The 72089-nt window shown below is 41.0% G+C and overlaps 2 protein-coding genes across 5 annotated transcripts in view; one reads left to right on the top strand and one right to left on the bottom strand.

Annotated features, from left to right (window-relative positions):
* faap24 (FA core complex associated protein 24) overlaps positions 1–3819 on the bottom strand; it is a 6310-nt gene extending 2491 nt beyond the window's left edge. Inside the window, exons 1-2 of the mRNA XM_039808137.1 lie at positions 3479–3819; positions 1034–1176 (exon numbers count right to left, since the gene is read on the bottom strand). Of these exons, the coding sequence (XP_039664071.1) occupies positions 1034–1176; positions 3479–3581 (246 nt within the window). The 5' untranslated portion in view covers positions 3582–3819. The remainder of the gene's footprint in view (positions 1–1033; positions 1177–3478) is intronic.
* Positions 3820–17071: 13252 nt separating this feature from the next.
* On the top strand, positions 17072–52199 carry tdrd12 (tudor domain containing 12). 4 transcript variants are annotated; one of them, XM_039808440.1, is made up of 38 exons: positions 17072–17416; positions 17718–17790; positions 19843–20007; positions 20233–20369; positions 20910–21029; positions 24213–24268; positions 24433–24518; positions 25662–25845; positions 27678–27733; positions 27818–27933; positions 28024–28089; positions 28655–28706; positions 29034–29113; positions 30219–30278; positions 30414–30461; positions 30691–30756; positions 31647–31710; positions 32598–32705; positions 33202–33387; positions 33765–33918; positions 34249–34376; positions 35219–35410; positions 36286–36414; positions 36980–37097; positions 37272–37411; positions 37553–37779; positions 38704–38785; positions 39012–39193; positions 41556–41763; positions 42048–42140; positions 42365–42522; positions 44392–44712; positions 45051–45115; positions 45520–45601; positions 46296–46409; positions 50316–50469; positions 51405–51465; positions 52069–52199. In XM_039808440.1, the coding sequence occupies exons 2-38, from the start codon at positions 17767–17769 to the stop codon at positions 52140–52142; spliced, it is 4356 nt and encodes a 1451-aa protein (XP_039664374.1). In that variant the 5' UTR covers positions 17072–17416; positions 17718–17766; the 3' UTR covers positions 52143–52199. The 4 variants fall into 4 exon arrangements, with proteins under 4 accessions (XP_039664374.1, XP_039664377.1, XP_039664375.1 ...); XM_039808443.1 differs by having other exon boundaries at positions 30694–30756; XM_039808441.1 differs by having other exon boundaries at positions 17736–17790.
* Positions 52200–72089: the final 19890 nt, after the last annotated feature.

A 72089-nucleotide genomic window follows, 5' to 3' on the forward strand; every position in this document is an offset into this window, starting at 1 on the left:
AAAATAGAAATGAAAGGAAAAATATAGAAAAAAAAGAAAGAGAATGGAGAGAAGAGAGGAAAGAAAGTAGAAAAGAGGAAATGGGAGAAAGGAAGGAGTGAAGAGTGGAAGGGAAGAAGAATATACAAAAGCAGGGGGAAAGGTGAGGAAGGAAGGATTCATTCTGCCACATGCATGTTTAACATTAAAACATGATTTATAAAACCATTCAAACAACTATTTTTATAGCTTGGTATTCTATGCAAAAAAAGGTATGTATATAAAGGCTTTAGTCCGCCCTACACGTTACTGTAGGCCTAGTTTAATATGCAACATTTTATACAATATATGTAGTAGGGGTGGGAATCACCAGAGGCCTTACGATACGATATCATCACAATACTTATGTCACGATACGATATTATTGCGATTTCAAACATATTGCAATATTCTGCAATATATTGCAATTCATAAACTTTTTTCCAACTTCAAATTTTTCCCAATTTCAAATGATGTCCCCAAAAGGAAACTTTGTCAACATCTGTTTCATCTAAAAAGATACATTTCTCTGTTTGTTCATCTCACTTCAATTGTACTGCTGAAAAATGGGATTGTCAAGCAGACAAACTGACCAACACATATATAATAAAAGACCGATACTTGGTGTCTGTGTATCGATACAGTATTGCGATACTATGCTGTATCGATTTTTTCCCCCCACCCCTAATATGTAGTAGGAGGTCCCTGCTCCGTCTCTCTTCCAGTTAAGGGGTCATGGCTTAAAAAACGTTGAAGACCCCTGCTCTAAAACACCTTCTGTAAACCAACTGTACACTACTGTCTATACTGAACTATATGTCTTGTCCTGTCTATGCACCACCTGTCTATACTTTGTAAATCGCATTGCACTTTTCTGCTCTTCTGGTTGGACACAAACTGCATTTCATGGTCTTTGTACTTGTTCTCTGCACAGTGACAATACAGTTGAATCTAAACAACACAGGGAGGCTTGAAGCAAAAGTGCCTTGTCTGTCGTCTCGTTGATCAAACTTACATTTCTGTAGCGAACCAGTTTCCTCTTGTAGCCGTTTCCTGCTACGATGTCGCACTCGGACACGTACAGGATGCAGCTCTTGTTGGGCAGGTGGAAATCTGCCACACCGAGCTCGTTCTCAAAGAGGATTTTCACACCACCACCTAGAGCACAAGTAGAGCTCGTTCATGAGTGCATTTTCTTCACATTGAGACCGCAAAATTCCTAATCTTTGAGCAACGAGGAAGACAAAAACACCTCATTTTTGCTGTGACATGGTGCTATGCATTTGAAACTTATAAATATTTCTTTGAGAGCAAATAAAGATAAAAAAACACCACATACTAGAAGTCACATAAAGCCCACATTAAAAAGTGTAAAGTGCATTGTGTAACCAAAGAAATAAAAGGGGTGCTATTACATCACACATAAGTGTTAATTATAAACATTGTCTGGCCACACACAAACAACAACAGCGTTGGGAAGAAATAATGATCTTCTTACACTATCGATTCATCTAAAAGAATTGTAATCTTGATAAATCTTTTGGTTCATAAATTATCAAATAGAAGAAAAATAAATGCACAATTAGTTTAATATAATTTAAGACGACAGTGTGTCCAAACCTTTGACTGGTACTTTAACCCTTGTGTTGTCTTCCCGTTGACCATGCAACTTGTTTTTGTTTTTTCAACCTTTTGTTGTTCTTTTGACACTTGGCACTTTTCCCGATGTTTTTGTAAGTTCATTTCCATTTTTTTTGTAAGAATTTGACGTTTTTGTCAGGGATTTTTAAATGTTTGTTAATTTTTTTCAGCGATTTTTTTTTTCATGTTTTGTCGATCTTTTTTCCCAATTTTTTAAAGCTTTTTCCAACATTTTTGTCACTTATTTTCATAAAATTTTCATTTTTTTCCTTCCAAATGCTATAAAATTAAATAAAACACCCAGATTCAATAACAGTAGTGCACTGATCATTTATTTTACTTAATGGTTAGTAATGGTTGTATGGAACCATCCACGTTAGTTTCTTGGACAATTTGGTTGAAAGAAACCCAAATTTCTGATATGGAAACTTTTAAAAAATGGGTAAAATTAGACCTCGAGGACACCAGGAGGTTGGGTTAAGTCAGCAGTGAATTTTAGCAGATTTTGCTTAAAGATCAAAATAGTTACGACGTTATTTCTGACTAATCAGTTAATCAGTTAGCTACAGTGGCTGCTGCCTGTACTCAGTCAGTAGTGTTGAAAAGAATATTCACGAAATGCAACAGTAAAAGGGGCGGTATTTTGAAACTGTCCATTGCATCCACCCAACAAATCAAACTTTAAAGAAATATAAATCTCAACTTTCTGAATCCTGAATATTTTGTGGTGTTTTCACATTCACAAATTTGTTTTGTGAATGTTTTGATGTCAGATTGTTCTGGATTGATGTGATGGATGTATTTCGTGTGGCTCTAGGATAAAATTACAAAGTAGAGACATTATTTTTTTACTATGAAGGAAATGATTTGGATAAATGCCATGTTTTCATTTTGAATCTTTTAAATTTTATTTGGGAAATTTTATATCCATAAATGTAAAATGGTCTGAAAGAAAACCGAATATTCACCGATTTAAAAATGACATGAAATTATATTTTGAAACTTTAGAAGGACTGACAATGCCTCTTTAATGTAAATTTTCATGCATCCCATTTTTCATGTATGTATGTATGTATGTATGTATGTATGTATTTAATGTTTTCAACCTTCATGTTGTGTTAGGGTCAAATTTGACCAGTTTTCAAAGTTTCTATATCAGAAATGTGTTTCTTTAATTGAATTTTGGGTATTTTATTTCAATTTATAGAATCTCTTTTCTTCCTAGACCACATATGTGATAATGTGCTGCTAATAAGAATAATAAAATGGTTTCAAAACAGTATTCTTACTAAACTTTGACATCTGTTGAAGTATGTGATAATCCATCAACAAATGTTCCTCTGATTTTAACTATTAGTTTAAATAATTCATAGCTAAAAGGTGTAACACAGAATTGGGTGATAATACTTTTTAAAACAGACCAGGTTAATTTTGACCCAGGAGGGTTAATGTGTTTGTGTATCTGTACTTGCATAATAAAGTTTTTTGAAGACAAAAACAAAAAAAAATTTAAAAGGGAAAGGGGCGGTTAGTAGCGTGCAGGGATTATTGAAGTTTACATTTTTAGGCAATTATAAATTGATGACATGTCAGCCGAATTGAAAAGTGGAAGGATTTGACACAGAAAAGGTGTACAGTCATATTCTACACGGCTTGTTAGTCGGCAAACAAACTTACAAATCGATATTTTTGAATGGCGTTTGGCACAAGTTTGTTGTGTCCATTTAAAAAAAGAATAACGACAAAGACGTTAGTTTACGTAACATGCTCCTATAGGTTATCATTTTGGGCAGTTTTAATAAAAAAAACAATTAATTACCTTTTAAGCTTTGAATAAGGGAAGAGTTTCTCCATTTCTCGCTGGCAATAACATGTCCGTAAGGAGGAACCGCATTCAGCACAGCAGGCGCCTTATTCTCCATAATATAGAAACACGGAACAGCTTCACCGACTTATTGTGGTCCAATATCAACTTGAACTCTCTCGGGATAGAGACATAATCGTACGTGTGCAGACCATGGATGTATAACAATGATGTCGACTAACTGAAAACACTAAGATTAGCTTTTTTTTGTTCGGTTTTGTTGCCTCCAAACGTCCAATATGGTCCAAATCTTTTCTTCGTCTGCATATTGTCGGTGTGTGTGATGAGCAGATGCCTCTTTGTCGCCCCCTGCAGGACAAGAGGGAACGCACAACAAGCTCATAATCCTTGTATTAGCTTGTGCACATTTCCATAATACGTGTTTTAAAAGTAGGAATTAAGACCGTTTAGCTAAAATAGTTTATTTAGTAAACGTGATAATGTGTTTACATTGACTGATGATCATGTGATCAAAACAGAACGCCAACTTACTTTTAATAAAGATGTATACATTAAAGCAGTGGTTCTCAAACTTTTTTCAATAATTTTCCCCCTTTTTAATTGTCTTTTTTAAGCCAAGTACCCCCCCCCCCCCCAACCAGTGCTAATCATTTTTGGTAGAAAAGAAAATGTCTATATAAAGAGGAACAGTACAGTACAGTCAGCGATAGATTTACTAAACAGCAGCCTTCGACCTAAAAAAAATGAGACAAAAACAAAAGACAAAACCTTGGAAAAAAGACGGTAGAAAGAAGGAAGGAAGTAAATCAGGAATAGGTCGAAAATAGTATAAAAAAAATTCAAAAACAGTTACATCACTTCGAGAAAAGCGAGTTACTTGTAAAAAGTAGAAGGACGGTAGAGGGAAGGAAGGCGAGAATAGGTCCAAAGAAGGCGACACAAATGTCACATTTTGGGTAGGAAAAAAAAAAAAGTCTACATAAAATCAATTTCAATTCAATTCAAGTCAATTTTATTTATAGTATCAATTCATAACAAGAGTTATCTTAAGACACGTTACAGATAGAGTAGGTCTAGATCACACTCTATAATTTACAAAGACACAATCATTTCGGTAATTCCCCCAAGAACAAGCATTTAGTGCGACAAGACCCAGGCTCTTATAGGCGGTGTCTGACGGTGCCAGTTGGGGGGAAGGAGGAACAATGTTCTGGACTTGTAACTATTAAACATTTTATTAAATATCTCCCGTACCCCCTGCAGTCCTCCAAAGTACCCCTAGGGGGACACGTACCCCCATTTGAGAAACACTGCATTAAAGCTTACTGCCTAACTTTTAGATATAAATGAACGTCAGTTACATTCAAGCCAAATGAGTTGCTACAAAGCTAATTAAGGCTACCAGCTCCACACAACTCTCTCTGTAGTTCTCAGTAGGACTACAGTACAGGCCAAAAGTTTGGACACACCTTCTCATTCAATGTGTTTCCTTTATTTTCATGACTATTTACATTGTAGATTCTCACTGAAGGCATCAAAACTATGAATGAACACATATGGAATTATGTACTTAACAAAAAAGTGTGAAATAACTGAAAACATGTCTTATATTTTAGATTCTTCAAAGTAGCCACCCTTTGCTTTTTTTGATAACTCTGCAAACCCTTGGTGTTCTCTCAATGAGCTTCATGAGGTAGTCACCTGAAATGGTTTTACCTTCACAGGTGTGCTTTGTCAGGGTTAATTAGTGGAAGTTTTTCCCTTATTAATAAAAAAGCAAAGGGTGGCTACTTTGAGGAATCTAAAATATAAGACATGTTTTCAGTTATTTCACACTTTTTTACAAGTACATAATTCCATATGTGTTCATTCATAGTTTTGATGCCTTCAGTGAGAATCTACAATGTAAATAGTCATGAAAATAAAAAGGAAACACATTGAATGAGAAGGTGTGTCCAAACTTTTGGCCTGTACTGTATGTTCAGAAGATTGTGGCGTCCGGCGACTTTCCCGCGCAGAAATATAAGTGAAGATAATTGCCTCTTCTGAAGAGTCCATCATGTTTTTGTAATCCTCGGTGTCCCCAGAAGAAGAGTATGAGGGCGTGCCCTGACAGTACCTAGGTAAGGACTACTAGCCAGTCAGAAGCAGAGTATGAGGGCGTGCCCTGACAGTACCTAGGTAAGGACTACTAGCCAGTCAGAAGCAGAGTATGAGGGCGTGCCCTGACAGTAGCTAGGTAAGGACTACTAGCCAGTCAGAAGCAGAGTATGAGGGCGTGCCCTGACAGTAGCTAGGTAAGGACTACTAGCCAGTCAGAAGCAGAGTATGAGGGCGTGCCCTGACAGTAGCTAGGTAAGGACTACTAGCCAGTCAGAAGCAGAGTATGAGGGCGTGCCATGCTAGCAGCTAGGTGAGCATTATAACGTGTGTTACAAAGTGACCACATCTGTCTCTGAAGTAAAGGCTGGACTACAGTAGAGCTGTTTGGAGCAGTTGGTGAACAGTGTTTTCTGTTGGAGATGGTAAGTCCATTTGGGGGGGGACTTTGGACTTTTTCACTTTGAAAAACCTATAAAGTGCACAAAAAAAGATATACAACACAATAAAGGAAAGGGGAAAAAGCCAAAAAGCATAATATGAGCACTTTAAAACAAATGGGTGTACTTCAAAACACGCGCCTAAGACGCTTTCAGTGCGTTTGGGCCTTTTATTTAAGGAATAAGTCTTTAAAGAAGAAAAATGTGTGTGGGAATGTGTTTAGAATGCTATGACAGGTAGAATGTCATGATGTCACTGTCAAAGGAATCAGATCAAAGTAAAATAGTCCCGTATGATGTCAGTTCAGGAACAGTCCAGACCGTGGACCAATCAGCGCGACCTCGCTTTAACACAAACATCTCCTGACAGCAGTTGTTGGCAGTTGATTTGAATTGCAGCGATATTTTGGTCAAAATTGTTTATTTCTTTTTTCATATTTAGCCATAACTGTAACGTTTAAACTCGGAGGTCTGTTCTGTGTTGCTTGTCTAGCTCTTTGGATTATCCAAATCTAGACTTACTTGCGTTCACATGTACGGGATGAAAGAATTTTCTACCCTTTAGTTAATCGGAAACAAACATTGTGATTGTGATTGACGTTATAGGCCTGCTCCGAATTTATTTTCAGCTGTAAAACAACAGTTAGGAAGAGTAACACGATGTCTCAAGATTATTTCCACACCGACCGGGAGCTGACATTACCCAATGTCGGGACTGAGAATGACAGGGTGAAGGAGATACCTAAATTAGAGCTGGAAGAGGACAAGTTGTGTTTGATTGATACAAATAAAAATAGCACTGCTAAGTTGGTGGTTGAGTCTTGCGCGGCTCAACTTAAATGCCCAAAAAAGAAGGCTCAGCAAGACAAAGACGAGCTGATGCAGAAGGTGGCCCAACTTGAAGAAAATGACAAGATACTGCAGACAACGATAAAAAAACTAATGGCAGCAGTGCGGGATCATGAGGAAAGAGAGAACACTCTCAGGAAGCAGAATAAGACCATTAGCGATGAAATGGCCAGGTTTGAATCTCACACAGACACAGAGCAGGCAGAGAACGATCTTTTAAGGGCAGAAGTTCATGATCTGCAGAAAAAACTAAAAATCCTAACTAAGAAGAACCAGAGCCTGAGTGCTGAGGTGGCCCTCCTTGAATCTCTGAAAGGGAAACCTCAAGTAAAGATTGAACATCTGTCTGAAGATGAGGAAATCCGCCTGCAGAAGCTGACTAATGAGGAATATCTGACAGAGATCAGGACACTGAGGCTAGCACTGCATGTTTCTCAGGGAAACAAAGTCTTTCTGAATGAGCAGAACGAGAGCATCACCAAGAAGCGAGCTCCACTAGCTTCACAGGCTAAGACCAGCAGCTGGTGGCGTCGCTGTGCTGAAGGTACACTGAAAGCATGTTGGTATTTTGGCTTAATCGCTGTGAGTATAGTTATTGCCGGGGGTATTCTAACCACAGGGAATGCCACCTTCAATACAGACCGTAACTGCAACCTGTGGGGCTGCGTCTACAGCCTGCTACAGCCCTCCTGCAACGGCCATCACAGGCTGCCTTGTCCTTTCTGAACAGTGAAGGTGTTGTGTGTGTGTATGTATAAATACTGTAAGAGCCAATTAGTAGCGGTGTTATGTACAAATAATCAATGCTTTGAATTGTGGACATGGACGATAGTGCATCGATAACTGGCCGGGCCATAATCTATTATTTCTGGTTACAATTTAATGTAGGCCTAACAACCTTTCTGTTTACATATTCTGTTATGTTTTGCACATTCAGGAAGTGCCATGTGCTCAGTGCTGTATAGTTTTATGTATCCAATTTATTTAATATTAGAGCACTGCAGAATGTTTTGTTTTTGAAGCTTAAAAAGCTATGAATTAAATATCCTACATGGCTTTAATAGAAACATTTATTTGACGCATCGTGATACACAACACCACAAAGGCATATACACACAGGCAGTGATTTGTCTGGAAACCCAACTAAGAGCTCATGGAAATAAATGGAACCAAAGGTTTTAAGTGCAAATAGGACTTGGACTTTTATTGGTCAAGAAGGTAAAAAGTGCATCAATTACCCATGGAACAGCACCTCAGGGGCTTAAAGCTTGGGCTTAGCCTCTACAAATACATACACGCTTTTATTTGCTGACTTTTTAGAACAAGCATGGGCTAAAAGGAAGACTGCTTTGTATCGATGATTCTCTGTCTGGAAGTGACATTCCCTGTTGTTTTTTATTATTATTTTAATTTTTTGTGTCTGTGGTTTTGTTTTGTGCATGAGGTGTTTGGCTCTAGTTGGACAATTTATGGGTTGCACTGTTGTTGTTGTTGTGGCTGCTGTGGTAGCCAATGTTCAATTTGTTCTTTGTTTAGTGCAAAGTGGAGAATGTTGTGTGTGGACACTGGACCGGAAGCTATTGAATTAACTACTGTTATATTGGTGTCATGTAATTCCGTGTGGGATGGGCCACTAGGTAAATAAAAGTATCAATCATCCATGCATCCATCCATCTTCGTCCGCTTATCCGGTGTCGGGTCGCGGGGGGAGCAGCTCCAGCAGGGGACCCTAAACTTCCCTTTCCAGAGCCACGTTAACCAGCTCCGACTGGGGGATCCCGAGGCCTTCCCAGGACAGGTTGGAGATATAATCCCTCCACCTAGTCCTGGGTCTTCCCCGAGGCCTCCTCCCAGCTGGACGTGCCTGGAACACCTCCCTAGGGAGGCGCCCAGGGGGGCATCCTTACCAGATAACCAAACCACCTCAACTGGCTCCTTTCGACGCAAAGGAGCAGCGGCTCTACTCCGAGCTCCTCACAGATGACTGAGCTTCTCACCCTATCTCTAAGGGAGACGCCAGCCACCCTCCTGAGGAAACCCATTTTGGCCGCTTGTACCATGGATCTCTTCCTTTCGGTCATCAATTGCTGACATTAGGAGAAACTCATAAGAGGTAAAAACCTATGTTCATCAATCAATCAATCAAATATAAATCATGAATATGTAATACATTCTTTCGCGTCATCGTGGTGCAGTGGTGATCGCTGTCACCTAACAGGAGGCAGGCCTTTCTGTGTGGAGTTGGCATGTTCTCCCTGAGTCTGTGTGGGTTTTCTCCAGGTGCTCTGGTTTCCTCATGCAGGCTACCAATTAATAAAATAAAACCAAAAAAAAAATATTTGGAAGTGGGATTGAATCTGTAAAATGAAAATCTAAATGTTTTAGATAGAACAGGAACACTTGAGCATCATAATAATGTAGGCTGATAAAGTAAGTTGCACATGTAATTTAGATTTCTTTTCTTTTCTTTTTTGAGATTGCTGCTGTAGACAATTTAGAAGTTAAAATGGGTTTCCTCTTTTCTCTTTACACCATGAAAAATTGACTTGAGAATAAATACTTTTACTTTTCATTCTGTAAGGCTTCACATAAAGGAATTTTACACTTGGTGACCATTTTTTACTTAACTATAGGAGCTAAATATGTCTTCCACCACTGTATAACCTACCAGTGATTTACTATATCAAAACTTTTCTTTCATTTTGTTGACATATTGGAATCAAGGGTTTTTACAGAGGGTATTTCTTTTTTTTCACTTCTTAAGTCATAAAATACTGTCAACAGAAAATGTTTTTTAGGTATAAAATGCAGCAGTCTGCAGGAGCAGATAGACAAAAAATAAACACCTAAATGTGTATTTTGGATAAGTAAGAAGAAATGTCATGGAAGCAAAATAGCACAAAACTTCAACATTGTTTTGTCTGTAGTCAGTGGTGTAGTCTAATGTATTGCATTGGGTATACTGTACTGTGTATATATGGGCCAGAATGGGACAGGAGGAAGGGGCACAACAGGAGCAGGTGGTGCGTTTGGAGGCCCACGCTCCATGGCTGCAGCAATCCTTTCCAGACTTGAGGAGATCCGTACACAAAGCTACTTGCGTTTCACGTTTGATACTTGCGTTTCAGATCGTTAAAATAGGGACCGTAGTCTCGCTTTACCAGACCGTCCACGGGCTGCGGAGCGGAACTGCGGTCAAGCCAGCCTCCACTTCAAAATGAGCGGTCAAACTAGCCACCCCTATATTTCGCGGTGCGCGTATACACTTGCTATTACGGTGAAACTAAAAAGAGGGAATTTTCTGACGAAGGCAATTTCCCATTCATTTATTCTGTCTGCCTGTCTGTCTATCTGCCTGCCTGTCTGTCTGTCTGTCAGAAAGAAAGAAGGAAAGAAAGATTTTAGCACACCTCACAACCTCTGTGACAACTGCATGATATGCTGAATTCCAAAATAAGAGCCCCCCCAAAACTCAAATATTAGCTGTTTTGTCTACACATTAAGAAAATCATGAAAATAAAAGTCCTAGCTTCCACAGACCAATTTCACCTCAGATGGAGAGGACTCCTTCTCAATGTGTGATCTACAATGTTTCAGGACATTCTGATGTTGTTTTCCAAAATAAGAGCCCCCCAAAACTCATATATATGCTGTTTTGTCTACACATTCAGAAAGTTATAAAAATAAAAGTCCTAGCTTCCACAGACCAATTTCACCTCAGATGGAGAGGACACCTTCTCAAGGTGTCAACTACAATGTTTCAGGACATTCTGATGTTGTTTTCCAAAATAAGAGCCCCCCAAAACTCATATATTAGCTGTTTTGTCCATACATTCAGAAAATCATAAAAATAAAAGTCCTAGCTTCCACAGACCAATTTCACCTCAGATGGAGAGGACACCTTCTCAAGGTGTGATCTACAATGTTTCAAGACATTCTGATGTTGTTTTCCAAAATAAGAGCCCCCCAAAGCTCAAATATTAGCTGTTTTGTCTACACATTAAGAAAATCATGAAAATAAAAGTCCTAGCTTCCACAGACCAATTTCCCCTCCGATGGAGAGGACTCCTTCTCAATGTGTGATCTACAATGTTTCAGGACATTCTGATGTTGTTTTCCAAAATAAGAGCCCCCAAAACTCATATATATGCTGTTTTGTCCATACATTCAGAAAATCATAAAAATAAAAGTCCTAGCTTCCACAGACCAATTTCACCTCAGATGGAGAGGACACCTTCTCAAGGTGTGATCTACAATGTTTCAAGACATTCTGATGTTGTTTTCCAAAATAAGAGCCCCCCAAAACTCATATATTAGCTGTTTTGTCCATACATTCAGAAAATCATAAAAATAAAAGTCCTAGCTTCCACAGACCAATTTCACCTCAGATGGAGAGGACACCTTCTCAAGGTGTGATCTACAATGTTTCAAGACATTCTGATGTTGTTTTCCAAAATAAGAGCCCCCCAAAGCTCAAATATTAGCTGTTTTGTCTACACATTAAGACAATCTTGAAAATAAAAGTCCTAGCTTCCACAGACCAATTTCACCTCAGATGGAGAGGACTCCTTCTCAATGTGTGATCTACAATGTTTCAAGACATTCTGATGTTGTTTTCCAAAATAAGAGCCCCCCAAAGCTCAAATATTAGCTGTTTTGTCTACACATTAAGAAAATCATGAAAATAAAAGTCCTAGCTTCCACAGACCACTTTCACATCAGATGGAGAGGACACCTTCTCAAGGTGTGATCTACAATGTTTCAAGACATTCTGATGTTGTTTTCCAAAATAAGAGCCCCCCAAAGCTCAAATATTAGCTGTTTTGTCTACACATTAAGAAAATCATGAAAATAAAAGTCCTAGCTTCCACAGACCAATTTCCCCTCCGATGGAGAGGACTCCTTCTCAATGTGTGATCTACAATGTTTCAGGACATTCTGATGTTGTTTTCCAAAATAAGAGCCCCCCAAAACTCATATATATGCTGTTTTGTCCATACATTCAGAAAATCATAAAAATAAAAGTCCTAGCTTCCACAGACCAATTTCACCTCAGATGGAGAGGACACCTTCTCAAGGTGTGATCTACAATGTTTCAAGACATTCTGATGTTGTTTTCCAAAATAAGAGCCCCCCAAAACTCATATATTAGCTGTTTTGTCCATACATTCAGAAAATCATAAAAATAAAAGTCCTAGCTTCCACAGACCAATTTCACCTCAGATGGAGAGGACACCTTCTCAAGGTGTGATCTACAATGTTTCAAGACATTCTGATGTTGTTTTCCAAAATAAGAGCCCCCCAAAGCTCAAATATTAGCTGTTTTGTCTACACATTAAGACAATCTTGAAAATAAAAGTCCTAGCTTCCACAGACCAATTTCACCTCAGATGGAGAGGACTCCTTCTCAATGTGTGATCTACAATGTTTCAGGACATTCTGATGTTGTTTTCCAAAATAAGAGCCCCCCAAAACTCATATATACGCTGTTTTGTCTACACATTCAGAAAGTTATAAAAATAAAAGTCCTAGCTTCCACAGACCACTTTCACATCAGATGGAGAGGACACCTTCTTAAGGTGTGATCTACAATGTTTCAAGACATTCTGATGTTGTTTTCCAAAATAAGAGCCCCCAAAGCTCAAATATTAGCTGTTTTGTCTACACATTAAGAAAATCCTGAAAAAAAAAAGTCCTAGCTTCCACAGACCAATTTCACCTCAGATGGAAAGGACTCCTTCTCAATGTGTGATCTACAATGTTTCAGGACATTCTGATGTTGTTTTCCAAAATAAGAGCCCCCCAAAACTCATATATATCGCTGTTTTGTCTACACATTCAGAAAGTTATAAAAATAAAAGTCCTAGCTTCCACAGACCAATTTCACCTCAGATGGAGAGGACTCCTTCTCAATGTGTGATCTACAATGTTTCAGGACATTCTGATGTTGTTTTCCAAAATAAGAGCCCCCAAAACTCATATATTAGCTGTTTTGTCCATACATTCAGAAAATCATAAAAATAAAAGTCCTAGCTTCCACAGACCACTTTCACATCAGATGGAGAGGACACCTTCTCAAGGTGTGATCTACAATGTTTCAAGACATTCTGATGTTGTTTTTCCAAAATAAGAGCCCCCAAAGCTCAAATATTAGCTGTTTTGTCTACACATTCAGAAAGTTATAAAAATAAAAGTCCTAGCTTCCACAGACCAATTTCACCTCAGATGGAGAGGACTCCTTCTCAATGTGTGATCTACAATGTTTCAGGACATTCTGATGTTGTTTTCCAAAATAAGAGCCCCCAAAAACTCATATATTAGCTGTTTTGTCCATACATTCAGAAAATCATAAAAATAAAAGTCCTAGCTTCCACAGACCAATTTCACCTCAGATGGAGAGGACTCCTTCTCAATGTGTGATCTACAATGTTTCAGGACATTCTGATGTTGTTTTCCAAAATAAGAGCCCCCCAAAACTCATATATTAGCTGTTTTGTCCATACATTCAGAAAATCATGAAAATAAAAGTCCTAGCTTCCACAGACCAATTTCACCTCAGATGGAGAGGACACCTTCTCAAGGTGTGATCTACAATGTTTCAGGACATTCTGATGTACAGTTTCAAAATAAAAGCCTGTCAAAGTCTTGAATATGAGACAAATTAGATATGATTTTGGATTCAATTTAAAAGAAAACACCCTGTTATCAAACAATAAATCCACTTTAGGGTTATATTACACGACCCCGTGGTGTGACTCATTAAGTATCAAGACATTCTGATGTACAGTTTCAAAATAAAAGCCTGTCAAAGTCTCAAATATGAGGCATATTTAGGCTGGTGACAAATGGTCAAAAAGGGCTTTAGTTTTTGAGATACCCCTACTGGAGGTTGAACTAAACCCAACAATGTTTTTCCTCATCCCTAGGGTCTCCCATATATGAAATTGATTCTTGGCTAAAGATATTTTACTGCTAAGATTGTTAAATTAACAGATATTGTTACACAACCCAAAACCAAAGAAGGACTAAAATATAGCCTGTCCATGGGAGTTAAGGCATCTAAACTAATGCAGATCAATCACACAAGCTCTGAGAGCTTTGAAACTTAGCATGTTTGTAGTCAGGAAGTTGCTTTACCTACTAGAAAAGACTGGATATGAATATCATGATGTATGGAATAAATAAAGACATACCTAAAATAGGCGAACATGCAAAAAATTAATATCTATGCAGAATGTTTTCATTTACTTTGTGGTTACTTTTCCAGGGATTATAATAGAAACACATATGATTTCTTGTTGGAAAAGTGGGGTTGTGCTTAATCCAGCAATACCAAATGTGTAAATATAGCATGACAAATCAGGGTGTTCTTTCACTCAATGCATGATGTGTCTAAAATGAAAGAAGATGGAACACTGACATAATTTAGTCTCAAGTCCAAAGCCCATTATCAGTGGTATCATATGGCACCTTGTACTATATAGTCCATATGGAAACAAAGATTGAAATCAAAAGATAACACCTTACCATTGCACAAACAGGAGACCAGGATTCAGGATTGCAGTTTGACCTTAATGAGCCTTTTAATAAAACTATAATTTAACACAATACAAATTAAATGACTGTCTTAAACAAACAAATGGCAATCTAACAAAATAAACACTGTGAGGGGAATGACCCCCTCATCACTGAATCTCAAGCTCTTTCTAGCAGCAACCATTTGGAACATGAACTGCTTTTGGTAGTCATTCTGGGGGTTAGGCCATCTCCAGTGGCCACTTTGGGGAGGTCAGCTCCCCATGATGTTACCACTGCAACACACCACTGTCACTCATCCACATTGTCATCAGTGACAAAGTGGGTCATATTTGGATAGCCTGGGAAAGGGCAAGAGCAAGACTCTGTGCAGGTCAAGCCCACTGAAAGACACTGGCATTTGGTAGCATCGTTGCAGTTTCCGTCTTTACAGTATAGTAGTGGGTGATGTCTCTAACTTCTTTAGGTGCTGGTGTCTTCTGTAACATCACAGGTTCAATGCACCCATCTTCTTTGAGCCTCCATCCTCCAACTGGGTTCCAGAGAAGAGGTTTGACCAGGTGGCTGTGACGCCACACTGCTGTTTGGTACAAGGCTCTCAGCACTTGTTGGCCCAGTACTGGCGATATAGGTGCTGACAAAGCTACATACAGGGATATTCTTGAGCAAAACCTGTAACACTGTGCGTGATTTGAGGCTAGGACGGAGGTTCACCTTCCAGCAGGACAATGACCCCAAACACACCTCAATCAAATAGAAAATCTGTGGTCAGACTTAAAGATTGCTGTTCAGGCGCAAACCATCCAACTTCAAGGAGCTGGAGCAGTTTTGCAAGGAGGAATGGGATGATGTAGATGTGGCAAGCTCATAGAGACTTATCCAAAGCGACTTAGAGCTGTGATTGCCGCAAAAGGTGGCTCTACAAAGTATTGACTTTAGGGGGGTGAATAGTTATGCACATTGACTTTTTCTGTTTTTTATTTCTAAAAAATAATTTTATGTATATTTTTCTCATTTCACTTCACCAACTTAGACTATTGTGTTTTGATTCATCACATAACATTCAGATAAAAAAAACAACATTGAACTAAAGCCTCTAATGTAACAAAATAGGTAAAAACCAAGGGGGTGAATACTTTTGCAAGGCACTGTACATGCAATACACCTTGCACAGTCACATTCTTGTCTAATTGTTGAATGTGATGATACAGATGTAATAGTTTTGCTGCTATACTATTCAAGCAAAGGGATGTTTGGATCCTCAGCAGTGTTTTGTACACTCGGGACATGGCCTTAAGGAAAGATTTGTCCCTAGTTGATCGCTCAGAAGCTTGGAGCAGTGCTTTGTGATTGTTTACCTGCATGAACCGTCCTCACAGGTTGTAACACCACAAGCAGTTTGTACAGAATTGGGAAGGCCACTGCCCTCACAAGACTGAAGACCCATCTTTGTAAGTTACAGGCAATTACTAAATGTGGACTCTCTGGTAGCCTGGAAGAGGCTTTGCCTGTGGCAAGAAGGTATGCCCTCCTTCTGTATGGCCAAAAGAAAAAGTTGGATGGACATCCAACTTGGATGTGCTGAGGTACAGATTAGCATCTAGATTCGTCAGCAGCAAATCTACCCCCAACAGAAGATGCTTTCCAGCATGTCTTCATGCTTTCCAGCTTTCCAGAATGTCTTGATACTTACTGGGTCACACTATGGGGTCGTGTACTATAACCCTCAAGTGGAATTATTCTTTGATAACAGGGCGTTTCCTTTTAAAGTGAATCCAACATCATGCAATTAGTCTCATATTTGACATTTTGACAGGCTTTTATTTTGAAACTACACATCAGAATGTCTTGATACTTAATGGGTCACACCAAGGGGTACTATAACCCTCAAGTGGAAATAGTCTGTGATAACGGGGCGCTTCCTTTTAAATTGAATCCAAAGTCATATGTTCTATTTGAGACTTTGACAGGCTTTTATTTTGAAACTATACATCAGAATGTCTTGATACTTACGGGGTCACACTATGGGGTCGTGTACTATAACCCTAAAGTGGATTTATTGTTTGATAACAGGGTGTTTTCTTTTAAATTGAATCCAAAATCATATCTAATTTGTCTCATATTCAAGACTTTGACAGGCTTTTATTTTGAAACTGTACATCAGAATGTCCTGAAACATTGTAGATCACACCTTGAGAAGGTGTCCTCTCCATCTGAGGTGAAATTGGTCTGTGGAAGCTAGGACTTTTATTTTCATGATTTTCTGAATGTATGGACAAAACAGCTAATATATGAGTTTTGGGGGGCTCTTATTTTGGAAAACAACATCAGAATGTCCTGAAACATTGTAGTTGACACCTTGAGAAGGTGTCCTCTCCATCTGATGTGAAATTGGTCTGTGGAAGCTAGGACTTTTATTTTTATGATTTTCTGAATGTATGGACAAAACAGCTAATATATGAGTTTTGGGGGGCTCTTATTTTGGAAAACAACATCAGAATGTCCTGAAACATTGTAGTTGACACCTTGAGAAGGTGTCCTCTCCATCTGAGGTGAAATTGGTCTGTGGAAGCTAGGACTTTTATTTTTATAATTTTCTGAATGTGTAGACAAAACAGCGTATATATGAGTTTTGGGGGGGCTCTTATTTTGGAATTCAGCATATCATGCAATGACAGGTTGTGAGGTGTGCTAAAATCTTTCTTTCTCTCTTTCTGACAGACAGACAGACAGACAGGCAGGCAGACAGAATAAATGAATGGGAAATTGCCTTCGTCGGAAAATTCCCTGATTTTAGTTTTGACGGTCTCACCGTAATAGCAAGTGTATACGCGCACCGCGAAATATAGGGGTGGCTAGTTTGACCGCTCATTTTGAAGTGGAGGCTGGCTTGACTGCAGTGGAGCGGAGAAGGAAACCGGTGTATCTACATAGCGACCTCTACCGGATACCTCCATTTTGGGCTTTCCGATTCACCGGCTGTTCCCGTTCAGGAGCTCGGAAACAGGTATCTAGCTACGTTTTACGTTAAAGTCGATGGAAATAAACAAAGAATATAAAACATTGCCTAAAATGAACACATGTCGAGTCCGGCTCTATCTAGGTGCATTTCTAAGTTTAGTTTTCATTGAACTAACGTTAGTGTAAAACGCCGGTTAGCCGACGTCAACGTTAGCTAACGTTAGCTTTTAGCTTGACAGGCGCGCGGTCAGTCTTGGGTGCAAAATGTCGGCTGCTAACTTTGATCTTAAATTGGCTTAACTGCAGCAAAATCAGATAGTTGGCTAACTTGTTGTGTTTTCTTACAGTGTCTGTTGTTTTATTAGACTCGGTTGGGAATTGACGAACCGACACACAATGCTTGAAATATCACATTTGAAGGTAAGTGAGGTTTTTACTAAGTTAACTATCAATACGTGCTAGCTAGCTAGCTAACGTCGCTGACATTGGCGGTCGATACTTAGCTAACTAGCTAATTAGCTAGGGCGTGATGCGGTTGAGAAAAACGTTAGAAGGGCTTTGGGGGTTTCCATCATGTCTCGTTCATGTGAGTCGATTTAAAAACTTTTTATTAAAGACATAACTTGACTCACCAAAATCTATGGCTGCTAAAACGCTCTGTTCGGGGCCTTAAGTTGCAATTTTGTTACACGTTAAAACGTGGTTATAAAATCAACCCGCCTTGCATATTTTATGTGTACTTGTTGGTATTGTTGTATTGTATTTATTGTTTTTTAAGTCATCATCCTGCTATGGACTGCAGATGAAAATTAGCCGGTACGGCTAAATCTGGCACATTTACATGTTGGACATTGTACTTACGTTGATTAATGTGCACTGTCCCTTTTTAAATAAAGAAATCTAAAAAAATAAATAAAAGATGAGGCACATTCACTGTCCCCTGCCCAGTTAACCCCTGTGTTATCCTCGTGTCAAATTAGACCCCTTTTCAAAGTTTTTTTTTTTATATCAGAAACATGGATTTCTTACAACTAAATCTCCCCCAAATAACTAGGATGCATGCATGTACCTTGTATAGAACCCATACAACATATACATCCATGCATCCATGTTCTTCACAGGTAAGATTAATGATTACATCTACTGAATTTTGGTTGATTTTTAATTTCGCAGCATTTGAAAAACATTTTTAAATGGTTTCAAAACAGCATCCTGACCAAACTCTGACATAAACCAGTCTGTGATTCATTCAACATCCTCTGATCTGTTCTATTAGTCAAAATAATTCATATCTGCTTTTTTTTCAAACTCAAAAATCAGGTATGTCATTTAAATTAGGTTTATTTACCATTAATAAAAAAATGCTGGAAAGAGGGACAAAAATGTTAAAGGCACAGAAAAAGTGAAACAAATGTCAGAAAAAAGTTCCAACCCCCCCCCTTTTTCAATTCTGACCCAGAATGACAGGTTCATGGCCAACGGTGAAGACAACACAAGGGTTAAACCACTGCCATTTTCTCCTTTTTTATTACTCAAAGAGTGTCCATAGGGGGTCAATATTAGTTGTATAATAATGGCAGATTATAAAACTAATATTGACCAAAGGATTGATTACACACATTTGGTGCAATACTCATAAGACAGATGTAGGTTATACAGTCCTAGGCCTACTTGTCAGAAAGTAGACACTGCATTGATTGGCTATAAATGGATTACATCGAAATGGATTTCTTTCCATTGTTGACAGTCATAATTCCCAAACCTTCGCTGTCACAAAATACAGTATAACACAAATGGTTGAGATGATCTGTAACTGATCTGCCTGTTTTAAAGTCTTGGACCAACAGGTGGTTTTGTGCACATTATGCCTTGAGAAATTAACCCTTTTGTGAACCAATTAGTTGATTTGATATTTTTTAGGATCCCCATTAGCTGATGCAGAACATGAACTACTTTTCCTGGGGTCCACACAAACAAAAACGACAGACAAAACGACCACATGAAATAAAAATAAGAATAGTATAACTAACAATATTGTTTCTAGCAAACATAACTATACATATTCCTCTTCATATACTACATACATAGACAATTTTTCGGGAGTCACGTGAGTCACTTTCACTGTCGGTAATGTGTTGGGGACGGATAAAGCATAGAAATCAACAGGAGAGGGCATGAGTGGGACGGGGAAAAAAATGGCGCTGCAATGCGGTGAGTGTGCCCAAAGATTGCGCGGTGTTTCTTTTTAGAAAAGAGAACCACTTAAAACTCACAATATGTTTGTTGATTGGGAATCAACAAACAAAAAACAAAAATCTGGGGCTTTCCATTTTTCATTATTTAGCTACTGTGGAATTTGAGTGGGAACAAAACAAGCATTATAAGACTGTAAATCATGCGAAGAGTGTGTGTATATCTGTAAAATTGGACCCAGTCCTGGTGCCTCCTTCGAAAACATTTCTTTCTCTGCAGATTGAGAGCCCGTCCTGCCTCTGGGGTCGGGTTGTTCGGGGGCCCGGCAGTGACGCAGAGACCAAAGACCAGTACGACAAACTGCTGACTCAGATGAACCTCTTCTACCACGACGTCACTCAGGACCTGCGCAAGCTGAAGCCCTCAACGTTAGAGGAGGGACAGGTAAAAATTGTGAAAAATTGGGCGTAAGTTGGGCTGGAGGAGTATTGGATGTAGGGCTGGGCAATATACATATTCTATCGACATCGATATTTGAGGCTAGAGATCGTCTTACATTTTTGATATCGTGATATGACACGAGTGTTGTCTTTTCCTGGTTTTAAAGGCTGCATTACAGTAAAGTGATTTGGTTTTCTGAACATACCGGATTACTGTATTTCCTCTCAGGTGTGTGTGGTGTACTGGTCAGTGAGGAAGTCGTGGTGTCGGGCCGTGGTGGAGTCGATCTTTATGGATTCGTTGTCCTGTCAGGCTCGCTGCCTCCTGGTCGACCATGGAGAACGAGTCGTCATCCCCTCGGACCAGTAAGACCAGAACTGTACCAGTCCTCAACACTGGACCACTGCCATTTTACCAGATTAATCTAAAGAGTACAATACAAGACTGTTTTGATTAGAAGGCACTTAATTGCATCACAGCTGATTTTCTTGAACATCATTTATCAAACAATTTTTATATATATATATATAGTCCTTCCAGAAAAATGCAGAGTTTTTCTGTGATTGTTGTTGCGTGCAAAAATCCTTGATTATGTGGCACGTTTTCTTCAAAAATGCGATGGAATATGCTATATGATATTTATGCGATGAAATTGCGGGAACTTGCAAAAATTGAGGGTTGGTGAAAAAGAGGAAAAAAAAATTGATTTCCCCCCCCAACACCCTGCTTTTAGATGATGTTCATGTGACGTAATTGCGTCACTTCATAATGTTCCCATGGCAACAGGGGAAAATGTATGTATGTATGTATATATATATATATATATATATATATGTGTGTGTGTATGCAGACCTGAGAGATGTTTGTCTGTCTGTGCTTTTGTGTTTTCGTCTCGGTCTGACAAGGATCCTAATTGCTATGGAGCCCTTCCTCCAGCTGCCTTTCTGGGTCAGAAAGTTCCACCTGGCGGGCATCAAACCAAAAACCCTGCGAGTGTCTGTCTTTGAGAAGGCGCCAGAGCTCATGTAAGAACAAACTCACTGCCTACAACTGCACTGTTGATGGATTAGTGAAGCACGCTACACACACTATTTAGGATATCCACAGTTCCAGTTTCTTTTTCTCCTTAGTGATGTTAAATCCAATACACTTTTTGTCAAATTCATCAAATATCTCGTCGCAGTCACGTAGCTCTCTATTTTCTGTCTGCTTTGGAAAAAAAATCTGGTGTTAATACACAACTAGAGATGCACCGATAGACCGGTCAGTGACCGGAACTGGTCGGTTTTCACGCACTCTGCCATAGGGCTGGGCGATATGGAGAAAATCAGATATCACAATATTCTTGACCAAATACCTCTATCGATATTGCGGCGATATTCTAGGGTTGACAATTGGTGCTTTAACAAAATATCTTCACACTTAGATTTTAGATAAATAATCATCAGTAATGTGGATATAATGTCTAAGTGGGGAAAAAGGCAAATAATAGAAGAGCTAGAACAGTCTGGTAAGTTCAGAAAAGTACATACAGTGCCTTGCGAAAGTATTCGGCCCCCTTGAACGTTTCGACCTTTTGCCACATTTCAGGCCTCAAACATAAAGATATAAAACTGTAATTTTTTGTGAAGAATCAACAACAAGTGGGTCCCAATTATGAAGTGGAACGAAATTCATTGGCTATTTCAAACTTTTTTAACAAATAAAAAACTGAAAAAGTGGGCGTGCAAATTATTCTTCGCCCCTTTACTTTCAGTGCAGCAAACTCTCTCCAGAAGTTCAGTGAGGATCTCTGAATGATCCAATGTTGACCTAAATGACTAATGATGATAAATAGAATCCAGCTGTGTGTAATCAAGTCTCCGTATAAATGCACCTGCTCTGTGATAGTCTCAGAGGTCCGTGTAAAGCGCAGAGAGCATCATGAAGAACAAGGAACACACCAGGCAGGTCCGAGATACTGTTGTGGAGAAGTTTAAAGCCGGATTTGGATACAAAAAGATTTCCCAAGCTTTAAACATCCCAAGGAGCACTGTGCAAGCGATAATATTGAAATGGAAGGAGTGTCAGACCACTGCAAATCTACGAAGACCCGGCCGTCCCTCTAAACTTTCAGCTCATACAATGAGAAGACTGATCAGAGATGCAGCCAAGAGGCCCATGATCACTCTGGATGAACTGCAGAGATCTACAGCTGAGGTGGGAGACTCTGTCCATAGGACAACAATCAGTCGTATACTGCACAAATCTGGCCTTTATGGAAGAGTGGCAAGAAGAAAGCCATTTCTTAAAGATATCCATAAAAAGTGTCGTTTAAAGTTTGCCAAAAGCCACCTGGGAGACACACCAAACATGTGGAAGAAGGTGCTCTGGTCAGATGAAACCAAAATCGAACGTTTTGGCAACAATGCAAAACGTTATGTTTGGCGTAAAAGCAACACAGCTCATCACCCTGAACACACCATCCCCACTGTCAAACATGGTGGTGGCAGCATCATGGTTTGGGCCTGCTTTTCTTCAGCAGGGACAGGGAAGATGGTTAAAATTGATGGGAAGATGGATGGAGCCAAATACAGGACCATTCTGGAAGAAAACCTGATGGAGTCTGCAAAAGACCTGAGACTGGGACGGAGATTTGTCTTCCAACAAGACAATGATCCAAAACATAAAGCAAAATCTACAATGGAATGGTTCACAAATAAACATATCCAGGTGTTAGAATGGCCAAGTCAAAGTCCAGACCTGAATCCAATCGAGAATCTGTGGAAAGAACTGAAAACTGCTGTTCACAAACGCTCTCCATCCAACCTCACGGAGCTCGAGCTGTTTTGCAAGGAGGAATGGGCAAAAATGTCAGTCTCTCGATGTGCAAAACTGATAGAGACATACCCCAAGCGACTTACAGCTGTAATCGCAGCAAAAGGTGGCGCTACAAAGTATTAACTTAAGGGGGCTGAATAATTTTGCACGCCCAATATTTCAGTTTTTTATTTGTTTAAAAGGTTTGAAATATCCAATAAATTTCGTTCCACTTCATGATTGTGTCCCACTTGTTGTTGATTCTTCACAAAAAATTACAGTTTTATATCTTTATGTTTGAGGCCTGAAATGTGGCAAAAGGTCGAAAAGTTCAAGGGGGCCGAATACTTTCGCAAGGCACTGTACTTTACTGTAACACAGCTTTTAACACCAGGAAAAGACACTTATGTCATATTACAATATCCAAAATCTAAGACGATATCTAGTCTCATATCACGATATCGATATAATATCGATATATTGCCCAGCCCTACTCTGCCATGACCAGTGACCGGCAGGTCAGTCTGACATATGCCGATTTCATGCCGGTCAACGCTACAATTGACATAAGTTATACGAGTAACAGTTCTCAAAGCCACGGTTCGACAATACGTGTGATTTTGTACACATTTCTGCCTTTTGCTCGAACTTTTCTGCCATATTGTAAAGCAGTGTCTCGCTTATTCCCCCCAATGTAGGGAACCTCATGAATGAACCTGCAACATGTCAGCTGTTTGGAAATTCTTCAGTGTGTGTGAGCAGAAGATAACAAGTTTGCAATATGCAACACCTGCAAGGAGACAGTAGGGCGTGGAGGGACCACACCAAAAACCCAAATCACATTTTTTTTTTTGTTGGATATTGGATGTGAAAAAAAGGAAATGGTTCTAACATTGCACTTTAGTTTCCCACACCAGGAGTAATTTATATAGTTCTATTTTATAGTGATCCATTATCTGTTCAGAAAATGTTCTGTGCAAAATGTTCTATTAAAGAAAAGATGGAAAATAAATATTTCTGTGTGCTGGTTAGAAAAAATGAAATTGGAATCGGCTAAAATCGGTATTGGCTGGCCTAACTCGATGAAAATCGGAATCGGCCTAGAAAGTTGGAATCGGTGCATCTCTATTCACAACCCAGGCTGTGTAAATGGAAAACAAACAGACGTGCATGAGCCACAAAACACTATTTCAGCCAATCTGCAACAGGTGGCGACAGTTGATGGTGGGGTGGGGGGTGTGGAAATTATGAAGGGGGGGTGTTGTATTTGTTTGGCAGTTGAGTTAAAATAACAATCTTTGCATCTCAGCATTGCGTACTGCACCTTTTTAACCAACTTCATCTCTGTTTACATATATTTCTACTGTAAATTCACTTTTAACCTGATGCTTTGTTCTTTTCCTCTGCAGTCCGTCCACTCAATGGGACAGCTCTGCTACACTCTACCTGCACAACCTGCTGCAAGGTGACCAACATGGCAGATAGATGAACAGCTGTGGTTTTCTTCTGTAGATTTAACTTACTGCAATCAAAATGTGTGATGTTCAAAACTGCTTAGCGGTGAAACTATAAAACATATTTCCAAACTTGGGGAGTCATTCTGATTTTGAGGTTGCTTCCTTCCACCAGCGTCGACGCAGACAGAGGCCGTGTTGCTTGAATCCAAGTCGGACTCCACATCCATTGAGCTGTACCTGACCGTAAGGAACGTGAAGGTGAACTTTGACCCCTTATTGTAAAATTTAGCAAGTTGCATTAATTTAGAAAAAGAACATCAAACATTAAGTTTAAACAGAGTTTTATACAGACAAATATACATAAAATCAAAATCTTCCCTAAATTAGCTACTTTTATTTTTTATTTTATTTTTTTTAAATGTTTGGGCATTTCTGCCTTCATTGGACAGGAAAGCAGAGAGATATGAAAGGGGAGAGAGAGGAAGACATGCAGGAAAACCGTCACAGGTCGGATTCCAACCCTGGACCTTCTGCGTCGAGGAATAAACCTCCTGCATGTGTGCGCCCGCTCTGCCAACTGAGCTAAACGGACACTAAATTTGCTACTTTAAAGTGATGGTTCGGAGTAATTTCACCCTAGGGCCCTTTGCACCATGACCTCGAGCCAAACAATCCCCCCAGAAGCTTTTTTTTCACCTGGGTCGAACATTGGGAGAGTTAGCGTTATCAGCTGAATAGCTTAGTGCAGGCGCTAATGGATCCACGTTTGTATCTCGTAAATGACCCCACTAATAATGCCCGAAATGATACCAAACTTCTACACTAGTACAAATAGGTTATGCTCTCATAAAACGATGGATTGGGAAGTTTGTAAGTACACCAGAAGTTTATGAACACTTGCCTGCTGGCTTCTGCTCTCTGCGGTTACCGGCAGTAAGACGAGTGCTTAGGGCCGTCTACAAATTGCAACACCGAAAAGAGATAAAACAAAAATATTTATTAATTTAACTTATTTTTTAAAGTAAGTGCTGTAGTATAACTAGCAGGAGACAATTTATAATTGAGGTAAGTTTGGAGATATTACCTTATTTAATAATTCCTTAATACAGAGATCTCCCCTCTCGGGGACATGAGGGAGGGAAGCATGGTCATTCAAAAATACTACCGGGTTTTCTACTGATACAAAGCTTAATGCTAAATCGGTGAAGTGTCCCTTTTAAGATATACCTCACAAATGAGCGTCTTTATCTTAACGTTGTTAAAATCCGGTTTTCATCGGCTATGCTCTTGTTTCTTGCTTATGTTTGACAGCCGTATCCTTGTGCATTTTTTTTTTTTTATCAGAGCTTGTTTTTTCTACACATAGTGAAAAGAATCACCAGTATTTTGTTGATTTTTCAGATCTGTGTGAATGACGATCTGGTGACCAAGAAGTTTGCGTACTATAGCCGAGAGTCGGCTGACAGCAACGGCCTGGACGAGGTGGACACACATCCTGTCATGTTGTCCTACAGCATCTTAACCCAGACTGTCGGCACAAACGTCAAAGAAAAGAAACCGACAGCACAGACCCAACTATCTCCTGGTAAACGCACAGAGGCAGTTATCTATCGATAGATACTGCCAGCAGTATAGTGGTACTTATTGTGAAAAAACTGCCGTGTGTGTGTGTGTGTGTGTGTGTGTGTGTGTGTGTGTGTGTGTGTTTTTTTTTTTTTTTTTTGTGTGTGTGTGTGTGTGTGTGTGTGTGTGTGTAGGTGTCTGTCCGATAAAAAATTTTGGCGGGACGATAAATTGTCCCAGAAATTATTGCGATATAACGATAATATTTTGCTTCGAGACCATTTGCATCTATTGTAACGATAATGGCATAATAATACAGGTACACCTTTTCAAAGATCAATACACTTTTATTTCTAAATAATATTTAACACTGGAACTGGAAGACATTTTAAATATCCAGAACATGTCTTTGATCTCCCTTTTAGTATGTCATCTTTCAGCGCTGATGTACAGTTGTGGAATTGCCCGGCTTCTGATATTTCCGTAAGTACTCAGACAACAGACTCTGTACTACATTTTACAATTATTTAACTCTAAATATTAAATTTAAATAATATATAATTAATAAATTAAATCTATCTGTATGGCTATCTGCCACATGGCGAGTAAATGTACCAAAATAGTTCTGTTTTTCAGTCTTCATTTTGGCGAGAGCGGCTTCTGCTCCTCTTCAGGTCGGAGCTTCGGGCGGGCGGATTACACACATACCATTACACACACACACACACACACACACACAACACACACACACACATCGCGCCAACTCTGACATACTTTCAACACTCCGTGTCCGCGGACAGCTGTAGGCTTGTACCGTTAATGTTCTGTGCATTGTCGGACACATGGAGCCACTTTCCTGAAACCGCTTGCGAGACTGACCAGCGCGTGTATGTCCGAAGCCCGTCTCCACAGTCTCCACCTGCAGGTTGTCAGCTGTGTGGTTTGGATTGAAAGGGAGAAACGAGACGCCAAATAACACGGTGGATATCGGCTCATATAGGCCTACTTTCTTTTGACGGCGCCTTTAACCGCAAAGTGCTGCGGGAAACCCTGCTCCAACTCTCAACTAGCGTTTGTCTGTCTCTGTCTCTCTGTCCGCAGTCCCGCCCCCCACAAAGACCATGCGACTGACAAGAGGGTTCACTCCTCGTTACGCTAAGGAACCGAGAGTGGTCCTCCAGTCTCTTTGGTAGAGAGAGACGAGGAAAACAAACAAGCATGCAAATGGAAATTATCGCGGCCGGAAAAATTATCGAGCTCATTTTTTTTATCGTGCGATAACTCGATTTATTGACTATCGCGACAGGCCTGTGTGTGTGTGTGTGTGTGTGTGTGTGTGTGTGTGTGTGTGTGTGTGTGTGTGTGTGTGTGTGTGTGTGTGTGTGTGTGTGTGTGTGAGAGATCTAGATGGATAGATAGTCAGTCATACATTTTGGGCTACATGCAGACTCTTGCAGACGTGTGTATGACAAATACTGGATCAACACTGGAGTTTGTGTTATGCTTTTAAGGCTCCCTCCTATTCCACACGTAGTGAATCCTCCACACACAATTTGGTGTGTTGGCCCTTTTTTTAATGATTGGAGCTGATATATTTTCCAATTTTAAGTCTCAAAGTGACTCGGTTTGCTTTCAAACAATCCTCATAAATTACAAGGTTGCTGTTAAGTGTGGATTTAGTTTCACTGCAGCTTTGGGCAGCTTGCTTTCACGTCAATTATTTGTAATGAGATCTAAACAGATGCTGGTTTTCAGCTATTTCATCAAGCTTTAATTATAATTGGAAACAAAATGGTGTTGTGAATGGGTTTTACATTTGCATTCAGACTGACTCTAATCTGGTTTAACCCTCAGTGATGTCACAAAATCTGACTGCAGTTGATTGGCTGACGGCTCCCTCTACACCTCAGGTCAGCAGCTCTGCTCACTGTGTTACTGTCGGTTCCCCAGTAAACATCCACGCATCCTCACCTCTCACCTCTCTGCTGCTTTAGAGCCAACATCAGCTGAAGACCTTCGAGGAAGGCAGCAGGTCAACGCTCACAGACGGACATCTGTCTCCAGGCAGCCAGTCAAAGAACGGCCCAGACGCTGCTGCTGCTGCTGTGCGGTAAGTGCACATTTGATTCAGTTCAGCAGTTCACTGTTGAACAGCGATAACTTATCAATCTAAGTTAAACCGACCTGCTCTCATGTTCAGTGATTCGTCGGAGGATACAGACTCGTCTCTGGCTGCAGCTCTGACCAAAAATCTCAGTCTGTTCAGGTAAGAATTAAACTCAATCACATACAGTACTTCTCATGTGACTGTCTGGAATCAACCACATGTTTGATGACTGGTTGATACTCGCATAGTCAATATGGACGACGTTTCATTTCAGGGATTGTTCTGTAAATGTTCCCAATTTTCGGGCGGATATCCGTTACCTTCCTCATTTTTTGTGTTGGCGTTCTAACCTCTGTTGGATTTCTGAGGACTATGGTCAACTGCTCCTCAGATCTCTGCAGGGTAAATCCAGACAGCTAGCTAGACTATCTGTCCAATCTGAGTTTTCTGTTGCACGACTAAAACTACTTTTGAACGTTCACATGTTCCACCAAAACAAGTTCCTTCCCGAGGCTATTTAGCAGAGGCACCGTGGCTCCGTCTGGTGCTCAGCGCCGCCCATAATGATTGTGATTGGTTTAAAGAAATGCCAATAAACCAGAGCATGTTTTTCTCCCATCCCAGAATGCTGTGTGGACTAGCCAGACCCTCCTCCGCATTGCTTTGGAGGACGGTCTGGCAATTGAGAAACTAATACTCACAGAACATTTCCCATAACCAACAGGTTCCTGAAGTTTCTGAATCCTAACAGCAGCTTCCAGCAGGCGGCTCCAAGTGTGAGTACATGCCCAACACAGGAAGTGTTTCTCAAGCTAAATAGCAGAACCTTTTTAGAATTAAAGCTCTGGTACAGTTTTAAGCACAATGTTGACACCCTCACACAGCTGTAAGTTATATCCACAGGGGTCTAAACTCCTGGAGGCCTGATGTTTGGGAATTTATCTTTCTCCTATTTTTTATTTTTTCCCCCTGTCCACTCTAATGGATTGCACACACATGTGGTTGTTGGGTTTCTTGTGGGTTTCACTTATACTATTTAGTCACTAATTCCTCAACAATAAATCAAGATTTAAAAGTGAGTTTTTTTTGTTTTGTTTTTCCAGGTCAGTCAGCATGAAGAGCTAAAAGACTGTCGACCTGAAGAAACAGCTGCAGCCTCCGCCACCTGCACAGGACAGGAAGTGTATGCTGACAGTACACCTTCGTCATTAAATCAGTTGATTAAAATTACACGGGGAGGTTGAGAATTAAACATGCTCCTCGATAATTCAACTTATTGTTACTGACAGCATTTAAACTAGGGCTGCAAAATAAATCGTTAACATTTTTTTTTTTTGTTATCACGATATTAAATTGCACAATAAACGCATTGCGAAAGGCCGCGTCATATCGCTAAAGACACTCAGAGGGTTTTTGAGTTAATTGAAAGAGTGTCGGCAGAAAACTTTTTTTAATGGTGCCTTTTGTGTTCAGTTTAATGTTCAATTTGTTCAATAAAATGTTGGAAATTATTCCCTTTTTACATTCAACATTCATTTGTTGTATTTAAGCAGAATACTGAAAGCCACAGAAAGGAAGAACTGAATACACTTTAATATCTGTTTATTTATCGCGAGTAATATCGCTCAAATCGCAAATATTCAACAACATTATCGCATATTTTCCTTATATCCTGCACCCCTATTTTAAACTATCGATAAATGACTGAGTTTGTGGTCTGTAAAAGACATGGACGTTCAGAAGGACGAAGCCAAAAGCCTCCCCAGAGGCATTTAAAGGCACATCGTTAGCATTCAGTGTGACTTGCACTGTCCAAGGATATCATTGGAAATTAACATCCATAAATCCACTTAAAAATCATGGGGAAAAAAAGTATTAAGAGTTTACTTAGAACTTGCCTGAGAATCATCACATTTTTAAAGTTTTCCGTTGTATGAAAGTAATGCAGTGATTATTAGTCAATTTGCTAAAGGTAAGCAAATAGAGCCCGATAAAAAAACTAACCCATAAGTCATATTTCACACTGAGGTGATTAATAAACAAAGTAGGATAAGCAGCGCTTTCTGTGCGGAAAAACTCCGGTCCACTTTTAAGCAAGTTTGTTGCATTTAAATTACAAGAGAACCAGTGAGTATTTGGCGTTGTTAGAATCACTCCACGTCCTCTAGAGAAATAAATCCAGTCCGAATGGAGCTTAAATCTTTAATTGATTAACGCTTAAGATTGCAGACCTATACTCTCTGTACCAAACTACTGCAATGCTTTGGTAATTGTATTTTGTCACACAGATTAATCCCTTCAAACAGTGAGCCTGAAACACCGGACAACCAAGCATTGCTCAGTATGAGGTGAGACTGATGTTTTCTTATTTCAAATGTCAATATTAGTTCATTGAGCTGATTGTTTTTTTTAAATGTTAAGTGAAGATCAGCAATTAGTAACTGCATTCTTTGGCTTCATTTCTATTTCATTTGCTGAAAAAGTGGAGCTGAGAGCAGTCCGGTTAAACATCTGACCGATGAAGAAACAAGGTACAGTAAAATGTTCTGCACTCGCTGTGTTAAAGCCTTCTTTCCCAACATTAAACCCATATCTGTTACAGCATGACTACATTACAGTGTGACTATCAGGTGTAAATGTGATCCTGTTAAATTAAATCTTAAAGATAAGATTAAGAGGCTGTCTGCATACCAGACATATTCTCATACCATGTGGAAAGTTAATTTTGTGTGTCCAATTGATCAGCTCTCGTTGTTTCAGTAGATCGGGGCAGTCGGGACCAGCAGAGAAGACGTGGAGGAGTGAAGAGGACTGGGTCTGTTCACGGTGAGCTGCAGCTCAGAGGGGAAGGATTCACAAACAAATATGAAGAGTGATGGGTCGATGTTGCATCAACAAAGATACAACCAAACAGTAGTGTTGGTTTCTGACAGAGGGCACTAACTGATGATGGCAATGAACTTCTGGTGGCTTGTCAGAAGAAAAAATACATTAACCCTTGTGTTGTCTTCACATCAACCATGCAACTTTTTGCTTTTCTGGGACAAAATTAAAAATGTCCACATTTTGGTTGTCTTTTTCAACATTAATTATTATTATTTTTTTTGCTTTTCCCGGTTTTTGTCACTTTTTGACACATTCCATTTTCTATGGCCCTTTTTTGCGATGTTTTTGTTGATATTTTTTATTTTTTTTTTGGACACTTTCTTCAACGTTCTTTTCTCAATTATATTTTCAAATGATATAAAATCGAATAAAACACCCAAATTAAATGAAAGTAGTGAACTGATCATTTATTTTACTTGTGAAGAGTGTTGTAGGGAACCATCCCTAATTTCTGATATAGAAACATTATGAAAATGGGTCAAATTAGACCCAGAGGACAACAGGAGGGTTAACTTTTTTGTCTTTTCAGTCCTAATTAGTGCAGTGGAGCGTGTGGAGCGTGTGCCTGTTCAGAATGGGCTGATTGCTTGGGTCCCAGTATTTCTTTTTACAACTTTATCTACCTATAGGCACGCCTCAGCTAGAGATTCGCTTTTTTTCGGTTAGCCTTCACATCCAGCTAGCGATGTGGGTGTGGCGATGTGGCCCTGCCCGCGTTGCTGTTCTGCGCATGCGGAGAGACACACACAGGCACACTCACAGAGATGCCTCAAATTTATAGATAAATTATATCCAAGGTTTTTTAATTCTGACTGTTGTTTCTGATGCAGATTTCTGGAGTGGTTGAACCCGAAGCCTTTGAACCTTGATCCAGATGCTGCTGAAGATGACACGGTAGGTTTTCTCGTCTCATTCTTTAGAAACAAAATGTTTAGTATTGCAGGACCTGCTGCTAAGAGTTTTGGTCTGAAAGTTGTTCGTTGTGGCGACAACCCAAGAGTTCCCAAAAACCGCTCGACTGAAACCATCAAGCAAATCGGTTATGTTGGCTGCCTGTAAATACATGTCAGTTAAGTCAGGAAATGTTGGCTTAAACATGAATTAGGTACATGGCATTTGCTGTGCAAAATGCCACCCAGCTTCTTTTTCCTGAAAGTTTTTGTGTTTTCTCCATAAAAGTGCATTATTTTGTTAAACTCTAAAAATTTACTTAAACTCTAGTTTTTATTGGTCATTTAAATCAAAATTGATAGGAAAAAAACCTCTTTAACTCAAGTGCAGTTGTTGCTCTGCTTCACCTGAGCTGCAGAATCTGCTGCTTGATGTACCATCAGAGCATAGGTCTTTATGTTACCACCATATTTACTAGGGCTGCACTATATATAAAAATTTTGTCATCACGATATCAACTTGCAGAATAAACACATCACGAAAGACTGCGACATATCGCGTAAGACACTTGAGGTTTTTTGTGTTAACTGAAAAAACTGCACTTTAAAGTGTAACTGTCATTCTTTTTTTAGTGGTGCCTTTTATGTTCAGTTTAATGTTCAATTTGTTCAATAAAAGAATTAGAAATGATTTCCTTTTTTATTTGTTTTCAATTCAACAAGCAGTTTTTTGTATTTTAGAAGAATACTATAAGAAGCAGAACGGAGTAAACTTTAATATCTCTTAAGTTATCGCAAGTAATATTGTTATCGCAATATTCAACAACATTATCGCATATTTTCCTCATATCGTGCAGTCCTAATATTTACTGTCTCATATGTATGCCTCAGGTTGTTGCCAGTGATCCCAGGAAGAGTGGGATTCTGGTGCACTCTGCCCTCCCCGTGGAGCCCTGCAGCAGCCTGGATGATGGCCCCATCACGGACGCTCTCCGCGGGGTAAACAAGAATGTGCTCTGACTTTTGTTACCAGCTGCAAAGTGTGTGTGTGTGTGTGTGTGTGTGTGTGTGTGTGTGTGTGTGTGTGTGTGTGTGTGTGTGTGGTGCATAATGTGGCCCCATGAGACACCTACTCTTGTTGGAACTACCAACTCTTTTTAATTTTTTTGCGATCTAACAAAAGTACAACACTACATACTTGGGAAAGCAAAAGTGTCACAAATTCTACAGTGTAACGAAAAAAAAGGACAAGTAATAAAAAAAATTATTGGTTACAAGCACTCAGCCAATATAAACAACAAAATGATGCATCCCTAGCATGTCTACAACCACAAAAGAGGATTTGAGTTCTTATCCAGGTGAGTAAATGTCTCCGTCTGCGGCCAGATTTTGTCACTGCCAATTGGTATCTGGAAGGAAAAGATGCTATCGAAACTTCTTAAGCTACATGTTTAAACTCCACCTGAGTTTGACATATTGACCTGTATGTCTCCAGGTGTTGCGGAGGAAGCATTACACCACTCTGTCTCCAGCTGAGCGCTACAGCTGGCCAGCTGTGGCTCGAGGATGCAACGCTGTCATCGTTGCCCAAAACGCTGATCAGCCACTCAGCTATATCGCCCCGCTGCTCACCCACATCCTTCTAAACTCCATCTTCACCTGCCTCACCTCCAACTCAGGGGTGAGTACATCAGAAATGCATGAATTGGATCAAAGTGGCTTATTTTTTATACCTCATTGGAATCTTACTGAATCAAAGGGTCAGTTCCTGCCCTGTCACTGCAAGCGTCTCATCCCTTAGTACATTCATGTGGATTTTTTATTTAGTATCTTTTTTATTTTTTTTATTGTCCATATTATTCATGTGGATTTGTTATTTTATCATCCTGCTTATGATGTATGTTGTGTGATGTCTTTAAGCTACTGGGATCTATCTGTCTGTCTGTCTCCAAGATTTGATTGAGTGTTCTGTTGGTCATTTAGTTATTGTAAGACTTATTGGTTTCAAAGGATTGTGCTCTAATTGTTTGGATCTGTACGTTCTGTGTTGATGTTCAGCCTGTAGCAGTGCTGCTATGTCCAGGCTGGGAGAAAGCCCAGGCAGTGTATGACCTGCTAGAGGAGATTAAGGCCACCAAAGTTCTCCACACTGCCATCTTGCTGCTGGGTGTCGGCAAAGACGAGGCTAAGGATGTCAGGATCCCCAAAAACTGTGAGCACAGCAAAATCTCACTCCACATATGTTAGGTTATAATAAGTCTTGCTTTGCCAGAACTTCCTCCAAAGGGCTGCGGAGGAGGGTCTGGCTAGTCGTCACAGCATTACGGGATGGGAGGAAAACGTGCTCTGGTTCATTGGCATTTCTTTAAACCAATCACGGACATCCGGGTGGCACCGGAGCAATCCCGGAAGTGGAACGTTGTGGATATAGACTAGGTTATAATAGAAAATCCCCAAATGCATGTGTTTGCTTATAAGTAAGATTATCCTAAACTAAGGTAGTCATATAATTACCAAGATTTTCTATTTTTAACTTTACCAGGCCTGCTGTTGGTGACCACTCCGTTCAGTTTTGTTCGTCTGCTGTCCTGCCACTGCTTCCTGTTCCTGCGCCTGTCCCACCTCGTGCTGGACGAGGCCGACCAGCTGTTTTCACTCGCTCCAGATCAGGTGACAGTCTGCTCATCATTCACACTCGACAGTTTCAGAGTTACAGTAGCTGCTAACAGGCTGTAAATGTTTAGTTTAGGAAGATGGTCTGTTTCTGATTCAGATTTATTTATTTATTTATTTACTCTTAGGCTGTGTTCAGACTGCAGGCAAAAGTGGCCCAAATCAGATTTTTTTGGGGTCAAGTGACCAGGTCAGACTTCTTCAGAAGATTTTTTTCATATCAGATTTAGACCACTTCCATATGTGGTCCTGAATCAGACCCAAGTCCAGTAAAATTTAAAAACGGACAAAGTTTTTAATAAACTGCGTCTCTGTGAAGCTATTCACAACGCAGTCCCAACACTCCTGGCCTCGTCTCTGCATCCACACAGACCTCTGGAGTGAATTTGCAGCCATAACCTTGCGAAAGGCCAAAATCCTCTTCATTCTTCTCCTCCTCAGCACCTGCTCATTAATGTTACGGCTGACATTACACAAACATTTTGAAATAAAAGAGCTAAATGCTTACTTCCTCCATAACCTTCCTAACTTTAGTGCGACAGCGTGCTGCGTCTGATGTCATTGTTCTTTTGTGCATGCGGGTCTGTTTGAAACTGCAAACAGTTCACACTGGAATCTGATATAGGCCACATTTTAAAAGAGGGGCAGAACATGGCTCAAAACTGCACCTAATCCACATGTTATCCTTATTTAATGTCTTGTTAAGACTATTTCCAGGATTTTTTATAACCCTATTATTCTCTAAACTTTCAGTTATTTCATGAATAGTTGCATCAACATCTTTACCCAAAGTAAAACATTTCTACACATTTTTTTACACATGCATGTTCTCCTGTTAGATGGCGACCATATTACAGCATTTTCAGAAGGTGATAACCAGCGAGGAGAAGGTTTCATGTCCTCAGCAGCTCGTCGCTGTGGCAAAAAAATGGAGCAGTCACATGGAGGGTTTGTTGGCCAATCACATGCCGTGCCCCAGCATTGTGATGACTGTCCCCGAGGAGGCTGCTCTCTATGGTGACGTTCACCAGGTCAGTTCCAATTATCACCAATAATTACAACTTTATGTTGATCCTAAATCCTTAAATATGTTTTATTCAACAACATTTTAAGGTGTGTAAAAAGATGCAAACAGTGCAGTAAAATAACTTTATTTAGACTGATTAAAAACTGATCTGATAATGTTGATGGCATTTTTTAATAATCACAATCCAAGCCTTGAAAGTTTGAAAAGAAATGTTGAGTTAATTTAAAGGTCAACATAATTGTGAATTACTCCAAACTATCTGAATAACTGCAGATTGTGTTATGTCTACTTGTTCTTAAAGGTGCCCTGCCACACAAAACTGTTTTTATTTGTATTTCTTGAAATACAGTATGTTGGGTCCATATATGTTTGTGTTATGTCGTGAATGTGAAAATAAACTGCTTCCTCCTCTGTCAGCTCTAGCCACCGAAAAGAAATAAGCAGAGAAATCCCCTCAATATTCATGAGCTCGCCCAGTTGCGCTGGGTAAAGGATGCTAATAACCAGGCTCTCATTGGCTAGCTGTTAGCCAATCAGATATAAGCAGCTTAGCTTGTTGAATATTAATGAGTACTGGCACAAATCGAGCGGAGTCTTCCTGCAGGCTTTCTATACCACGCTAGAATGGCTTGAACCAAGGTAACCAAGGCATTTTTTTTCCACAAGAAATGTTACAGAATCCATGGTAGAACTTCAGACATTACCACAAAGTAATGAAATGCGTGTGGCACGGCACCTTTCACTCTCTGTGGGACTACGTACATATAAAATGTACAGATAAGCTGCTGCCATATGTTGTAGTGTGTAGACTAACGCTCAGCTGTATGTTCTGACATCTGATGAGGTTCTCAGTTTAGGGAAATGTTTGTCTTCCTACAGATCATCCTCATGACTCTAGAGAGCAGCAAGGTCTCAGTGCTGTTGGGGGCACTTGATTTCAACCCCGATGTCGGCCAGAAGACTGTGATCATAGCCAACTCTGCTCAGGATGTTGAGGACGTGTTCAAGGTGAAACAACTGCTTCAGTTATACTGCACATTCCTGTGGTTAAACCTTTAATTTAGGACCTTATGAGCCCAACATATGAGTAAACCTACATACAGTCCCATCCTACTGTGAAGTACACTGTGTTAAGAATAATACAAAGTTGTGAGAGTTTGTCTCAGCTGCAAATTGGCACCCTGACAAATTAGGAAACACATTTTACTTGTTGTAATGTGAAGGCAGAGATACAAATTTGCCACAGCAGCCTTGAGCGCTGCTTGTAATGTTTGATTAATTTGTGGATTTTAGTGTATGAATTTTATTTTTTTTAAACTGTAGTGTCCTTGAGGATTGTAAAAAGTGCTTTATAAATTAATAAATGCATTAAAATGCCAGCAACAAGACGGGATAAGTTTTTGTTTGTTTTCAATGACAGGAGGGACAGCCTCTTATTAGCAAGTATAAAAATCCTCTATCATTACCACTCTCCATCGACATGCATGATCTACAGATGGAGTGCACTGATGGTGGAAAGTTAAACTAAAGGGCAGTTTTCTTTGAACTAACCTGTGACATTTCTAAACTTCAGGCCTTGAGCAACAAATCAGCATTCTGCCTCAAGACCCACGAGGGTTTGACCCACGAGTTTGACTTTGTCATTCAGCAGTGGAAGAGGGACATTGGGCCCAGCACTCATGTTATTCTGGGTAAACTGGATATATATATATATATATATATATATATATATATACTGTATATAAGGAAACTGCTAGCATAGAGAACATTGTCAACAGTAAAGCCATATAGAGTCATTCTCCCTGAACATTAACAGTGCTACTGTTTTTTTGTTGTTGTTGTTGTGTTTGACCTTTGACCAATAGTGACCAACAACGAGTGTCTGAAGTGTCTGGGAATCAGAGATGCGACTTGTGTGGTCCATTATGGCTTCCCTACTTCCCCCAAAGTATTCGGCGAGCGGCTCTTCTGCCTGGCGGAGAACTTCAGAAACCTTTCTGAACGAGTAAGAACAGATGGGATACATTTAGTAGATATAATCATCCATGCCTATGCAAATGCATCAACATAACCAATTTCAGTATCCACGTTTACAAAGTACCCTTGAGGAAATTTGAGTTTGCATTTCCCAAATTTCTCCTACAAGGGTTCCCCTCAGGATCAAGCGCGGAGCCCTCGTCCCTCCAGGTCGGTGCTGCTGATCTCTGAGAGGAACGCCAGTCATGTAGTCGGGATTCTGCGTTACCTGGGGCGAACCAACGCTCCGTTGCCACCTGAGCTGCTGTCCTTCGCACAGGGCGTCCATGCGGCCCGAGAGAACCAGAAGACCAACAAGCCTTTCTGCAGCTACCTCAAGGGCTTTGGAGTCTGCAGGTCAGTAATTCCACTTCTTCAAATAAAGACAAAACTGCTCTGTGGTTTATATTTTGACATTTATGTTGATATTTGATGTGGTGTGTCTATAATCTGGAAAGGAGAAAAGAAAATCCAATATACGGAAAGACCCAGTTGAGTCAATTCATTCATTAATGACAAAGTCAATTCATTCAATTACATTTTGTGTGAAATCATAACAGGGGTTATCTCAGGACACTCTACAGATAGAGTAGGTCTAGACCACGCTCTATAATTTACAGAGTCCCAACAATTCCCCCCCAGGAACAAGCATTTGTTGTGCGACAGCAGCAAGGAAGAACTTCCTTTTAACGGGCAGAAACATTAACAAAAACTGACAATGGATAAATCCATTTAGTCTTCAATCAGAACGCCAAACATGAGGTGGTTGCAGCTTCTCAGATGTTTTGTGTGTTAATGAAATTTGGGGCTCGGAATCATCACAAATTTGTGATTGCATTTTGTATTTTCTGACATTTTAGAAATAAAAGTAAGTCAATATTTCAGCCCAACTTTGGACACTACACAGCCTTCATGTTTTCACCCTGAAACTAACAAACTACAGCTGTTCATTACAGCTGTTAACACTCCCTTACCCAGAGAGTACGATTGTCTCTGTTCTACAAGCTGCTGTAGACTTTTGGAATAAAGTTTGCAAAATGTTTGCATCCATGTATTATGGTTCAAATCCACTGTCTCAGTTTGGGGAAAATAGCTTTCTTGTGTGTGTGTGTGTGTGTGTGTGTGTGTGTGTGTGTGTGTGTGTGTGTGTGTGTGTGTGTGTGTGTGTGTGTGTGTGTGTGTGTGTGTGTGTGTGTGTGTGTGTGTGTGTGTGTGTGTGTGTGTGTGTGTGTGTGTGTGTGTGTGTGTGTGTGTGTGTGTGTGTGTGTGTGTTCTCTGCAGAGACAGCAGTGTGTGCCCCGACCGTCACACATACATTTCCCAGCTGGATCAGTCTGAGCTTCCTGCTTCAGGAGTCATAGAAGTGAGGAATTCACATTGCTCACTTTGTATTATTCCTTACAAAAGTTCCTGGCCTTTTTTTTTTTTTTTTTTTTTTTTTTTAATTAATCACAAAAATTGTTGATAAAAAGTTTTTTTCTCTTGCCTAATTTAAAAAAATTAGGCAATGATATTGTTTGTTGCTCGTTCAAAATCTATGATTGCACTTGTAGTATATGTTCACATCTGTTGTTGTTGGATGCTCCCAGGTTGTGCCTATTTACATCAAGACGGCATCAGTGTTCTACGGTCGTATTGTCCAGAAGGAGGACGGAGGTTTCCAGAGCATGGCGTCTGAGATGACTTCTTACTATGCTGAAAAGAAACCTGGAGCTCACGAGGTGCTGGAGGGAGGCTTATACGCTGTGCAGGAGGAGGAGGTTTTCCACAGGTCTGACGTTAAATCTGAACATAACGTTTGGGGGGGATTTGCAGGCTTGAAAACAGCAGTGGAAGAAGTATTCAGATCCTTTTTTACTTAAAAAGTAAAATAAGTAAAAGTACTAATACCACGCTGTAAAAAATAGTCTGTTACAAGTATAAGTCCTGCATTGAAAATGTAACTTAAGTAAAAGTCTTTAAGTATCATCAGACAAATTTACTTAAAGTATTAAAGTAAAAGTACTCGGTGCAGAAAAATCCTCACATTTTAGAAACTGGAAAGGATCCAAACAGTTGTGTGTCTAATAGTCTAATCATTTCTGGCTGTTGAATTGTTGGGTAGTGTAATTATAATAAAACATTGTGAATTTATAAACTACATGTGTTTTGTGTACAAAATTTTAACTTGTAAAGTAGTAACTAAAGCGGTCCGATGAATATAGTGGAGTAAAAAGTACAATATTCCTTTCTGAAATGTAGCGGAGTAGAAGTAAAAAGTGGCATGAAAAGAAAAGAGTCAAGTAAAGAACAAGTATCTCAACATTTGTACGCAAGTACTTGAGTAAATGTACTTACATTCCACATCTGGAAACTGGAACACAAAAGCCAATACATTGAAAGCATTTTAGTTGCACAGCTTGAAACACCCACACAACACTTGAAGCCTGAATGCTGTTTGTTTGATCATGATATTCTTTGTTAGTGAAGCAGGGTGGGAAAGTATCTCTGTTTGTTAGTGTCTTTGCTAAATGAGGCTGCTGGTTTGTTAGGAGGCTACCCAGGTTAAAGGAACACGCCAACTTATTGGGACTTTGTCTTATTCCCCGTATCCCCCAGAGTTAGATAAGTCCATACGTACCCTTCTCATCTCCGTGCGTGTTGTAACTCTGTCTGACGGCTCCACCACTAGCCTAGCTTAGCACAGATCCTGGAGGTAACCGGCTCCATCTAGCCTAGCTTAGCACAGATCCTGGAGGTAAACGGCTCCATCTAGCCTACTGCTCCCAATAAGTGACCAAAAAAAAGTGGGAACTATATTCTCAGAAGGCGAAGCACTGCTACTTGGGCGGAGTGATTAGCGCAACACCTGAAAAGCACCGTTGTTACTCTCAAGGGGGGTAAGCGAGCGTCTGGAATGCGTAGCTCCTATGGTGCCATTTTGATGCTAACAAGCGATCACCCGCCGTTAGCATCCCATTGACTCCCATTCATTTTGACGTCACTTGGACAGCGAATAACTTTACATCTGAAGCGTTTAAAGACTCTATTTGTCCGTTGTTTATTTCTAAAGAAACACAACAATGTATAAAAGGCTCCATTACCTTGTACCTCACGTTATGGCTCCGTAGCAGACGCTTTTATAACAATAGGCTAACGATTGTGTCATAACCACGAGACTTACTGTCACACAGTAGAGGAATTACCGTATAGTACAGGAGAAGCTCGCAGGCGGTTTGGACTTAGGTTAGCTGTTTAGGTTTAATTACTGATGTTAACTAGCATTTTAGTTAGCAATAATTAGCCTGTGCCTATGTTATCTCCTTACATATACCTACGCTCTCCGTCTCTGTAAGATTGGGAATGATTGAGATTTCTCTCGGCACAGCTACCAGAAGACTTACAACTTTCAGACAGGTTGCTCACGTCACATTTACGTTGTCTCTCTCAGTTGGAGGCTGCGCAGTAAAGCAAGAGATCACCGGAAAAGTGCTTCTAATATCCTTCGCTGGTCTCTGTTCAGAGCAACGGGCTCTGTTTGTTCCATTTTATATATGTCAATGGTTACTCTCTGCTCCTCACCACGGGGCTTCTCAGGTGCTGCGAGCAAATCACTCCGCCAGAGTAGCAGAGAGTAGCAGTGCTTCGCCTTCTGAGAATATAGTTCCCAGTATGTATACGGTTAGAAGATGGCTGTGTCTCATGTGACCTTGTTATTTGTACACGCTGTGACTCTACAAATCACAACATGTTAATATGAAAATGTTGGCGTTATTTTGACACTTATTGGGAGCAGTAAGCTAGATGGAGCCAAATACCTCCAGGATCTGTGCTAAGCTAGGCTAGATGGAGCTGGTGACCTCCAGGATCTGTGCTAAGCTAGGCTAGATGGAGCCGGTTACCTCCAGGATCTGTGCTAAGCTAGGCTAGCGGTGGGGGCATCAGACAGAGTTACAACACGCACGGAGATGAGAAGGGTATGTATGGACTTATCTAACTCTGGGGGATACGGTGAATAAGACAAAGTCCCAATAAGTCGGCGTGTTCCTTTTTAATTAATTTCTCTTAATATAAGTTTTATTTTTTATTTTTTTTAACTGGATTATAAACTGAAGCTCATTTCACTTTCACAACTGTTGTGCTCCATGCGGCAGGGTGAAGATCCTGTCCGTCCCAGACAGAGGTGGACGGCTGTTTTTCAGCGTCTTTGCTCGGTTTATTGATGTGGGAAAGGAGGAGGAGGTCAAATCCCATCAGATCCTCCAGCTCCCAGAGCAGTTCCACTCTCTGCCCGGCCAGGCCGTGGAGATCATCGTCTGCCGGGTCAAACCAGTTGATGCCGAGACCGACTGGCATCCCAAGGTTTTTATTCCCAGCGTCTCACTTTGCTAAAATATACAAACACGTCCCCAATATCCCCGTGCTCTATTCATTTACCAGAGTGAGGACATCAGGTGTCTTGAGTTTAAACTGTTTGAACTTTAGAGACATCCTGTGTCAAATCTGCAGGTATTAATGCTCAGATTCATGGCTTCCCCTGTTCTGGACTTCATGCTTTTAAGCGGAGAGATCAATCTTGTGTGAAGCAAGCAGTCTTTTGGTGGTTACAATATGTGAATAGACTTTTAATGTTTTTGGGCTCACAGGTTACCAGGGCGCTCTGCCAGAAGATCCGAGGCCTTCAGCACCGAGCCAGAGCAGTTTTCAGCCTGGGAAACACTGTTTTTGTTGATCCCATGGTAGGTTTTTACCTTTTAATCAGTGGGTTACTGATGGACAGATAAAGTATCTGGGGAAAAAAAAAAAAAAAGAAATGATAAAAAAAAAAAAAGGTTTCTTAGGTGCTGTGAACTGTCCACTTTTTACAGTTTAGGGTTTCTCCAAAAGTCCAAAGTAGATCAAAATGATTTTGTCATCTTATTTCAGTCTGTATATATTCTGTCGTTTTTTTTCCTCTATCGAGGTCCGTGTGACCAAGGTGCCGGGTATGAAAACTGTGATCAATGAATACAACGTGCAGTCGGAGATCCTGAACACGGGGATGGGAGTCAGCAACCCGGAGCATCTGGACCTGCTGAAGGCTCTCTGCCAGGAGAGCAAAGAGGCGGGTCACGTTACCGGGTAAGGAAACACTCAACTGTCCCAGTAGTGGCCTAAATGGCAGGTACACGTCAAAGCAGAGGTGTATAGTCCAGGTGCCAGAAAGTAGAAATCCTGTCCAGCAGCTGTCCCAACCATCACTAAACCAGCTCCTCTACCAGGTAGATGAGCTCGTTGGTGAAAACACCTGTTCTAGATGTAGAGGCAGATCTAAAAACATGGCAGGATTTTTACTTTCTGGCACCTGGACTATACACCTCTGCGTCAGAGCATATCGGCCACCTTCTCTCAAGTCCTAGAGAACGGAGCTCCTGCCGGCGGCCGTGAGGGAAGTCGTTGTTTACATGATCCTGTTTAAAATGATCTGAAATAAAAACCGTAACAGCTAGAGCATCCATTCTCTATTCTGCGTTTTTGCTACGGCTTCTGTTTTTTCATGTCATGACGTGGTACATCTGTGAGGACGCTATCGCGTTACGTTCTGTCCGGTGCAAAACCGGGTGACATTGCTATTTTTTGCAGATGAAACTATCAAAACGATTACACCCTGCTCAAGAAACTTAGCATATCTCAAAAACTGAAACATTTACAGTTCTCAATTAACTTTTAGTGTTTAGAAATAGTTTGTTTCTAAATTTAAGAAATCTTTTGGATGAATAGTTTTTGTGCTTATTCAGTAAGAGTTCAGAAACGTCAGATTTTTGTATTTAAAAAAATATATATATAATTATTATTATGGTTTATTGACTTACATAATCTTTTAGTTTAGGTTGCAGTGATTTTAGGGATATTATGCATTTGAAGATACTCTAAGAAATGACATCCAGTGTTGGGAAGGATACTTTCAAAACGTATTTCGTTACAGAATACAGAATACATGCCCACAAATGTAATTTGTAACGTATTCCGTTACATTACTCAATCTGAGTAACGTATTCTGAATACTTGGATTACTTCAGGATTACTTCCACATTGAATTGCGTTTTATAAGTGTAGGAATGCAGCTATCACATCCAGCTTACTAAACAGGCCTATAATGGTGTGTTCTTTTTATTCCAACTAGCTGAATGTGTCTGAACAAGCAGACAGATTATTGTATTGGTAGTCCCGAACACTGCATACTACAAAAATCTAACCGCAGTCTTGCTACCACGAGCTAATTTTAGCTAACGTTAGCTAGCATGTCAAACGGGGCTATAGTCAGTCTTTAAACGGCTCTGGAGCTAGTAAATCAGCACGTAGGAGAATGTAAAGTCGCACGTCAATGTTAAAATAGCAAGGTGACCAGTAAAACTACAGCAGACGACTACTCTTGGCAAATTAATAAAATAGCTTACTTTAAGATGCTTCTTCAGGTTGGAGGTGGAGTAATTTGGACGCTGAAGGAGGTTGGTTGCTGGCAAGCACAGGTTGCACTGCACATTTATATTTCATTCTCCCTGTTCGTTCTTTAATGTGAAATGCTGTTTGAATTTCCAAGATAGAAACTTATTCCTGCCCTGGCTCTGTCGTGCCGGTTCCGACTCCATTGTGACTGATCACGCAAATAGCTATTTTTTTCGATTTCATATCGGGGCTTCTGGAAAATGCATAGAGTTGCCTTAATTTAGTCAGAGTGAATAAACTCGTGAAACAGATAAGTATCGTCATGTAATCCATTGATTTCAACAATGTAACTGTATTCTAAATACCAACGATTTAAATTGTAACTGTAACGGAGTACAGTTACTCATAATTTGTATTCTGAATAAGTAACGCCGTTACATGTATTCCGTTACTCCCCAACACTGATGACATCACAATAAGCAAAAATACCAATGTAGGTGCTGGTGGACCATTTCTGTTGCAGAGTTCAAAGGGTTAACGAAGCAGCGTTTGTTTGTTTTTTAGGTCGGGGAATGGTCCGGCGTCTCTGGAAGTCAGGATCAAAGCTGAGGAGGAAGTTCTGGCTGAAGCCTTCAGAGCCGCTGAGGCCAATCGGCTCGCCCAACTTCCTCACCTCGCTGACATTCCTCACCTCGAGCCATGTGAGCCACTCAATCCAGTATCTCCAATGACCCAGTCCCTGGTCCCAGAACCACCGGTACCAAGGGCACCTAAACTCCACCTGGGTCCAGTATGCGTTCAGAAGACCCTGTCGGCCAGGCAGGCAGCTATCGGACAGAGAAACACCCACACTGCTGATCTGAAGTCAGCTGAGCAGATCATGAGGTTGGTGTCTTCATACTTAAAAAAAACAAAAAACGATTTGTTCTTCATTCAAGCTTCAAATATTTAAGATTAGAAGAAAATTAAGTTAGACATTTAACCTGCATCTGTCTTCCTAATGCAGTTTTCTCAACCAACTCTTACTACCACAGCTTTATTTATTTAGAAAGTCTCATTGAGACTTAAGAACAAACTACAATGACCTCATCAGAGCAAACAATCATCACACACTCACATAAACACATTAAAATATCAGGATGTTTAACTGAAAGTCCCTCAGAGGAAGTAATATTTTTAGCTTCAATTTTTTTAATAGAAGCTTTATGATTTTTGATACACAGGATCGGAGATGGAGAACTTTGCCCCGTGACCAGCCAGGCTGCTTGTCTCAAACCCAAGGAAAACGGTAAAAAAAAAAAAAGTCTTTCCTAATGGAGTACAGACCTAAGTAAGAATTGTAGATAGACACTCAGCAGCATCACATTGCACGTTGATTATGTAGATTATTAAATTTATTAGCTGCATAATAACTCATACATCACCCATATTTTATTGTCAAGGGACTTGAAACTGTAAAATGCTTTAATGTTCATTTCTAAAACTGCTTTAAACTCTTCTTAATACACGATAAAAACAGAAAACTCAAGATGCTGATAACATAGTATTTATTACATTTATTAAATGACACCCATTGTAAGAGTCAGACAAGACTTATGCAGCTGCCTCCACATTTAGAAAAATTTGAAGAAGAATTTTGTTTCCTGAACGTGAGACAAACATTGTGGTTAATCTGTATCCGTGTCTGTTCAGGTGTTAACGGAGGTGACGATGAAAGCAACGTTCAGCAGGTCATCGGCACTAAAGAGAGGGACTGTGATGACTCCACAAAAAGGTACAAGATGGCCTCTATGGATATTAAAAGAAAACTACTTCCTACTACAACTTCTACTACTGTACATCATATTTGTTTCCAGCAAAACGAAGAAAGTGAAAAATTTTAAAATCCAAGTTGTTCTTTACAAATTAATTACTTAAGACTGACTGACGTGCATTCTTCTTAGTTTGTAGAAATGTCTCGTGATATATTGTCCCTAGAAGTGTATTATTCAACATGTGTTTGTTAAAGAAGGAAAATAAAATCACAATACTCAATACTATCGAATCGCAACACTTGTAGCATCGCAATAAATGAAAATCGCAATACAAATCCAATCGGCGCCCATGTAACGTGTAAGAATCGAATCGGGACAAAAACCTATCCTCTCAGTCCTAGTACCTACAAATAGTTAATTCCACAGAAGTGAAGTTCATCTCATCTTTGAAAATCAGCAGTAGATGTTCCAGACTATATAAGTGGAACTACAGTTTTTTTATTGTCTTTCATTTCAATCAATCAATTTCATTCGTCACGAGTCGCACAACGTACAATTACAGTTAAACATTAATCCATCAGCTCCTTTGGACTTGTGCCTGATTCATCATAAAGCTGAATGTGGCTGGTTGAATGGCACAAGCAAATTGAGCGGGAGATTCATTTAAAAACAAGACTGTAAATGTCTTTCTTTCTCCTCTGGTTGTGTTTTTAGTTTCCACCCTCAGGCCCGTTGGTACCAGACGTCCGACTCTGCGATTGTGACGGTGAAGCTGATAAACCCCGAGAGCCAGCGCTGTGATTTCTACCCCGACAGAGTCGTTTACAGGTCTGTCAGGAGCAGACCACCAATGTTTGCTCACCTACTTTACAGCACATTCAACATTCAGTGGAGATTTTTATCCAGAGCACTCTACACCGGTGGGAGTGGCTACATGTTTAGCATGGCCAGCGTTTGTGTGACTTAAACACATAGTTTAGAGTGTTTTATAGTGTTTAAACCATAGAGACGGAGCGCATTGAGTCATACTCTGAAAGCCACACCCACCGGAGGGGAAAACAATCGCCTCCACAATATGCAACTAAGGGCTGAAATGCTAAAAAGTGCCTGTGGCTAGCTAAAAACATCAGATTCTAGCACGTCAAAGGATTAGTTTAGCGCCCCTTGTCTACCAGAGAGAAGTAAGCTGTTAGTAAGCTAATGTTAGTAGGGCTGGCCGATATGGACAAAATCAGATATCACGATATTTTTGGCCAAATACCTCTATCGATACAGCAACGATATTGTAGTGTTGACTATTGGTATAAAATATTTACACAAATGAGATTTTTGATAAATAATCATCAGTAATGTGGATATAATGTCTAAGTGGGTAAAGGCAAATAATAGAACAGCTACAACAGTCTGGTAAGTTCAGAAAATATCATAACTTGCAGCCTTTAAAACCAGGAAAAGACAACACATGTCATATTACGATATATCATACAATACAATACATACAATATCGATATAATATCGATATATTGCCCAGCTCTAAATGTTAGCTATGTGTTAGCAAGCTAAGGCACTTTAAACATAATACTATAGCTTTCTTAGTATTCCACATTCTACTAAATTGCATTATTTTTCAGCATCATATTTGTACTCTTGGGGTCTACTAGAATAGGTTTAAAGGTGCTCTAAGCAATGTCTACAGAGACCGCGTTTTATTTAGAGATGGCCCGATACCACTTTTTTGCTTCCCGATACCGATTCCGATACCTGAACTTGTGTATCGGCCGATACCGATCCGATACCAGTGTGTCATATATTTTATTATGTTTTAACAGCTGTATCCCTGTATGGATGTGATATTATTTCTATCAGGTTAAACTCTTTGTGAAACATGAACAAACACAAACAATGAATGCCGTAGAACTTTCTTTTATTCTCCAGTTTGACAGTCAGTTATAACGGAAAAGAACATAAATAAACTACTTTAATGTAGATTTTCTTTAGGGCTTTATTACGTGGTATCGGATCGGTGCATAAACTCCAGTACTTCCCGATACCGATACCAGCGTTTTAGGCAGTATCGGCGCCGATACCGATACTGGTATCGGTATCGGAACATCTCTAGTTTTATTTATATATATTTATTTTTACACAGTGTGTTCAGGGGACAGGCAGCTAGCAGATAGTGAGGAGATGTTTTTTACAGTGTGTTCAGGGGACAGGCAGCTAGCAGATAGTGAGGAGATGTTTTCTGTATGTGACAAAAAAAGTTATATCTAAAATACGCGCGACATCGCTTAGAGCACCTTTTAAATCCTTTGATGTTCAAAAAACTAGTTGTTTCTCCACTGCCCAAAAAACTGGGCATCCTAAATCAGTGACATCACTAATTAAGAAATTTAGTGAGGCGTTTTTAGGCAGTTTAGAGAAAGTGCCGTCTGTGGGAGAGAAAGCTCCATTTGGAGTGAAATGTGTTTTTTTTGTACTTTATACATCTATTACACAAACAAGTAAAAGATGAGAAAAATAAAGTATAATAAGGCCTCTTTAACTTACAGGAATACAGTTAGCCTAAAACTCGCCACACAGCAGCTTTTAGACATTTTTCTGTTTGAATTGATGAGAAGAAAACCTTAACGCGATACAAGTCAATGGAGAGTTGTTCTCCCCTCCGGTGGGGGCGGGACTTAAATGCGCTCTGTCTCTATGCCCAATGAAAATACTTGTTTCTGACTGGCTGGTAACACATCAAACATGGTTCAGGTTTACAGTTTATTAATTAGGTATGAATGTTTGTAGGAAACCTCATCCTCAAAGTCCGTTACTTTTCTTTGTTGGGACATTGGCCCCTGAAGTTATCCTGTAATCTGTTTTTTTTTTTATAATCGAGCTATTCCTCAGCTAATCATATTAATGTGACATGTGGCACGAAATGTAACCTATGAAGTTAGAGATTAGTTTAACTGCTGTTCTGCCGCAGTGACTCCGCAGATTCTAACCGATTAGTTTTGCACTGTTTTTTTATTTATTTATTTTATTTTGGCACAAGCTTCTCAATTACTTTAGTCTGTAATAAAGTGTTTTAAAATCAATATTTAGTCTCACATGATTATTATACAACAGTTGGTTGTCATCATGCCATCTCGGTCAAGAGACACCTGCTTTACTCTTTGTTTACAATACGGGCGAGAATTTAATGACAATTTGGTCATTCGTCTTCCAATGGAATCAAAATCGTGAACAAAATCGAAGAGATTTTGTGATACACAATTGCGTTTTAAAAATGTACAATAACGTGGCGCCTGGATAGATCACCTGGTAGAGCGTGCGCCCCATGTACAGAGGCTCAGTCCTAGCCGCAGCAGCCGCGGGCTCTGTTCCGACCTGCGGCCCTTTGCTGAATGTCATTCCTCCCCCTCTTTCTCCCCTTTCATGTCTAAGCTGTCCCATTTAAATAAAGGCCTAAAATGCCACAACATTTTTTATTTAAAAACAATTGACCATAACATTAACTCAAACTTGTCAGTTAATGTTATCTGAAATACCTGAGGGAATGTCATTGGAAAAGTTTGGTGTTCATAATTAAACTTTACATAACCGCACAGTTCAATGTGATTAACATTAACTGGATTACATAACCCATCATTTCACGTACGTGAACCGATATCGTGACATATTGGGAGGAAGTTCTTCAATGTGTCTTGTATATTTCGTTTATATCATGATGTGCGTGAGAGAAATGTCATTTTGACAGCGCTTTAAGTCGTGATTATTACGATTATTGCACGTTATGTTCATTTTGCACAAAAGTTCTTAATCAAAAGATGACATATTATAGGACTTTTTAATTGTCAAGTATTTAATTCACACAGGAGTATACAAAATAGGCTTTACCTTGTGGTTATTTTATAGACTATTTATTGAATTACCAGAAAACATGCTATATTGTGATTAAACTGTATATTGAGATATGGAATTACCTATATTAGTGGAAGATTTTGGGTGTATCGCCCAGCCCTAGCTTACAAGCTTATTTGCGACACAGATTGGTGTTATTTAATTCTACAAACCGACTGTTAGCTAACACTTTGGTTGTCCCTTTGTCTCAATTCAGCAATTCTGTTTGCACAAACGCACATTTAAAGTAGTAGATTTAGTAGTATATATTTTTGCCTGTAAACCATATACAGAGGTAAAAAGGAAATCTAACCTACCCCAAAACCAGAGGCACTTTTATATCATTATCAGCCATCTCTGGATTTCATTGATTGGACAAAATCAAATATTTGAAGATGTCCCCTCGGGTCCTGGGAAGCACTGATCGGCATTTTTCACGGTTTTTATCTGAAATAAGTAAGTGAAATAAGTTAGTTGTAGTCCGACTTTATTAACTTAAGTGCACCCACCCTGAAGTGGAGGTTTGGAAAATGAGTTCGGCACACTAGTGTGTGTATGGTGGCCTCAGACCTTTCGCTCTCTGACGGACTCTGCTTCCTGACTGACTGAGGACTTGAGGGAGGTCATCCTGAGGAGAGGCGAGGACAGACTGAGGTGTGCCTGAGGGTACGGTGCGGGCCGAGTGTCGAACTTTCAGCCTCCTGTGTTTTCATTGAAGGAAATGGATGTTTCCGACAGTAAATTAGATACTTCTGTGTGCAGCATAGAAAAGAAAGAAACGGTGGCGTTTGGTCATTGTGTGATCAGGTTGACGCTGTCTCTCTCTCTGTTGATTGTGTTCAGTGGCAGAGCGAACGGTCGGACCTACAGAGCCGACCTGCAGCTTCACGGCAACATCGCTGCGGACCGCTGCAGCTGGGAAGTGAAGTCCAATGAGCCCATTCTCAAACTGGTTAAACAACAGCCGGGAAACTGGGAAAGACTCCTCAGGAGCAAGGTACAGAAATTCATTTTAAAGGTCCCATGACATGGTGCTCTTTGGATGCTTTTATATAGACCTTAGTGGTCCCCTAATACTGTATCTGAACTCTCTTTTATATAGACCTTAGTGGTCCCCTAATACTGTATCTGAAGTCTCTTTTATAGACCTTAGTGGTCCCCTAATACTGTATCTGAAGTCTCTTTTATATAGACCTTAGTGGTCCCCTAATACTGTATCTGAAGTCTCTTTTATATAGACCTTAGTGGTCCCCTAATACTGTATCTGAAGTCTCTTTTATATAGACCTTAGTGGTCCCCTAATACTGTATCTGAAGTCTCTTTTATATAGATCTTAGTGGTCCCCTAATACTGCATCTGAAGTCTTTTATATAGACCTTAGTGGTCCCCTAATACTGTATCTGAAGTCTCTTTTATATAGACCTTAGTGGTCCCCTAATACTGTATCTGAAGTCTCTTTTATATAGGCCTTAGTGGTCCCCTAATACTGTATCTGAAGTCTCTTATATAGACCTTAGTGGTCCCCTAATACTGTATCTGAAGTATCTTTTATATAGACCTTAGTGGTCCCCTAATACTGTATCTGAAGTCTCTTTTATATAGGCCTTAGTGGTCCCCTAATACTGTATCTGAAGTCTCTTTCCCAAAATTCAGCCTTGGTGCAGAATTACAGCCACTAGAGCCTCATAAAGTGAAATGTTCATGCCATGGGACCTTTAATCCTCACGTAGCCTGTTTGAAAAATAGAGTATTTTAAGTACTAAGTGATAATTTAATAGATGGCCTTTTTGGCCGTTGTCGTTGTTGTTGTTGCTATATGTGTTGGATGCCTTTTTTATTTTTTTTATTTATAGAATTGATTTTGAGGTGCACCAAAGTTGTAACAAAAACCTAAAACGTAATGATGAACTTAACGAGTTTTTATTTCCACAGAATATTTTTGTAAGTTACGACATGGATCACTTTGTAGAGGATGAAGACAAAACCCCAAATGGTAAGAACCGCCCCGTACACATGACTTAAACGTCCGTTACACTCGCCGCAGCCGACCTGTCTCGCGCCAGTGTTGCGGAGCGCTGTAACTATTTATAATCGGTGGGCAGGTGGTGGTAGTTGCAGTCTTCTCCTGAACAGAGGTGTCGTAACTGAGGAAAGGCTACCGACTTTGCTCTTTCTACGGACTAGAAGAAGAAGGAAAAAGGTAAACGACGGCCGAACTGGCAGCAGCATTGACGTCAATGCTTCGATTTGATTGGATGAGCTACTTCGTCGGATCGAGCCTTTCATTCACCATAAAAGAACTCATCTTAACCCAGTAAGTTTACAGGAGAGACTTGCAGTCACTCTGAGAGTCCTGGCATCCAGTTGTTTTTGAACTCGTCCATGCTTCCTGTTTCCGCTTTGTCGCACGCCACTGAAAAAAAATAAATCCTGGCGCGCCAGTGAGATCTACGTCATTTTGGCGTCCCATTGGTAGGTTGGCTGCGGCGACTGTAAAACGACCTTAAGCCTGTTGTGGATATTGTAAAATAAAGTGTAGTGTTTGATACCTGCTGTCTTAAACTGATGTCTGTTCTCTTCATGGTTTGGTCGTCAGGTCTGTGTTTTGTAGAGAACACGGGAAAGGACAACTGGTATGTGAACTCTGAGACCGACAGTGACAGCGACTGAAACTCAAGAAACTCAATCTTTCCCTCGTGTCATCTAATATTACAGAGGGTCACGAAAATATTATCTTCTGTTGTTTTAGTGCTATGAACTTTGACCTCCTTAACGTTTAAAGGGATCATGGGATAGAAACTTCTGCAGTGAATTTAAAAAGATTTGAAATATTCAGGGCCATGAGATTTAATCTTTTCATTTTTTGTATTGATCCTTAGTACAAAAAAGTATTTCCCATTTTTGGTTTGAAATGAATATTCCCAGGGGCCTCATAGATGGACCCCACCCACCTGATAAGATTTAAAGGTCCCATGACATGGTGCTCTTTGGATGCTTTGATATAGTCCTTAGTGGTCCCCTAATACTGTATCTGAAGTCTCTTTTATATAGACCTTAGTGGTCCCCTAATACTGTATCTGAAGTCTCTTTTATATAGACCTTAGTGGTCCCCTAATACTGTATCTGAAGTCTCTTTCCCGAAATCCAGCCTTAGGATGTGCCATTTCTGTGTCTGTAGTAGGGGTGGTATGGTTCACAAAACCCACGGTTCGGTTCATATCACGGTTTTAGGGTCACGGTTTTCGGTTCAGTACGGTTTCTTATTTTTTCTTTAACACTCCAGAATATACTTCAGCATATGATATATAGCTAAAATTAGCATATTGAATGCATGTTGCACAAAACGTGCACACAGTGGCAGTTCTATATTGTTTTATTTCCATATAGGTAACGTGAAATCCAAAATGTTCCCACACACCAGACTATAAACGACGCTGGCGCATCCTCCAGCTCCGGTCAGCCTCTCTCCCACTTGACATTTCTGCAGGTGACGTGACCTGCAGCAGCGGCGCCCCACTCCACTTGAGGAGCGGTCGGCTCGGTGTCTCTCAAAATCTGATGAAAATCTTTTAAACTGACCTTTGTCGATCTGAAATGAAGACAGATTCAGCAACTGCATGGCCTTTTTCTCGCTTAAAATGTTTTCAGAAACACGTTTCGGTGAACTATTTTAGTACAATATGAGATCGTACTCTGAACGAGCCGCCATGACAGTCTGTTTTGAAATTAGGGACCAGCCAGACCCATGTGACGCGATCGTCCAATCAGCTGCCATGGGTTGCGTTTGTCACGCCCATCCCGCTCGTCATTTCCAGTAAGTGTTTTAACATAGGTGTATAAAGTGGGCACTACGGCAGTAAGAGGTTAGTGCAGCTTAACAGTGGACTGACGAACCGTGCGGTACACATGCTCCGAACCGAGACTAGCGAACCGAGCGGTTCGGGTGTTTTTTCATGAACCGTACCACCCCTAGTCTCTAGCTATTGAGGAGGAGAGGGGGGGGGGGCAAGGTGGAGAGTGGGGGTGTGGCCATGACCAACTGCCACTTTGCTCGTTTGAAATCCATGATGTCTCTCTCTCTCAAGGGTGGGCCAAATTCTTTGGGCAAGCAAAGCAGAGAAAGAGGGGGTAACCTTGCTCCTTATGACCTCATAAGGAGAAGATTCCTGATTGGTCCATCTGAGCTTTCATTTTCTCAAAGGCAGAGCAGGATACCCAGGGCTCGGTTTACACCTATCACCATTTCTAACCACTGGGGGACCATAGGCAGGCTGGGGGGACTCATATTAATGTTAAAAAACCTCATAAAGTGACATTTTCATGCCATGGGACCTTTAAACTTTAAGATTGAAAGAGTCTGATTCCAACATGTTTGATTTACATGGTTGTTTTCTCAAGCTGACTATCAATATCAATATGACTATCACAGTTTCATGTTCTAGAAGAGTTTAGGCCAAACTTTAGTCCGGCAAAAGAATAAGGAGTCAACTTTTCTTTCTGGCTTCTCAAACCTGATTTTGTTTATTTTCTTTATTTTTTTTATATTTTCACCAGAGGGCTATTTCACGAAACCAAGATAAATTGGTTGCAAAAATATTCACCCTTTTGGAATTAATAACGGTAACAATTAGGTGATTTGGACTTTTTTCCCCAGTAAAGACACCGTTTGCTGTCATATTAAAGAGTTATGCCCAGTTACGTGACGGAGTATTAGGGTAATAATTGATGGCCTCTGTAAACAGGGCAGTGTTATCGCAGTCATTGGAGTATCTTGTGTGTTGTATTTCAACCCCAAATTAAACTTCTGTGTGATTCAGGGACCCAAGCTCATGACGGCATAATTTAACCACAATAATCTCTACGTGCGTCTGATATTGATAAAAGACAGAAACAGTTAAGGGAAACTTCCGTATTTTTCAACCAGTATTTTTTCAAAGCTTACCGGCTGCAGCGCTCTCGCTTAATACTTTTTATGATTACTTTTTGGCTTTTATTTTAGGACCGATTAAGTCAGGAAAGTGGGGGAGAGAGGGGGATCACATGCAGCAATGGACCGTGAGTCGAAACCGAACCCGCGACCGCTGCAACACGGACTGAGCCTCTGTACACGGGGCGCACGCTCAACCAGGTGAGCTAACCAGGCGCCCCAGTACTAGACCAATTTCAAAAATCATTCCCCTCATTGTTCCCCATGTTTTAAGTGACTGATGGGGGGGAAAAAAAATGTAATTGACAAAAGTATTGAGTGATGGCGCTGGAGCCGGCAGTTACATATACCGGACACACACCCCACAAGAATCAAACCGATTTTAGGCCCAACTCCCCCCTCCCAACAACAGATTTTTTTGATTGTTCTAAAGATTATTTTGCCAGAGTTTCCTGTGTTCAACAGGTCAAAGTATTGAGGGAAATTTCCCAGTTCATTTTATTTTTTTTCTCCATTTAACAGAACAGATGAACACAAATTGAACAAGAACAAAAACCCTCTCTGTTTCACTATTTTTTAAGTAAATTAAATTCAACGTATTTCCAAAAGTCAATAAGTAATCATGTTAACTAATCGTCATTTTAATATTGACCAAAAATACGCTACGCTAACGGCAGTTTACTGAACCGTCGGGAAACAGACCCAGGCACCCGACTCAGAACAGCGGCCATTCGTAACGTTACACCTCCGTTAGCGTTACCGGTGTACGTGCCGAAAATCTCCTCCCTGCCGAATCCCCCCCCCCTTCGCGTTTAGCCGTCTTTACTTTAGCTAAATTTACCCGACAAAAGGGGGATAATGCTAGCCTGGTTGACATAAGACCCTTCTCAGTTGTAACTGAGAGTGGGTCTGGGCAAGCTTCATTCACAGCGCATTTCCAAAGGGCATACCTGCAAACTAGTCGCTTTGAATGGGGGGAAAATGTCATCCACGTGAATCGTGTAGATCCGACACTACACTCGGCAGCAGGTAACGTTAGCCTACCGTTAGCTAGCAGCTGGAGTAAACACGGTTACAATGCTGACAGCTAAACGGTGTAAAAGTGTGTCTGTATTTCACTGGAGAGGATTCTAACACCAGATTGTAGCTGCCATTGTCTGAAAAACAACTCAGCCTCGTGGTGCATTCAAAGTAATTGTAAAATACCCTTTTCCCATCCAGTGGTTGTTTTTGTCGTTTAACAGGAATTTACTGTTGAAATAAGTTAGTTATTAGTTTTAATAAATAATTTGTTTTTGTGAGTAACTAACTTGAGTACTCTGTATAATTTAATGCAAGCACATGAATGTTGAAATGACTGAAAATGCCCATCCCTACTACGTTAGCCGTGATGTAGTCTATATCCTTGACCTTCCGTCTCCTTCCTCTTTCTTTGTGTTGGCGTTCTAACCTCCGGTGGATTTGTGAGGGCTATGGTTAACTGGTCCTCAGATCTCTGCAGGGTAAATCCAGACAGCTAGCTAGACTATCTGTCCAATTTGAGTTTTCTGTTGCACGACTAAAACAACTTTTAAACATACACATGTTCCACCAAAACAAGTTCTTTCCGAGGCTATTTTGCAGCGGCACCACGGCTTTTCTATGGTGCATAGCACCGCCCGAGACAATTGTGATTGGTTTAAAGGAATACGCCGACTTATTGGGACTTTGTCTTATTCACCGTATCCCCCAGAGTTAGATAAGTCCATACATACCCTTCTCATCTCCGTGCGTGTTGTAACTCTGTCTGATGCCCCCACCGCTAGCCTAGCTTAGCACAGATCCTGGAGGTAACCGGCTCCATCTAGCCTAGCTTAGCACAGATCCTGGAGGTAACCGGCTCCATCTAGCCTAGCTTAGCACAGATCCTGGAGGTAACTGGCTCCATCTAGCCTAGCTTAGCACAGATCCTGGAGGTAACTGGCTCCATCTAGCCTAGCTTAGCACAGATCCTGGAGGTAACCGGCTCCATCTAGCCTAGCTTAGCACAGATCCTGGAGGTAACTGGCTCCATCTAGCCTAGCTTAGCACAGATCCTGGAGGTAACTGGCTCCATCTAGCCTAGCTTAGCACAGATCCTGGAGGTAACCGGCTCCATCTAGCCGGTTACTGCTCCCAATAAGTGACAAAATAACGCCAACATGTTCCTATTTCCATGTTGTGATTTGTATAGTCACAGCATGTACAAATAACAAGGTCACATGACACACAGCCATCTTCTAACCGTATACATACTGGGAACTATATTCTCAGAAGGCGAAGCACTGCTACTCTCTGCTACTTGGGCGGAGTGATTTGCTCGCAGAACTCTCTGCTCCTCACCACAGGGCTTCTTCTTGTGAGCAAATCACAAGAAGATGGCTGTGTGTCATGTGACCTTGTTATTTGTACACGCTGTGACTATACAAATCACAACAACTAAATAGGAAAATGTTGGTGTTATTTTGTCACTTATTGGGAGCAGTAGGCTAGATGGAGCCGGTTGCCTCCAGGATCTGTGGGAGGATACGGTGAATAAGACAAAGTCCCAATAAGTTGGCGTGTTCCTTTTAAAGAAATGCCAATAAACCACAGCACGTTTTCCTCCCATCCCTGAATGCTATGTGGAGTAGCCAGACCCTCCTTCAGCGCGCTTTGGAGGAGGGTCTGGCACTAGCCGTGATATAAATTAATGAAGCTCCTCTTTGGCTCTAAGCTGTCCTTATCTTTTAAATGCATCTCTGATAGTTACTCATATTTTACCATGTCGGGTCATGCAACTGTTAAGAAAGACACCAAGCTTTTTTAGGTCTGGTAGAATTAATCTATCTCTGTTAATCCACTTTGTTTGGTTGCTGCTAACATTGCTGCAGCTCGTTGTTTTTGCGTGTTTGCGTTTCATGTTGGGCAACCCCGGTGTTGACAACAACACACAGGCCAAAACACAGACAGACATTCCTAGCCTGGGTAAACCCTGACGACCTTCCGGCAAATTTTAGATTTGCTCTGCAGGTCAGTCTGGCGAGGAGCCCATTCAAACCCATTTCCAATGTCCTCAAAATTGAGGCACCAATCACAACCGCTGAGGTGGGCTTTACACCAATCACAACCGTTGAGGTGGGCTCTACACCAATCACAACCGCTGAGGTGGGCTCTACACCAATCACAACCGCTGAGGCGGGCTCTACACCAATCACAACCGTTGAGGTGGGCTCTACACCAATCACAACCGTTGAGGTGGGCTTTACACCAATCACAACCGTTGAGGTGGGCTTTACACCAATCACAACCGTTGAGGTGGGCTTTACACCAATCATAACCGCTGAGGCGGGCTCTACACCAATCACAACCGTTGAGGCGGGCTCTACACCAATCACAACCGTTGAGGCGGGCTCTACACCAATCACAACCGTTGAGGCGGGCTCTACACCAATCATAACCGTTGAGGCGGGCTTTACACCAATCACAACCGTTGAGGCGGGCTTTACGCGACGAGGATAGCGCAGCGACGGCGAGCAGCTTTTTGTTTACATTCAACATGACGGCCACCGAAGCCGTGCTTCACCATGACCAGGGACCGGCAGGTCAGTCTGACATATGCCGATTTTATACCGGTCAACGCTATAATTAACTGACAACATAAGTTATACGAGTTACAGTTCTCAAGGACGCACGCACACACGGACAGAGACACAGTCTCTTTCTCCTTTCTCTCAACTTCTCCGCCGTGTGTGGCGTGTACTCGCTCGCGGTGTGAAGAGCGTGTCGGCGCTATTCTCCCACATGTAGGGAGCCTCGTGAATGAACCTGCAACATATCAGCTGTTTGGAAATTCTTCAGCGTGTGTGCAGAAGATAACAAGTTAGCAATATGCAACACCTGCGAGGAGACAGTAGGGCGTGGAGGGACCACACCAAAAACCAAAATCACATTTTTTTTGTTGGATGTGAACAGCGTCACCCGGATCGTTGGTCTGATTGGTTGAAGGACTATCCAATGGCACCCAGAGGTATTTGAGTGGCGTCCGTTGGTGACGCCCCTCTGGAAATGAACTGTCAATGAACCTTTCCCAGACCCAGTTACAGCTGAGAAGGGTCTGGTGTTAACCAGGCTAAGACATTCCACCACAAAACTGAAATTATAAAGGAGAAAATACTAGCTTTAGCATTGTTGTCAGAAAAGATAGTATCTTAATATCTGGTGACTTATTCCGGTCATTTTTTGATTATTATTATTCAGCGTTTCGTTGAGGATTTTTCTTTTTAGCAGTGGGGGCAGGTCTGTCCGAACAACAACCCCACCCAGCCTCGCCACCGAACACCTGTGCTTTTCCTACTATGACATGTCACTATCTATTACACTGACTCACTTACCGTTTTAATGTTTCCAGATGTTTGATATCCGGACTATGAGCTGACAGAACTGACAAGTTGAACGTGGTGACGTTTTTGGTGGAGCTGTTGGTTTAATAGTCGACCCGGAAGAAAGCGAACGTTTTCATCAACACAACGGTATGTGGAGTTAAAGTGGACGGGCCCAATAACCTCTCAATAGTTCTACTTGTTGTTAAATTGCAACGTGAGTCAAATTAACTTCATGCTTCATCAACACAAAGCACATTGCTATCGCCACAAGTGTTTTCTGTGAACAGTAGCCGCTTTCCGACCAAGTAGTTACAGGCACATATTATAGGAAAAGTCCACTTCTAAACACTTCCACTAACTACTCGCCCCCAAAACCGTTTATTCAATTTGCGTTCGCACTGGCCAGGTTGCCATAGGGACTATAGGAGGGGTAAGGGAGTGATGTAGGCATGGAAACGGTCTTTATAGCGTTAAAATCAGTCTGAGAGACCTCCAGCTTACAGCGGGGTCTCTGAGCAGGACTGGGCGTGGCGCTTAAGTGGGGGGGCACGCGCCGACCGCCTGCTCCTCCTCATGGGCTTGATGGGCTTTTCAACTCAAGCAAACTTTGAAGCAAATTGTCAATTTGGCATCAATTTTCGCAAGACTGCCGATATTCGAAATCTAAACAGTTAATTTCTCGCCTAAAACGTTGTCAGAAGTGAATTTAGTGATGAATAAGATGGCGAAAACTGTTAAAATTGTCCCGTTGTTGGTCTGTCTGTACCGGAAACTCGACCTTCGTTGATCTAGGTCCCGATGCTGAGAAGGGAACAGAGAAAAGAGCCTGCCCTGAAGTAGGAGCTGAAAGAGTTACAGGAACTACAGCCAGAGGAACTTAAAAATCCCCAAATTGGTCCAGTCGGAACACGAAAAAAAAAGAGTTCTAGGAATTTTATGTTCTAGGAACTGCAAAAATCCCTCCGGTCGGAAAGCAGCTAATGTGTCTAGGGGGGGTAACCTTAAGGTGGAGTTATCAAGCTAACGTTAGCAAGCTAAAACCAGCTGGCTGGCGTGCTAGTTCTGCCGTGCTTTTATGCTGCATTGATTACAGAGAATGAGCTGAAAAGCAGACTGGGTCCCACAACCACTGATTGGTGGGCTTGGTAGCGTTGCATTCCCCGACTCATTTCCCAGTTCTCATTCTCCATAAACAACATGAAATCAAGGAGAGGGTTAACTTTTCCTGCTACAGATTTACCACCGTGGTCAGAAATTAGACATTTTGTTTCTCCCACTATGGGTACGTCCCATAGTCCTTTAAATTGCATCCCCGACTCCTCCACTTGCCTCCCTTCCTCGCGTCTTAGTCCCTCCCACTGAGGAGGCCCGGGAGAGACGAGTGCTTTAGAGGGATGAGACGTTCTTTCCTCCGAAGCGTCACATGAATTCGTCAGCTGTTTGGGCAGAGTTAGCAACTCCTTCAGCTGCACGGCTTCCCGGGAAGGCTGCTCTCATGTGTCCTCGGCTATAGCTCCACGCGTGCCGGCTCCCCGATGCTTTCGCTCCTCTGTGCTTCGGCTCCTCTGTACGCTCCTCGATGCTTCGCTCCTCGGTGCTTTCGCTCCTCTATGTTTCGGCTCGATGCTTCCGCTCCTCTATGCTCGGCTCCTCTATGCTCGTCTCGATGCTCCCTCCTCTATGTTTCGGCTCCTCGATGCTCGGCTCTCCCGATGCTCGGCTCCTCGATCTTTCGGCTCCTCGATGCCTCCTCGATGCTCCCTCCTCGATGCTCGCTCCTCGATGCTCGCTCCTCTATGCTCGCTCCTCTATGCTCGCTCCTCGATGCTCCCTCCTCGATGCTCGCTCCTCGATGCTCGCTCCTCGATGCTCGCTCCTCTATGCTCGCTCCTCGTCTGCTCGGCTCTCGATCTTTCGCTCCTCTATGCTTCGCCCTCGATGCTCCCTCCTCGATGCTCCCTCCTCTATGCTTTCCGGCTCCTCGATGGTTTCGCTCGATCGCTCGGCTCCTCGATGCTCCCTCCTCGATGTTTCGCTCCTCGATGCTTCGCTCCTCGATCTTTCGCTCCTCGATGCTCGCTCCTCTATGCTCGCTCCTCGATGCTCGCTCCTCGATGCTCGCTCCTCGATGCTCCTCCTCGATGCTCCCTCCTCGATGCTCGCTCCTCGATGCTCGCTCCTCGATGCTCGCTCCTCGATGCTCCCTCCTCGATGCTCGCTCCTCGATGCTCGCTCCTCGATGCTCCCTCCTCGATGCTCCCTCCTCGATGCTCCCTCCTCGATGCTCCCTCCTCGATGCTCGCTCCTCGATGCTCCCTCCTCGATGCTCCTCCTCGATGCTCCTCCTCGATGCTCGATGCTCGCTCCTCGGTCCTCCGGGGAAGAAATAAGAGCTTTGAGACAGTCTTCACCAAAGAGGGACAGAACAACTTCCGGTTCAGCCGAGGACCGAGGAGCTATCAGATAAGGGTGATGAGATTCAGCCACTGTCACTACAGTCGATACTCGCTCCGAAGCTAATCGCCGTCACTCTCTCACTCGCTCTACCACACACACACAGTGAAGAAAAAGAAATCAACAGGAACAGATATGAAATGTGTCAATACAGGCCTGGACTGTCCTAATCACATCCAGAGTAAACATAAATAGAGAATACCTTTGCACTCGGCACAACAGCAAACACTCAGAACATTTCAAACCGCAGTAGAAAACATGATTAAATACACATTAAAACATGCACAGTTTCACATAGTAAAAAAGGTGATGCATAGAGCAAACATAAATCAGACTTCACCGGGGCGCAGTGCTCAACGTTAACCGTGCCGACCGGGACGCCGGCTTTACCAGCGGGGTAACCTCCATATCGGGGCTTCTCGATTATGGAAAAAATTATAATCACAATTCTTTTGGTCAATATTAAAATCACGATTATTTAACACGATTACTCATTGACTTTTGGAAAGATGTTTAGATGCATTAATTAAACTTATAACTAATAAAAACTGAAACAGTTAAACAAATTAACAGTGTTTTAAATGAGATAAGACCAAACGTAATGAGCAAAATATAATTTCTTGATTACATTGTTTTTGTAATTGAAATCGCCATTCTAATTTGATTAATTACACAGCCCTGTTCCAAATTTACTTGCCAGAAGTCAATTTTTACTGGCCCCTATAACATAGTTTTGTATTAGTGGTTATCAAATAACGACAAAGACTCAAGTTAAATGTAAGTAGAACCACCTGCGAAAACAAGCAACCTATATAAAGCCTTTTACTATCCTCATAAGTACTTGGGTTTGTTCCAGGGACGTTTTAGAAGTATTTTTGTTTCGGTTTGTTTACATGATGCTGGGCGCGGATACAGCGTTCGAGGCGGAGCTCCGTTTATTCCTTTGAGAGTTGCTCAGTGGTGCAGGAAGCCATCATGGAGCCAGAAATGTCAAGGTGTAGTCCAGGGAGATATGATCCGCCATGAGCACGGTGTATTTTATTTTGAAAATTAACCGCATGTTTTATTTTGCTTCTGTGCTCGACTTCCTGTCCCGCGCTATCTGCCGAGTGCTGCATCGCTGCGGAGCTCTCCGGCGTCCGGCAGAAATAGAAGCTCTGCGTAGATCTGCTCTGCGCCGTTCTGCAGCCAGTGGAAATACACACACCGACTTTAATGGAAACCTGATGACTGCGCCGCCGCTCTGGAGAGGATCAGCAGACGTTCCACAACCGCAGACTACTTCCTGTTCAGCGCTCCGCTAATTTAAAGTGACTGTATTGTCCTTGGGTTTCTTGAAAGGCACTATATAAATTTGTTTTTGTTATTATTATGTAACTTTCAGTTTGTGTTGATTCTAGCGGCCCCTTTGGACCAAAGCGGTGTTTTCCCCACACCTGCTGTCGTAAATAGGGTCGGGCATCGTTTGGATTTTAACGATTCTGATTCCGATTCTTCCTTTCGATTCCGGTTCTCATCGATTCTCGATTCCGATTCTTTGAGTTCAAACAGGTTAGATGCTTATTTCACAAATAAGAGGAAAGTTTTATTTTGATTCAAAGGTGGGTTGCAGTTTTACAGCTTTTACAATGTAAAATAAAGCCACACTAGAGCTCCGCTTACTGTGCTGCACGGCTGCAACACAACAAGCGCCTGGCTGCCACGGAAACCAAAACTTAAGCATATTAAATTTGGAACTTATGATCAGATTTGAAACCAAATCCTCCAAACGATTCCAATAAAGAAACGATTCCGATTAGGAATCGGTTCTCGATGCCCAACCCTAGTCGTAAAGGTCTTTTCTTGCCCACTATATTGCTTAGTCAGCATTACCAGGAGGTGATATAGTCATCTAATGTTTTGCTCAGACAGAAAATCATTAATTTACAACAAGAGAATACGTTGCAGATGCATCGTTGCATTTCAAGTGTTGCATACGGTAACTACGCCTACTTTGGATGTCTCGTGAGCTAAACCCGGGTCTCGCTGTCACGAGCCAAAGCATTAAGAGATTGTTGTAGCAACCAACGTAGTGATAACTTTGATTTAATATAGCGCATTTCATCAAACCCAAGGACTCTTAACACAAGTACAGGGGGACAAGGGGAAAGAAAATAGTAGGCCAACACAAACAGACTACAACGAATAACCCATCCACGCTAAGTGGAAGGAGGATGTAATTTAATGTCGGCTGCTGACGTACAACCACATAGCGCAATCTCATCTACATTAAAATACAATTAGGCCTTTATAAGGAAATGTGCTGCTTCCTTTACGGTGGCTTTTTCCGGTGTTACAAAGAAATCTGTGACCCGTCAGAAAGTGTTACTGTAGCGCCGTCTATCTTAAAACTATATTTAAAAATAAAAAGCGTTCTTTTCACCGTTTGTCTCGTGTGCTGTATGAAAAATGACAGAGCTTTAGAAACATTAAAAAGTTACATCAATGACTCAATGATTGAATTGTGGCTCTTCTACACTTTCTTAATGTTATCAGACCGAATGGACAAAATTCTGATAGCGAAACGAGTAATTTAGCCGCGTTTGTAGCGCTCAAAGTAATGTATCCACTGATTTACAGACGTCTCCTTCGCCATGTAAGTCTCTGGGGAAAGGCTTTTTGGGCCAGAAGGCATCACGTGACTGGCCAGCAGTTGTAATTGCACCGTTTTGGCCGCTTTGTTCAATATGCTTCAATGCCCGGCACACTATCTTTTATTTTTCTGCATGCAGTGGAACTTCCCGCTGAAGTTGTTCAGTTGAATTTCTTTTTAAAATGAATGGTTTTGGTACAAGATTAGAAAGTAAACGGTCCAAGGGGTGAATACTTTTGCATGTGTCACCTTTTTCAGCCCTTCTGAGTTTGCAGGTATGTGTAATCTTGTCTTAATGTTACTTTTGTTTTGTAATTCCAATAAAACGTGGAAATTATTTGTTCAGTTAATCTTAAACGGGTCGTCTGTTTGTTGTTGTGCAAATCGGTACATTTAGTCGGATGCTGTATTTAAGTACAATTTTGAGGTACTTGAGTATTTCCATTTTCTGCTACTTTCTACTTCACTACATCTCAGAGCTTAATATTGTGCTTTTTAATGAACTACATATTTATTTGATGGACTTTAGTTTTACACATTCAGATTATAGACACTCCTAAACACAGGGAGGGGGGAAGATAACTAATGGGACACACTTCCTGTCCCCTAAACAGGGAGGGGAAGAGAATGGGACACGCACCTAAGCATAGCTAAAAAGAAATTAAAATGGCTCCACCACATTGAAGTGATTTTTACACATTACACACTGGATCTAACCAATCCCATAATGCAACATTTTACACATTTCCGTTTAACGTTTCCTAACTGATAAATCGTCACATTATTGAAACTTGTTGCCCACAGTTTTTAGGCACTTTATTTCTGTCAATTTGTATTCTCCAATCCTAAAATGAGAACCCTTCAAATAACATGTCAGCTACCCCACATTCCAGAGATGTTCACAAGTCATTTTTTGGAAGTTCAAGTCAAGTTTCAAGTCTCGGGCCATCTGATCTGTCCCATAAATCTTATGAATTCAGAGCATATTGAAATCAGATGTGGAATAACTTTATGGGGTCTACTTAATACATTCCTCTAGCCCTCGGACCTGGTGAAATATTAACCCAAGTCTGTCACATCATATGGATACAGCTATAAAGATACAATGTGCCTGTTCCCAGCATTAGCGCAACACTTTGCGATGGTTAGCTTGTTACCTGTGGTGATATATGCTAAATGTAACGTCTCTTTCACTCAAAAAAGTGTCTAATGTCGAAGTGGAAATCAAGAAAGCGCCACACCAGTTACAGAACAACATGCAGCTCACCGTCAGTCCAAATAACCCACAATAAGCAGTTTGAACTCACTGATGTAATGCTATTTATTTATCTCTAAGTGTTAGTATGCTCAGTGAAACTGAGTCCAGCGCGAGGGAGATCCCGTTATTGAGGCCAGCGTCTCCACGGCAGCTGACAGTGCGCATGCATCCGCTGCGCCGCGCATGGATAAAATAATGAAATAGTAAATAGGACTACAGTAACAGAAATATGTGCAGAATTAAGACCCAGTGTTTGGTGGACCGGGTACACCTTGTTCACTTAACAGCCTACAAATCATCCACGGGATCAGTTACGCATCCCATGATGACAAGTTGCTCAACTAAACAACACGTTGTTGATCCGGCATCATTTATCTTGGTGCCACACACCTTGCATGTAGCTGTTCTCTTACTGCCACTGGTTACCAAGTTATTGAAAACAAAACTAATGACAACAGGCACAACTCCGGGAGGACTTGGTGTCGCCATCGGCAATGTATGTTTTTTATGTGAGTGATAAGTAAGTAAAATGTATTTGTATAGCACCTTTCACAAATAAAAATCACAAAGTGCTTCACAATAAAATGCAATACAACACAAGAAGTCACAATAGGAGCACAGTGAAATACAAATATAAGTAAGCAGTGTGTGCGCGCACATAAGGCATAACGCATGCGTTACGTTGCACATTATGGCAAAGGGGGACATGCAGCTCACAGGCAGTCATACGTTTCCCCAACGTATATGCGCCAATAAAAGAAAATAGAAATGCATGAATACATTTAAAAAGCGTCTCGAAGCTCCAGTCTGAAGTCTTTTGGGTCGAGTCCGAGTCAAGTCTGAAGTCAGCTGTTCGTCCGACTTAAGTGCGACTCGAGTCCGAGTCTCAGACTCGAGTCCCCATCTCTGCCACATTCACAGAAGACATCACACAACTACAAATAGTATTCTTATTGACGAGTAAACTGACCTTATGTGTAAAACGGGTGGAATATCCCTTTAAAAAGTGGGCAAGCCGGTGATTAGACTCAGGAACCGTTTCTTACCACAAGCCATCACTCTGATGAACAGCTGACTTCTTCTGACTCACAGTGTAAGGTTCAATCAGCACCTGTTTACTGGTTCCACTTATTATTTATTCATCATTCTCTATTTCAGAGCTGTTCATATTGTAATATAATAATTATATAATAACATAGTACTTATTTATTCCAGCATCCGTTGCACTATGCTCCATAATTAAAATAATTTATGATAAAAATAATTTACTCCTGCACACTTTGGACTCTTCATTGCACTACTGCCTCTACCTGTCTATATTGTTTCTGTTTATAGTGTGTATATGTTGTTTGCTTTGTGTGAGTAAGCACACTGCGAGCATTGTATAATCCAAAGCAAAATTCCTCGTATGTGTCCTCATACCTGGAAAATAAAGCTGATTTTGATTGTGTGATCGTGTTCTCTCTAATGTAATACACCGCTCTGGGCGCTAGAGGGCAGCGAACCCGTTTTAGTAGCATCTCTAGGCCAGTTAAAGTTTCCCAGTAACTAGAGAAACAAACGCATCTACTGTTACTTTTACGACGTGTAGCGACAACATTTGCGCATTAGTAAGATTAGAGGTAATGTAAAAAAAAAAAAAAAAATGGTTACGACACGCTCCGCAATGAAAAGCGACTATTTTGACAGCTTGTTCTACGTGTTTCCTCTCTGATGTCTGGCAACCAACCCGGCGCACCAAAGGCTGAGGTCCTGTAGCGGGCTAGCCAGCTGATCCCTGACCGTAAACATCTTCTGACAGGCGGCTCTAGGTGTTGGTCTGCCATGCCAAAGCCCGGGTGACCTGAGGCACTCTCTGATAACAGGTACAATTCAACTAATTATAGCGTCTGTTAGCTGTTAGCTGGGTTACTAGTTGGCCATGCTAACACGTTAATAAGCTAACGCTAACGTTAGATATGCTGGCTATTAGGCTAGCTACGGTTTATATTGGGGGGTATTGTTATTTTGTAGCTAGCAGGCTAATTTTAAAACTTCCGGTGCCCAGCTATGATAGCCTGAGTCACGTACGAAGCCCAAAATGTCAATATTCGCAAATGTGACCAAACGTTTATGCTTGATGAGCAGTTCGTTTTGCAAAATATACCAAAATCTTCCCAGCCACCTGTGAGCGTTGGAAACCGCTGTTTAAAAACTATAGCTAGCTAATCCCACAACCAAACACGCCAAACCAATCTCCATTCAAATAATGTGACATTTAACCCAGAGGTAACGTTGCCTCTCAGAGTTTTGTGCTTGAAGAACACGATTAAATACTTCACTACACATCGTTTCAAATCCTTATATACTAACAGGCATTTCGATAAAAACAAACAAGCCTCCACTTATATTGTATTGCGCAATGGATGGAGAGCTCGAGCATTGATGCAATATAAACGCAAAAAAGGCACTTTAGATGTTATTAAATTAAGTTCAGTTGTGTTAGAAGGATAATAAATTTGCCGAACTTATTAAAAGACATCAACGATTCCTTTAACATCGGATTTATATTATTTGTGCGTTGTACGTGTGTCCGCAAACAAAGAAACATTAAAATGCCAGATTTTTTAAATGGAGTTTGGTTTGACAAAAGAAGCCTTGGAGCTGTAGCCTACCAAACTACACGCATCTGAAATAGAGTAACGATATTCAACCTAAAAGCTTATATGTCGCACTTTGGATGGTCTGTATCATAATAACTAAAATATACATATTTTGTGGCTTTAGGAAAACAATTTTATTTTGAAAACGTCCACGGGAATCTCATTATTCGCGATGGCTAGCTTGACACATCCTTGTTTTTGTCTTAAAGGTCAGTTGACATTGTTTTTTTTCTGATTTTAAAAACCTGCTCTGTTTGTTTTAAATGCCTCCACACCTGGACTTGTGATTCAGAGTCTGATAAGTTGGTTTACAGGTAAAAGGTGGATACTTAGCTTTTCTTCTTGGTTATGTTTTAGTATTCAGGTCTGGAGAGTTATGTTGTGTATGTTCAGGCGGCATCAAACCTAAGAAGAAAGATGTGATGGTCCCCCTTTTTAAAGCTGTGAAACCTCATCTGCTGTGGTCTAGTCTCCTGAAAGGTTTTTATTGATCCAGAGAAAGCAGAAGTGATGTCTTCTTCCATTTCACCCGGTTCATCTCATCTTCTCTGCCATCTGCGCACTGTTTTTATTGATTCTTGTTGTCTTTTCTTCACCAGTTATTGTCTACTCTGTTTTCTTCACGTGATTGATCTGCGGTCTGTGGCTTTAGTTGTACTCCACATGCTGAAACCAAGGGGGGTAAGCTTCGCTTCAGAGCGCCTACCTCCTATGGCGCCATTTTGATGCTACAAAGCGATCACCTGCCGTTAGCGTCCCATTGACTCCCATTCACTTTGACGTAACTTTGACAGCGAATAACTTTAAACCTGAAGCGTTTAAAAACTCTATTTGTCCGTTGTTTATTTCTAAAGAAACACGACAATGTATAAAAGGCTCCATTACCTTGTACCTCACGTTATGGCTCCGTAGCAGACGCTTTTATAACAATAGGCTAACGATTGGTTCATAACCACGAGACTTACTGTCACACAGTAGAGGAATTACCGTATAGTACAGGAGAAGCTCTCAGGCAGTTTGGACTTCCGTTAGCTGTTTAGGTTTAATGACTAATGTTAACTAGCATGTTAGTGATCAGTAATTAGCCTGTGCCTATGTTATCTCCTTACATATACCTACGCTCTCCGTCTCTGTGAGATTGGGAATGATTGAGATTTCTCTCGGCACAGCTACCAGAAGACTTCACACTTTCAGACAGGTTGCTCACGTCACATCTACGTTTTCAAGCTCAGTTGGAGGCTGCTCAGTAACGCTCAGCGCTCACCGGAACAGTGCTTCTAACATCCTTCACTGGTCTCCGTCCAGAGCAACGGGGTCTGTTGGTCAGGGGGGGGACAGAGGGAGTGTCTGAGAACGATGACGTTTAGGTCGTGCGCTAGTTTGAGTTGTAGTTCCGTATTAACGGTGGTGGAGAAAGATGCTAGCGAAGCCATTCGGTCCGTTGTGGCAACGTTGCCGAATATCCAGAAGTTAAAATCCGAACAAGACCAATCTTTGCTGAGTTGTGTTGGTGGCCATGATGTTGTGGCCCTCCTCCCCATGAGGTTCGGGAACAGTTTGATTTTCCAGCTCGCTCCGTTAGTGGTGAAGGAGTTAGCTAAGGCTAACGCTAGCGATGCTAAGCCGACGTCACGACCAAACGTTAGCGATTGGTTCTGGCAGATCCAGAGTGGCTCTGGGCCAATAGTTATAAACTTCAACAGAGGACCCGCTTCCTTCAAGGAAGTTAACACTTGTCAATGGAGAGAGGACAGACTCTCTGTACTAATGAAATGGACCAGAGTCTGGTAGGACCAGGCTAATGGACCAGAGTCTGGTAGGACCAGGCTAATGGACCAGAGTCTGGTAGGACCAGGCTAGTGTACCAGAGTCTGGTAGGACCAGGCTAGTGTACCAGAGTCTGGTAGGACCAGGCTAATGTACCAGAGTCTGGTAGGGCCAGGCTGGTGTACCAGAGTCTGGTAGGGCCAGGCTGGTGTACCAGAGTCTGGTAGGGCCAGGCTGGTGTACCAGAGTCTGGTAGGGCCAGGCTGGTGTACCAGAGTCTGGTAGGATCAGGCTAGTGTACCAGAGTCTGGTAGGATCAGGCTGGTGTACCAGAGTCTGGTAGGACCAGGCTTAACATGCTCTGGTTTAATGGCATTTCTTTAAACCAATCACAATTGTCTTGGGCGGTGCTCAACTCCACTTCTAACTCTAGCAAGACTCTCATGATTTAATTCAGATATTTGGAAATTTGTCTGCAACAGTGGCATTGCTTGAAAGGTCATTTGTAAGGTTAGCGTAAGATTTCTTTAGTCGATTTGTCATTTCTTTTAATTTTTTTTGCTTTCTTTCATGCTGAATGATTTCCTAGAAACTTTTGAGCACATCCCTGGTAACCACAAGATTTAAAGCGATGCTTTTTGCATTATTCTTTTGTGGAGAAACTCAGTTTGAGATCTCCACTTTTGAAAGATTGAAATGTTGAACGTCAAACAGCTAATTTTCATGTAGGAAAATCTGTTTTCAGTTTAAAAAGCCTTTTATAATAGAAATAGAAGATAGCAACCCACGCGTAGCGGCTCTCGTGGGTTGCTTCTCCCTATGTCTTTTAAATGTTCTATTATGAAATAGCCAATGAAATAAAAGGCTTTTTAAATTTTGAAGAAGAGTGCCTTGGATTTTCTGTTTTTTTTTTGTAAACTTAATTGAATTCCTGACCTCAAAGAGCACCTTCAAACATCTGACTGAACTTCTGAGCACCCTGGACTCACTTTCTGCGTTCTGGTGAATTTTTTTCCACAACGATCTGTGCCCTTTTCTGAATCAATTTATGGTGCAAATGTCTTTTTTGTTCAGGGTTCATACGTTTTGAAAAAAACCTGGAAAAGTTATGGAATTTGAAAAATGCAAATGCGAATGTTTTGGAAACATAAAAAGACCCAGAAAGTTTCTTTTTTCTTTCTTTCTTTTTAACGGAGTATAATGTGTTATTAATAAATGTATTTTCACGTTGTCTTAACCTCAGCGTTGTATTCGGGGAGCGATATGATGAATCCCACTATGAACCACACACATTATCATTCATGTTGTAGTTAAAGCGCCCATATTCTGCTCATTTTCAGGTTCATAACTGTATTTTAAGGTTGTACCAGAATAGGTTTACATGGTTTAATTTTCAAAAAACACCATATTTTTGTTGTACTGCACAGCTCTCTCTCACTGCTGCAGATCCTCTTTTCACCTGGTCTCTGTTTTAGCTACAGAGTGAGACCTCTTTTCATCTTCTTCTTCTGTACTATCTTTGATTGCACTCGCACATGCTCAGTAGCTCAGATGTAGATCATGTCAGCTAGCTAACTCTAGAGACAGTATAAGAGAGGCTGTTTCTTCAACTTTGGTCAGTTACAAGGCAGGATCAGCTGGGAGACTTCTTCTAAATGAGGGCGCACATGTAAGTAGTTCTTTTGTAGATTATGGTGAACTTGTGTGTGTTGTAGCAGTGCTTTGCTATTGAGAACGACGTAGCATGCTAGCGTTAGCATTAGCGTTAGCATGCTAATGCTAACGGTACGAGCTAACGGTTGTGGTTAGCCAGCTCATTTCGGACTGACGTCACATTCCGAGCCGATTTTGAACAGCTCACTAGGAGACTGAAGGCAGGACACATTCAGAAACCGTATCTCACTCAGAACAGCATGGATGGATTTTTTTCAAAGTTTGTATGTGTGTGGAAGCACCAGAGACACAAAAGAACACCCCAAATCACCAGAAAAAGTGTTTTTTTCATAATATGGGCACTTTAAACCTCTGAGGGTCAACTTTAACACAGATTTTTATTATTGTATAATGTCGACTGACATTTTCAGGAACACAGTCATGGGAACTTGCCTAAAGGTTATGAAAAAGTCATGGAAAAGTATTGGTTAAAATGCATATGAACCCTTTCTATTTATGTAAAGGAAACTATAATAGATTTTTGGCTGGGGGGGTCCTTGCACTGGCCAGTTTTGATTATTGTAAATTACGCCTATGGCCTTAGCATCTTATCAGCGAGACGCCCTGGAAGTGTAGGGTTGTTTTGTAAACTCTGATTACCTTAAATCAATCTATTGATGGTTCTCCAGCCCCGCTGCGTTCAGGGAACATTGTTTGGATGTTTGACCTTTTTTAATCTGCTTACTGTTGGCTGTTTGTTCTCTGTGTTCACACATGCTAAGCTTCAGGCTAAGACGTCAGCTGAGTGACGCTAATCTTAAGTGTGTAATGGAACGGCCTGTTGGGTCAGCTGGGGGGGGGGGGACAGACATTCCTCTACACCGCTGAATACCATTCAAGCT

This window comes from Perca fluviatilis, chromosome 8 (assembly GCF_010015445.1).
Source record: "Perca fluviatilis chromosome 8, GENO_Pfluv_1.0, whole genome shotgun sequence".
NCBI classification, from domain to species: Eukaryota; Metazoa; Chordata; class Actinopteri; order Perciformes; family Percidae; genus Perca; species Perca fluviatilis.

Bases quoted from the DNA above. Each gene is read 5' to 3' on its own strand.
- tdrd12 (XM_039808440.1), top strand. From the start codon at position 17,767: ATGCTTGAAATATCACATTTGAAG. The intron at 21,030-24,212 runs GTAAGAACAAAC...TTTCCTCTGCAG, and splicing joins GAGAAGGCGCCAGAGCTCAT to TCCGTCCACTCAATGGGACA. The intron at 28,707-29,033 runs GTGAGTACATGC...TTGTTTTTCCAG, and splicing joins TCCAGCAGGCGGCTCCAAGT to GTCAGTCAGCATGAAGAGCT.